This window comes from Nipponia nippon, unplaced genomic scaffold, assembly GCF_047370975.1.
Source record: "Nipponia nippon isolate SJK-2023a ecotype South Korea unplaced genomic scaffold, ASM4737097v1 scaffold_22, whole genome shotgun sequence".
Classification (NCBI taxonomy): Eukaryota; Metazoa; Chordata; class Aves; order Pelecaniformes; family Threskiornithidae; genus Nipponia; species Nipponia nippon.
Window position 1 is genome coordinate 1,509,317 of NW_028262339.1, and position 72,089 is coordinate 1,581,405.

A 72,089-nucleotide genomic window follows, 5' to 3' on the forward strand; every position below is an offset into this window, starting at 1 on the left:
CTTGGGAAGACAAACGCCATCACTCCGAACGTCCCCCCCTTCCTTCTTCTTCCTCCAGCTTTATATGCTGAGCATGATGTCATATGGTATGGCATAGCCCTTTGGCCAGTCTGGGTCAGCCCCCCCTGGCTGTGCTCCCTCCCAGCCAGCCTGTGTCCCCTCCGAGACTAAACCCGTTGGCTTTTCGTTCCCAGGAACTTCATGCCCCATCAGCGCGCTACGTGTGGCAAGCCAGCACCGCTTTGCCGCAAACCCCTTCTTGAGCACCCTTTCTACTGTTCCCGAGGCGCGAAGCCGGTCACTGGCTCCTCCAACATTGCTTATGATCGCTTCTGTCAGCTCGTTGCGTATTTTCCCCCAATTTGGGGTGTCCAAAAACTTCTGTGGGAGCGCCGAGCACTCCCCGGCGTAGCATCCATTGGATGCAGTCGCCTGTGGGCCTTTTCCTTATCGCCCCATCCTCGCCCACCTCCGTCGCTACCGACTTTAGTACCTTTACGAGTTCTGCGAGCTCCATCGCTGCTACCTGCAGCCGGTCACGTCGGGGTCACCACTATGTAGCGTTCGTTACATATCAAGGTTATACCGGCGGATCTCCAGCCGACCCGGGCTGGGGAAGGAACAGTCAGCACACACAGTGTGGGTGTTCAGCTTCAATGTTTATTGCGCAGTAGTTTACCTTTATACTCCCAGCAGTAGGCGTGCTATGTTATAAGGGGCGGAGACAAGGGAGGGTCGACCCTTAACTCTTTCCGTACAGTGCGTGATCTTCCGGTCGCCAGCCCTTATCTTTACTACACCTTGTGCTCCAGATTCCCTTACCAACTGTCCCAAGGCCCTGAAGTCTCTTTTGATTGCCCTTGGACTATGTGTTGCGGCTTCATCACCACCCACATGGAAGAGCAATAATGGGTAATAGTCTGAGGGCTGTACCAGGTAATTTTCAGTCCAGCCCCACTGCCCTTTCTTTAGGTTGTTTTTCTTCATTGCAGAAAATTGGTAGCCTGGACTTAATCTGAATTTAGAGCTGGGCAAATTTTTTCCTGAAAACTAGGCATTTATTGAAACTATTTTTTAATAATTAAACATTTTTATACAAAAAGCATCTCCATTCTACATGTATATGAATCCCTGCTTACTATGGCTGGAGGAGGAGAATATGACAAAGTGTTTTTAGAGACAAAATAAAAAATAAAGTACTATTAAAAACACCCCTAATTTTTTTTTACTTTTGTTTCCCTTATTTTTCTTTCAGGTTGGGGAACAGCCAAAGGGACTCTTCTTTTTTCTCCTCATCCTTTCCTATTATTTCCTAAATGCAAAAATATACAGTTTGGGAAAATAAAGGGAAAAATATTTTTTAAGCATCCCCTTACTAAATCCAAATTTCCTGTAAGAGAAACTGTGAATCTGGGGATTCTTTTGCACACATGTTTTTGAATGAAGTCCTGATTTTTCTAACTACTTCTGCTTAGCATGAACAGCAAAACAGAAAATAAAACCTGACGTATTTATACATGCTGAAGTTAACCAGAGTTGTCTGACAGTATGGTCAAATATAACTATATCTTTTGCTTAAGGTGCAACTGTGTTTTGCCAGTCAAATGAATGAAGTTACTCAGCGTGCACACACATCTGCGGAAGTTTTGAAATTAGTATGAGCTTTAAAAATTATTCTCATGCTATGACCCTCTTTCCAGCTGCTTGCCTGTATGCTTCCTGGATCTCTGTGTATCCCTTCCCTTTTATACCCGTGCCCACAATTTTGGTATAGTCCACTGATCCACAGTCCTTTGTGTACAGAGCACTGAATCACAGTGGCTTTCGGATTTAATGAATAACTCTCTTGAAATAGGAAGCACTTCTGTTTTAACGAGCTGCCTCACATAGCATCCCACATGGAGGGAACAACAAACTGGTATGACAGGGTAAATGCAGTTAATTACCAGTAGCAGTTAATTTGGTAATACTATTTTGTCCTCCTGAGTTTAATGGTGTTAGGGAGGTGCTCATCTCTTCTCCCTGGTATCCAGTGACAGGACATGTGGGAATGGATCAAAGCTGCATCAGGGGAGGTTCAGACTTGACATTAGGAAGCGTTTCTTTACCGAGAGGGTGGTCAAACCCTGGAACAGGCTTCCTAGAGAGGTGCTCGATGCCCTATGCCTGTCAGTGTTTAAGAGGCGTTTGGACGATGCCCTTAATAACATGCTTTAACTTTTGGTCAGCCCTGAAGTGGTTCAGGCAGTTGGACTGGATGATCATTGTAGGTCCCTTCCAACTGAAATAGTGTATTCTATTCTATACACCATCACGATAAATCTTGTCATGTTTCGTATGGAGGACAGAAATTACTAAGTCCCATTACATGAAAGGAAACCCTTTTCCTCCATGCCCTTATGCACATACATGCATAACCACACATGCACAGAGAGCACAGTCAGAGCACACTGCTGTAATTTGCTCTCATTTATTCCAATACCAACTCGCACGAGCAGGGATTTTTCCTTCTGTGCACTGGCTGGAGGGTATTGCTGTATTCTCATTAAAAAGATTAGAGATGACCACAGAGATATGACCTGGTGAGCCTACATTCATTTCACTAATGGCAAGTGGGGATTTTATAGGGTGGTAGATGAGTGATTCAACTAGCTCAATTCACAGGGTCCTTCCACTACATGTCAGATTGGAGACTGCAGATTCTGCAATGATTCTGTGTTTCTATGTATTTAATAACCACAACTGACTATAGAGGGAAGAGGATCAGAAGGCAGTAACATGATTAATATGGAAAACTACGGAAGGGTTAATATAGCTAATGAAATAAATTGTACAGTAGGGCTCCTTTGAAATTAAAATGACCTGCAAAACAAGACAACAGAACACATTTCTAATGTGCTGCATACTACGATGGTCTTTGGTGTTTACCCACCTAACTTAAGGAGCAGAATTTGCTCATTCTGGCAGAGGTCCATGAAGCCTGTTATCTGCTTTGCAAACTCCACCGCGTACTGGATAGCATGAGTGATCTGAATGGCACACTGCTGCCACAGAGCTTCTCTGGTCTTCTGGTGAAACATACATGGAAAAATAAAGAAAGAGGATTTATTAGAGCATTAAGGACTTCAGGTGGCCTTGCAGAAAAGCAGAGTCCTTAGATTTTACCCCAGGCAGATGTAGTGGCATTTCTGCTTTTTAAAGGTGCCTGACAGTTTTCATTAGAAGGCTGTTTTCACAAGTTGTTTGCCCCAGTGATCTGAACTCTGGCATTGCCTCTTCAAAGGGGAGACTATACTGTCTAATGTTAAAATGTGATTTTAATGTCGGCTTTTGCGTAGGATATACAAACAGTGACACAAAAAATGTAAATATCCCAGAATACTGTTAGAGAGGAAATGGAGCAATGCTATTAAATCATCCAACAGAAAATTTCTGCTAGTTTGAAACTTAAAAAAAATCATTAAAGTATCATTATGGTCTGAACACTGATTACACCAAATTTATGCCTCCTTGATAACTATTTTTCTTGTGCATATGTGTGCACATGCACATTGATGCTGTTAAGTTGCATGCCATAGCTCTACAAACTAGGGTGTGTTTTTATTCCTACTAGTATTGCATAGCTACAAAACTTTTAAAGAACAAGCTGGACTCTCTTCTGTCTTTTGCATTAACTAATGTGCCAACTAAAATCTGACTGCAGAACCATTGTTAATGATGCAAGTGAAAGAGGCACAAAGAACACAGCTTGATTTCTGTTGACTGGTCTATGTCTGAAGAGCTGCTAGTGAGAAACATTCTGAACCAACTTGACCTGAGAATTGCAGCAGTGGAATAAAAATGTAGTTTAATGAGATAATTTTTCCAGTCACTTTTGAACAACTTCACTTTAAGGAGTATTTTGAATTCATCATTATGTATTGTCTGTAAGTGACTGATATTTACTTTGTTTGCAGTTAAAATATTTGTTATTCACATAAAAAGCAGGTATGTTTCAAACAGTTTTCAAAATTATAATGAAACAAAATTATATCATCTTGTCTTCTGAAAATTCTTCCAACAGAAAGGGTCCAATCCTGATCACATGAAAGTCAACTGAAGTTCTGCAAAAAGTTTAGACCTATGGCAACAGGCAATGAGTGGAAAGCTGGATTCTATAACCATTACTGAACCTTGGCATAAACAAATATCCCAAAATGCTGGAAAGTCATTGCTCCTTTTCATGAAATGTCACTCCTTTGTTTTCAGTAACCAGGCTCCTTCAAGACATTTAAAAGCCTATTTTCTGCCTCTTGGATAAGAAACTCATCAGTGTGTCCTTGCCAAAGAAGTTATACTGATAACAACTTCAAACAACGGGAAGGAGAAGAAAAAGCATATTGCAGGATTGTACCTTGCTCTGGTAAACTTTAATTTCTTCATATGTATGGGTCTGCCATGCTAGCTGGTATAGTTCCACCATTGTACATTGACATGTCTCCAAATGAGATTTAATGATATTCTGTACAATTCGATATGAGAAAAGAAGAATAAAAAACAGCTCACAGGAAACATCCCAGGGAACAGTGATTTGCAATAGCAAAATGCTGAAAACATTAAAGTTGTTTGAAAAATGTAGATTTTTTTTCAAAAAAGCTTTTCTTTCCAATGGTATCTTTCTCATGTTTTTAATATCTGAAAACATCTGTTGCAAAATGTTTTAGGATTCAACCCAAAGCCAAAGAATGCTTGACAATTAGTGGATCTGCACATGAAAATAACAACGTGTCTTGTGAAACTGTTCAGATTCCTTAATTTTGGAAGTAATTTTTTTTTCTGTTTTTAAATAAACATGGTTTTGAGACCTTGGTTACTTGATCACTTTAGTATGCCCCAAGCCTGTGCAGCCCTGGCTGTTCAATCCTGACTTGGGCATTTGCAAGACCCAGATTCAGATCAGAGAAAAAGGAAACTAGGCTCTTTTTTTTTTTTTTTTTCATTAGTTTTCATCTGGATCAGTTTCTGATTTAGCTCAGTTAACATGAACACAGAAGCTGGTACTAGCAAGGGGTGAAACATGAACACATTAGCATTGGAAGTTGAAATCTCTTGATAAATCATGCTATAGGAAATGTGATGATTTCTTATTTCATAGCTTTGAGACCTTTCGTAGCTTTGAGACCTGCCTGAATAACCTAGTGGCCTTCTATGATGGAGTAACTGCATCAGTGGATGAGGGAAGAGCTATGGATGTCACCTATCTGGACTTCTGTAAGGCCTTTGACACGGTCCCCCACAATATCCTCCTCTCTAAATTGGAAGGATATGGATTTCATGGGCGGACTGTTCGGTGGATAGCTAATTGGCTGGATGGTCACATCCAGAGGGTAGTGGTCAATGGCTCAATGTCCAGATGGAGAACAGTGATGAGTGGTGTCCCTCTGGCATCCGTACTGGGGCCAGTGCTGTTCAATATCTTCATCAGTGACATAGACAGCAGGAACGAGTGCACCCTCAGCAAGTTTGCAGATGACACCAAGCTGAGCGGTGCAGTCGACACGCCTGAGGGACGGGATGCCATCCAGAGGGACCTGGACAGGCTGGAGAAGTGGGCTCATGTGAACCTCATGAGGTTCAACAAGGCCAAGTGCAAGGTCCTGCACCTGGGTCGGGGCAATCCCCGGTATCAATACAGGCTGGGGGATGAAGGGATTGAGAGCAGCCCTGAGGAGAAGGACTTGGGGGTACTGATAGATGAAAAGCTGGACATGAGCCGGCAACATACTCTCACAGCCCAGAAAGCCAACCGTATCCTGGGCTGCGTCAAAAGAAGCGTGGCCATCAGGTCGAGGGTGGTGATTCTGCCCCTTTACTCTGCTCTGGTGAGACCCCACCTGGAGTACTGCATCCAGCTCTGGGGTCCTCAGCACAGGAAGGACATAGACCTGTTGGAGTGGGTGGAGGTGGTAGATGCCCCATCCCTGGAAACATTCAAGGACAGGCTGGATGGGGCTCTGAGCAACCTGATCTAGTTGTAGATGTCCCTGCCAATTGCAGGGGGGATGGACTAGATGACCTTTAAAGGTCCCTTCCGTCCCAAAACATTCTATGATTCTACGATTCTATGATTCTATATATTTAATGATGCTTAATGCTTTAGTCTGAAGATATTGCTTAAACTAAATACCTTTTAAATGAGGGAACAAGTGGAAGTCAGACAATTGAACTGAAACACTTGCAGCAGAACCTGCACATTGCAGAGAACACATTCTTCAAACAGCAAAGGACACTGACAATGCATTAGCCAAACCTAAGCATGGGAAATGGAAAGAACCAGGAATGTCAACATTTATTCATCCACATCCTCAACAATTTGCATAAAGCAGGTGGATCTGGTGCTTTGGAGCCTCAAAATATGACTGTTTCTTTGACCAAATGTTAATTGAATTTAAAAACACCAGTAAGAAGGAAAGCTGAAAAATGATTGTGAGCATGTACATGCTCCTTGTGATCACTGCTATAGGAGTGCTTTTTAAATGAGAGATGTCTACATTACTGTCATAGTTAATAGGCTGAGAGTCAGTGGAAGGGTGCTGAAAAAAAACACAAAAAATTTCCTGGTTTTTGTAGGAACAATAAAACCTGCCCAGTGCAATCTTTACAGGAATCACTTAACAGATCAGCACTATCTTTAGGTTTCCCAATGGAAGAACTGACTCAGGGGTAAAAATAGCTAAAAGTGTATATTAATGTGTACAGGGGTCTATCCATCATCCTTTCATGGAAGGATAGATGGAAATCATACCCCATGATGGTATGCTGCTTTATTTTGTACTAAAAAACTTACAGATAAATGGGCGTGTTAGAATAAAGGGATGATGAAGTTTAAACAGCTTTTTTTTTTAAGGATCAGCAAAGACTGATTAAAGAAATGCAAATAAAGAAAAACTTTATAAACACCAAATTTCAGATTTTGACCCCCAACATGTTCTATTTAAAGTACAATTTTAACAAAATCAGCTTTCTGGGAACATCCTGAACCACAGCAAACCTGACTGGAGAAGTTAAGCTCAATCTGTAGTTTTTGTCATTTATGTTACTGGAAGGACTTAACCAGATTGGAACTAAAGTATGTTCAGAGGAACATTTAAGCGTTGTGTCTAAAACACCAGTGAATTAAGTATGATTTTAACTTGTATTACACTTCCCCAGTCTGAACGGTGAGGGATTTTGTTCTCTCCACTGACTGATTGGTCTTTCTCTTTCTTGTGTTTCCTAGTCCGGTTCCTCTAACCTCACCATTTCTTGCACAAAGCTGGAACTATTAATATTATTGATATAAAGAAAATAAAAGTTGGCAATACTGCATAGACAGATTTTGAATCAGAAGATACTATGTATTTACCTTAGGACCAAATAGGGAGTGGCACTTCAGAAACTCTTCAGTGTTTTGTGGGGATGCAACAGCATGCCTTAGTACTCATTATATCATTAGCTTTACATTGATTTTTGTGTGTAATTTATAATCTGACAATATTCACAGTACAGCACTATTCCTGAGAAGATTACCATGATATATGGTGATATATGGGATATATTATATGGTATTTTACATATTTTGACTGCTACAAATGGTTACTTTCTAACTGTTTTTTGGATTGTCAATAAAATTAACACATTCTCTTAAGTTTGTCTCTAAGAAAATATTCATATCTTTTGAGAAAAGGAGGAATTTTTTTATACTTGCTTTAATGGCTTAGAATGGTACCCACTTTAGAGAAATATATTATCATGTTTTAGAAATATAAACTATAGATAAGATTGTTTTTAATACTTATTAACTTATCTTTTTAATTCATTTGTAAAATGGTCTGAAAATAAATCAAACAGCCCAAAAGATCACCAAAAAAATGTTCCTCATCTTTAATTTCAGTTAAAAGATGTCATTGATTTCATTAATTTAAAATGCTTAATCCAGTTGCTTATATTATTCAAATAGTCACAACCACAATTAGGATGGAATGTCTTAGGTGCTGCAAAACCCCCACATTTTTAGTGGAAAATTTCTGCTCTCCAAACCATGAATCTTATGCCAAAAGTAATTAAACTTTGCCTCACTGTGAGCAGAACTTTGATTGTATTCCTACTTGCAACACTTATCTCCACAATAAACATAAAGGGCAATATTTTAAATGGCATTTTCTGCAGTGTCTATAGTCTATGATCAAACTCCAATTAGGAACACTGCCAATGGTCATCACTAGTAACATTATTGTGGTTTTATTAGTAGACCTGCATTTGACATATGAATTGACTTAATTGAAAGAAGTCAAATTCCTTTCAGAAATATTCAAAAAGCTTTATGATTTGCAGGAAAATCCAGTCTAAGATATACTTTTAGGCTATCTATCTACTGCATCTTTCAAATAATTTTAGATAAATGACTTGATTGTATAAATCTAAAGTATATTTAGTTAAAAAGGTACATTGCATCCTGCTTATCGAACTCCTATAATTTGTGTTAAATGTATTTAAGGAGGACTACCAGAACCAACATGAGACTAATCCAAAGCTCATTGCAGTTTCTCACTAGATGGCAACATTGCTCCACTGAAATATAGCTGTAAGGCTTCTTTCTACTATAACTGTACACACTTGACCTGCAAAATTTGTCTATTGATCACCTTTGTAGGATGGATATTAAACTATGGCTTAGGAAAAGAAAAGAGGCAAATAAACATTACTGAGCAGGACTACAGTCACAGAACCATCAGTTCTGTTTTACTGCATAGTGGGCCATGGCCTCAAAAAGATGTTACAGAAAAAAAGATAAGATCAGCATAGCTGCTGTTAATGTCACCTTAGGTATGGATTTTAATTTAGAGAAAGGTTCATTGCATTTTCGAGTCAGTTGGTCCCTACAGTGCCCTTCAAAGAACATCTAGCTGATCAATACTAACACTTGATTTGGCATAGATAACAAATCCTGGAGAGATGGGGAAGAGAGTTGAAGAAAAAACACATATCACCTAGAGAAATGCTTTCTAGGCACAGCATAATTTCTAAGAGACCAGTCAGAAGCTGGTATGTATATTGCATGCACAACATACAGTGGTGGACATCCCTGAACAGTACAGGCATGGAGGAATGAACTCATTTCTTCAAAAGTTAATGGGAGGATATGTACTGAAAGGAGAAAGGTGTGGGACTGGCTTTCAAATATATCCTCAGTAGAGGAGTCGAGAACATTTCCAGGTGAAGATCTCCTCTCAAGATGGCATATTGAATGAACTGAATGCTAAGCTCCTGCATGTATAATATTGCAGCAATGGAAATAAATACAGTACATAAAGTCGTTTTCACTTAAGGTCCTGAGATGAGTGTATGAGCGCAGCTAAATTAAGGCTTCCATTATGCACAAGAGACTATTTGCAGTTACCAAGGGGGCTTTTCTTTTAAATAATCATCCTGAGATGGTCTTTAAAATGTTTTGCAGATTTTGCTTTACTTTTATTTTCCAGTCAAAGGCAGGGTCAAGAAAGCTGTGTGTTACAGTGGATTTGAGGACTAGGGTGGTGATGCCTCCTCCAGTTCTCACCACATGGCTGCCCTAGTGATCTCCAGCCGACATTAAGATACACGCAGCACAGCAGGGTCAGAGGGGTGTGGGGAAATGGAACATGAAACCTGAGCATATCAACCTTACTTGCTATTTAATTTTCAATTTTGGTAAGAAATTTTAAGCACTCTCAGCCATTGGGTACCTCTGCTTTCAAATAGCGCTGATGGTGAAGAAATGCCATGCAAATATACATAAACAGCATTTTTTTTCTGTGTAATTACAGGAGCTTTGGCTGTGATCCCTGTATTCTCTACAGGCACCTTATTGACTACCTAAATACATATAGATACAGGTCACTCTTCAATTTGACTTGGAGTGAACCCTGAACCAGTCTGTTCTCCCCACAACAACATTCACTATGTTGTGGTTTAACCCAGCAGGCAGCTAAACACCACACAGCCATTTGCTCACTCCCCCCTTCAGTGGGAATGGGGGAGACAATCGGAAAAAAGGTAAAACTCATGGGTTGAGATAAAGACAATTTAATAGGATAGAAAAGGAAGGGAAAATAATAATAATGATAAAAGAATATTCAAAACAAGTGATGCAAAATTGCTCACCACCTGTTGACCAATACCCAGCCAGTTCCTGAGCAGTGGCCCCACCCCCCCCCAGCCAATTCCCCGCATTTTTATTGTTCTGCATGATGTCTGTCCTGGTTTCAGCTGGGATAGAGTTAATTTTCTTCCTAGTAGCTGGTAGAGTGCTGTGTTTTGGATTTAGGATGAGAATAATGTTGGTAACACACTGATGTTTTAGTTGTTGCTAAGTAGTGCTTACACTAGTCAAGGACTTTTCAGCTTCCCATGCTCTGCCAGGTGCACAAGAAGCTGGAAGAGGGCACAGCCAGGACAGCTGACCCAGACTGGCCAAAGGGCTATTCCATACCATATGATGTCATGCTCAGTATATAAACTGGGGGGAGTTGGCCAGGGATCACTGTTTGGGGACATGCTGGGCATCAGTCAGCGGGTGGTGAGCAATTGCATTGTGCATCACTTGCTTTGTATATTATTATCACTACTACTATTTTACTTTATTTTATTTCAATTATTAAACTGTTCTTGTTTCAACCCATGAGTTTTCTTACTTTTACTCTTCCGATTCTCTCATCCATCCCACTGGGGGGGTGGGGGGAGTGAGCAAGCAGCTGTGTGGTGCTTAGTTGCTGGCTGGGGTTAAACCACGACAGTCCTATCCACCCCTTATTCTATACCATCTACGTCATGCCCTCGGCATATATAAAGTATATAATAATAGAGAAGAGGTAGAGGAAAAAGAGAAGTGAGGATGAGCAAAATTGCAGGCTTCTTTGCTGGTCACCCTAACAGAGGAAAGAGGAAGCGTACAGGGAGGATTTAGATGTAAGGGTTGTGGAGGTAGCAGCGGAGGATGCTGTGAAACCCCCCTAAGAATGAATCAGTGTGCCTACTGTAAACAGGAAGGTCACTGGAAGAATGTCCACGTCTTTTGAAGAATCGAGAGAAAGAAACAGGGGAAGTTGTTGGGGTAATGGCGGAGATTGGATTGGACTGAGGGGGACTGGGGGAATCTATTAAAGCTTCCCCAGCTGATCCTCGGTTTCCAGTTAAGCTGGGAAATGAATTAATTGATTTTCTGATTGATAGCGGGGCCACCCATTCTGTAATAACTAGTTGTAAGGGACCTTTAAGGAAGATCTTTCTGAAGATTCTGTCCAACTACATATTCTCCCAGAGAATGCATGGAGAGCCCAGATATGTTTGCTAACTGAGAAGAATCCTGAGGAAGGAGGAGACATTCCAAACAAGGTACTAGAAGCGGTAATACCCATAGTATGGTCATCGGGAACACCAGGACAAGCCAAGAATGTGACTCCAGTAAAGATCGAGCTAAAACCAGGAGCCCAGCTGGTAAGAAAGAAACAGTACCCTAGTAAATTGGAGGCCCAGAAGGGATTAGAATCAGTGATAAATTCCTTTTTAGAGCATGGAAAATTAAGGGAATGCCAGTCAATTTAATACTCCAATTTTGCCTGTAAAGTAGCCTCATTCTCAGGAATATAGATTGGTACAGGATTTACGAGAAGTTAATGTGAGAACAATAGACGTGCACCCCATGGTTCCAAATCCGTATACCCTCCTCGCCTCAATTCCTGACAGGAATACTTATTTTACAGTGCTGGACTCGAAGGATGCTTTCTTTTGCATACCTGTGGATGAACAAAGTCAGACTATTTTTGCCATTGAATGGGAAAACCCAACTACAGGATGGAAGATGCAACTCTGTTGGACCGTCCTTCCCCAAGGGTTCAAAAATAGCCCCACATTGTTTGGTAATGCATTGACGAAAGAACTAGAACAGTGGCACAGTGAGTATGATACCGTAACACTGTTACAGTATGTAGATGACTTATTGATTGGTTCTGATACCTATGAGGAGTGTTTGGAAGCCACAATTAGCTTACTCAATTTTCTGGGTCTAGCAGGCTACCAAGTTTCTAAAAAGAAGGCCCAGATTGGAAAAGAGAGAGTCCAATATATGGGATCTGAAGTTACAAAAGGACAAAGAGAATTAAGTGCTGAAAGAAAAGAGGCCATTTGCAGAATTGCTGTACCTACTTCAAAGAAACATTTTTAGGGATGGCTGGGTGGTGTTGGCTATGGATCCCTAATTTTGGACTGATTGCCAAGCCATTATATGCTGCCACCAAAGGAACTGAGGGGATTTTAGAATGGACAATAGAATGCCGTAAAAGCTTTGATGAAATTAAAAGAAAATTGATGGAAGCCCCTGCCTTGGGGCTCCCGAATTTGAGGAAACCCTTTCAATTATATGTACACAAAAAGCAACAAGTAGCATTGGGAGTGGTGACACAGAAATTGTGGAGCTGGAAGAGACCAGTGGGATACTTTTCCAAACAATTGGATGAAGTCAGTAAAGGTTGGCCCGCCTGCTTGAGAGCAGTGGCAGCGACCGTAACCTTAATTGAAGAATCTCGAAAACTGACACTGGGTCAACTGATTACTGTGTTTGTACCCCATGCTGTATCGTCTCTCCTTGAAAATAAGGGACACCACTGGATTTCCCCGAATAGGTTAGCAAAATATCAAGCTGTGTTACCAGAACAAGATGATATTACGTTTTCTCTGCCCTCCACCTTGAATCCTGCCACTCTACTTCCAATCTCTGAGTCTGATGAACTGCAACATGATTGTCTAACCACTATTGAACAAGTATATTCCAGCAGACCAGATCTACAGGATGAACCCCTGCCTGACCCATAAGCAGAGCTTTTCACCGACGGTAGCAGCTACATGTTGGAAGGAAGATGAAGAGCTGGATACACAGTGGTAACAAACACCCAAACATTAGAAACCAGAGCATTACTTGGTAATACATCCGCTCAAAAGGCAGAATTGATAGTGCTGACTCGAGCTCTAGAGCCGAGTCATGGGAAAAGAGTCAATATATATACTGTTTCCAAATATGCATTTGGAGTGGTTCATGCACACAGGGCAATTTGGAAAGAAAGAAGACTATTAAACTCACAAGGGACTCCAATAAAATATGGGGCAGAGATTATGAAACTGTTACAAGCAGTTCTTCAACCAAAAGAGGTTGCAATAATGCATTGTAAAGCCCACCAAAAAGGAGATAGCGGAGTTGTAAAAGGCAATCGAAAAGCTGATCTGTTAGCTAAAGAGGCAGCCCTGAAGGAGCCAACTCTAGAAGGAGCCTCCATTCCAGGATCTCATTTAAAACTATCACCACCAAAATACACTCAAAAAGAAAACCAATTGGCGAAACAATTGGATTGTTCCAAAAATTATCAAGGCTGGTGGGAAATGCCACTGAAACAACTATTGGTTCCTGAGAAAATGCTGGAAATTCTGCTTAAAAGGATACACCAAGAGATGCATACAGGAGCAGATGCCCTGGTATTAACTGCTAAAAGAGATATTTTTGGGCCCAAAATGCAGAATATAGCAGATATCATAGTGAAGAAATGTACTGTTTGTTGTAGTAATAATCCAAAAATCAGAAAGAAGATTATGGGCGACTTGTAAAACAAGGAATGACTCCTGGGGAATACTGGCAAATAGATTTTTCGGAATTACCTAGATGTAACCTATATAAATATTTATTGGTATTAGCAGACACTTTCTCTGGTTGGCCAGAGTCTTTCCCTTGTCGTACCAACAAAGCTAGAGAGGTAATTAGGATCTTGTTAAAAGAAATTATACCTGGATTTGGTATTCCAGAGGGTATTTCCGCTGATAGTGGGCCTCATTTTATTGCAGAAGTAGTTCAGGAAATTTCCAGGTTTTTGCAGATCAAATGGGAACTACACACTCCCTGGAGGCCCCAGTCTAGTGGGAAAGTAGAAAGAATGAATCAGACTCTTAAAAGACAAGTTTCTAAACTTTGTCAGGAAGCACACCTTAACTGGACAGAAGCCTTACCTTTAGCTCTTCTACGAATTCGAATAACCCCTTGTTGTGGTTTAACCCCAGCTAGCAACTAAGCACCACGCAGCCGCTCGCTTACTCCCCCACCGGTGGGATGGGGGAGAGAATCAGAAGGGCAAAAGGGGAAAAACTCGTGGGTTGAGAGAAGAACAGTTTAATAACTAAAGTAAAATAAAAATAGAACAGTAGTAATAGTAATAATAGCAATAATAATAAAAACAAGTAATAATAGTACAATAGTAATACAAAGCAAGCGATACACTCTACATTTGTGCACCACCCGCCGACCGATGCCCAGCCCGTCCACCCAAGCAGCGATCGTTGCCCCTCCCCCGGCCAACTCCCCCCGCTCATATACTGAGCATGACGTCATGTGGTATGGAATAGCCCCTTGGCCAGTCTGGGTCAGCTGTCCTGGCTGTGCCCCCTCCCATCTTCTTGTGCACCCTGCAGAGCATGGGAAGCTGAAAAGTCCTTGACCAGTGTGAGCACCACTTAGCACTACTTAGCAAGAACAAAGCATCAGTGTATCATCGACATTGTTCTCATCCTAAACCCAAAACACAGCCCCATACCGGCTACCAAGAAGAAAATTAACTCTATCCCAGCTGAAACCAGGACAGTAACCACCCCTTATTCCATAACATTTACGTAATGCCCAGGTCCCACATTATCCAACATATCCTCATTAACGACCACCCCCTTCCTTTCCTTTGATACAATACACGAGTATCATTCCCTTAGTCTATATGCTATCTCTCTAGAACATTTGTTGAGTTCATTTAGTTTATGACTTTGGGATTCATCTGTCATAACGGTCTTTCTGGGCAGGAGAGGTAGTACGTGGTGTTGGATTGTAGCATGCTGAAGCCAGTTCTAGTTCTATCACCTCTGCACTTTGCTTGGTTTCCTCAGAGTTCATTCATTCTTCATTAATTTGGGTGATTCTTACTATATGCTGTTGATATGGCACATAGTAATCACAGAAGTGATGACATCCAGTATTATATAGCAACAAACGTTATATAATTCAGTTCATTGGCTATTTTCACCCAAAATCAAGTCTCCTTGAAGTACACATCAGACTTCCCCATCCTCCCGCATCACCCACCAAGTGCACCCAGGTCCCTGAGCAAAAGCAATCCCACAAATGGGTTTACCTTTGCCCGAGGTGGGAGTAACCCAGACTGTCTTCCCCATCATATTTTTTATGTGCACTACAGGGACTTTATCTCCCTCTAGAGTGCGTAAAAGTCTTGATTGGGCAGGGCCAGCTCGATTGGCAGATCCCCTGGTGTTGACTAACCAGGTGGCCTTTGCTAAATGTGTATCCCAATGTCTGAATGTCCCACCACCCATTGCTCTCAGTGTAGTCTTTAACCGTCCATTGTATCGTTCTATTTTCCCGGAGGCTGGTGCATGATAGGGGATGTGATATACCCACTCAATGCCATGCTCTTTGGCCCAGGTGTCTATGAGGCTGTTTCGGAAATGAGTCCCGTTGTCTGACTCAATTCTTTCTGGGGTGCCATGTCGCCATAGGACTTGCTTTTCAAGACCCAGGATAGTGTTCTGGGCGGTGGCATGGGGCACAGGATATGTTTCCAGCCATCCGGTGGTTGCTTCCACCATGGTGAGCACATGGCGCTTGCCTTGGTGGGTTTGTGGGAGTGTGATCTAATCAATCTGCCAGGCCTCCCCGTATTTCAGCCATCGTCCTCCATACCAGAGAGGCTTGAACCGCTTGGCTCGCTTGATTGCCATAGTGCCATGGTCAAGTCCACCCCTCGATCACGAGCCCATCTAGATGTTGCATCTCTTCCTTGATGGCCTGAGGTGTCATGGGCCCACTGAGCTAGAAATAATTCTCCCTTAGGTTGCCAGTCCAGGTCCACCAGAGCTACTTAGCAGTCTTAGCAGCCTGATCCACCTGCTGGTTGTTGTGATGGTCTTCAGTGGCCTGACTCTTGGGCACATGAGCATCTATGTGATGTACTTTTACAACCAGGTTCTCTATCCAGGCAGCAATATCTTGCCACAATGTGGCAGCCCAGATGGGTTTGCCTCTGTGCTGCCAGTTGCTCTGCTTCCATTGCTGTAACCACCCCCACAGGGCATTTGCCACCGTCCATGAGTCAGTATAGAGATAGAGCACTGGCCACTTTTCTCGTTCAGCAATATCTAAAGCCAGCTGGATGGCTTTCACCTCTGCAAACTGACTCGATTCACCTTCTCCTTCAGCAGTTTCTGCCACCTGTCATACAGGACTCCATACAGCAGCTTTCCACCTCTGATGCTTTCCTACAACACAACAGGACCCATCCGTGAACAGGGCATATTGCTTCTCATTTTCTGGTAGTTTATTATACAGTGGGGCCTCCTCAGCACACATCACCTCCTCCTCTGGCGATATTCCAAAATCTTTGCCTTCTGGCCAATCCATGATCACTTCCAAGATTCCTGGGCGTCTGGGGTTTCCTCTTTGAGCCCGTTGTGTGATGAGTGCGACCCACTTACTCCATGTAGCATCAGTTGCATGATGTGTACAGGGGATCCTCCCTTTGAACATCCAGCCCAGCACTGGCAGTCGGGGTGCCAGGAGGAGCTGTGCTTCAGTACCAACCACTTCCGAAGCAGCTCGAACCCCTTCATAGGCTGCCAATACCTCTTTTTCAGTTGGAGTATAGCCAGCCTCAGATCCTCTGTATCCCTGACTCCAAAACCCTAGGGGTCGACCTCGAGTCTCCCCCGGTGCTTTCTGCCAGAGGCTCCAGGTAGGGCCATTCTCCCCGGCTGCAGTGTAGAGCACATTTTTTACATCTTGTCCTGCCCGGACTGGCCCAAGGGCTACTGCATGAACTATATCTCCTGTTTAATTTGTTCAAAGGCTTGTCGTTGCTCAGGGCCCCATTTGAAATCGTTCTTCCTGGTCCCTTGGTAGAGAGGGCTTATGATCAGACTGTAATTTGGAATACACATTCTCCAAAAACCCACAACACCCAAGAAAGCTTGCGTTTCTTTTTTGCTGGTTGGCGGAGACATGGCTGTTATTTTGATGATCACCTCCATTGGGATTGGACGACGCCCATCTTGCCATTTTATTCCTAAGAACTGGGTCTCCTGTGCAGGTTCCTTGACCTTACTTTGTTTTATGGCAAAGCCAGCCTCCAGAAGGATTTGGACTATTTTCTTCCCTTTCTCAAAAACTTCTGCTGCTGTGTTGCCCCACACAATGATGTCATTAATGTATTGCAGGTGTTCCGGAGCCCCACCCTGTTCCAATGTAGTCTGGATCAGTCCATGGCAAATGGTGGGGCTGTGTTTCCACCCCTGGGGCAGTCGATTCCAGGTGTACTGGACACCCCTCCAAGTGAAAGCAAACTGTGGCCTGTACTCTGCTGCCAAAGGGATTGAGAAAAACGCATTAGCGATGTCAATGGTGGCATACCACTTGGCTGCCTTTGACTCCAATTCGTATTGAAGTTCTAGCATGTCCCGCATGTCAGCACTCAGTGGCGGCGTGACTTCATTCAGGCCCCTATAGTCTACTGTTAGTCTCCACTCTCCATTAGACTTCCGCACTGGCCATAGGGGACTGTTAAAGGATGAGTGAGTCTTGCTGATCACTCCTTGGCTCTCCAGTCGACGAATCAACTTATGGATGGGAATCACGGAGTCTCGGTTGGTGCGATATTGCCGCCAGTGCACTGTTGTGGTAGCAATTGGCACCTGTTGTTCTTTGACCCTCAGCAACCCCACAACAGAAGGGTCCTTTGAGAGACCGGGCAGGGTAGACAGCTGTTTAATTTCCTCCGTCTCCAAGGCAGCTATACCAAAAGCCCACCAGTACCCTTTTGGGTCCTTGAAATGCCCTCTCCTGAGGTAGTCTATGCCAAGGATGCACAGAGCCTCTGGGCCAGTCACAATGGGATGCTTCTGCCACTCATTCTCGGTTAGGCTCACTTTGGCCTCCAATACAGTCAGCTGTTGGGATCCCCCTGTCACTCCAGAAATACAGATGGGTTCTGCCCCTTTATAGCTTGATGGCATTAAGGTACCCTGTGCACCGGTGTCCACTAAAGCCTTATACTCCTGTGGGTCTGATGTGCCAGGCCATCGAATCCACACAGCCCAGTAAACCCGGTTGTCCTTTTTCTCCACCTGTCTGGAGGCAGGGCCCCTCTAGTCTTGGTCATAGCATTCATTACTCACTTGTTATAAATCGAGTCAAAAATCCCTTTATTAGGATCGGAAACAAAATCAGCCCTTCTACCCTATCTGGGGAACTTCTTGCTGGAAACTGGAGCTGCAACTCTCCTGGGAGAACCACCTTTTGTGATTGTTTTTCCTTGCAACTCACATACCCGTGCCTCTAGGGTCGAGGTAGATTTTCCATCCCACTTCCTCATGTCTTCTCCGTGGTCACACAGATAAAACCACAGGGTGGCCCGTGGTGTGTATCCACTATATCCTCTCTCTTGAACAGAGGGACGCTTACTCCTGATGCCTGAGATACTGGTCCGTACAGGTGAGGAGTAGGACATATCCTCTTCGAGTTGCTGGACCTTCTGGGACAGTTTCTCCACAGCTGAGACGCAGGCCTGTAGGGAGGAAGAGAGACTTTCTTCGTATTGTCAGAGTTGGCCAGCCATTTCATCCACCGTTGGTCCCTCTTCATCTTTCCAGGTCATTACTGCCAATGAGTTTGCATACGATGATGGTGCGCTCCGTACAAACTTCCACCACATGGGTCGTGTGCACTGGACTTCATCTGGATCTTTGGGTAACTGCTCATTGTCCAGGTCATTATAAATCACTTCCAGCACAGCTAATTCCCTCAGGTACTGGATACCTCTCTCCATGGTGGTCCACTTGCCTGGGTGACATATAACATCTTCCTTGAAGGGATACCTTTCCTTCACGCCTGACGGGAGTCGCCTCCAGAGGCTGAGGGCTTTTGCCCCTTTTCCAATCGCTTTGTCAATGCCCCCTTCCCTAGAAAGGGATCCGAGCTGCTTGGCTTCCCTACCCTCTAATTCCAGGCTACTGGCCCCATTATCCCAGCATCGGAGCAGCCAGGTGACGATGTGCTCGCCTGGACGATGACTGAAATCTTTTCGCATATCTCGCAACTCACTCAGGGACAGGAATCGGGTGGTTGCCATCTCATTTGTGGGTTCTGCCTCTTCCTCCTCCTGTTCTTGTGGTGTCCCTCGCTCATCATCAGCCCTTACTAAACGAGTTGATTTCCTTGTGTATTTTTTCTTCTGTATAGGGGCAAATGATACTGGCACAGGTTGGTTCTCTGGTTCAGCTGCAGCACCTATTGCAGGGGCTGGCGCAGCCACAGTGCTTGTGGCAGGGGCTGGTGCAGCTACGGGGGCTGGTGCAGCTACGGGGGCTGGTGCAGCCATGGGGTCGTCATTTTGTCATCCGATCCAGAGACCTTCTCTTTCCCTTCAGGGTTCTGAATAGTGTTGAATAGGGCTCGGTAGGCATGGGCCAGGCCCCAGCACGTTGCAGCGATCTGTGTCTCTCTGGAGTTGCCAGGGTGACAACGTACATTTTCCAAATACTTTACTAGTTTTTCAGGATTCTGCACTTGTTCGGGGGTGAAGTTCCAAAACAGTGGAGGTGCCCATTGTCCTAGGTACTCCCCCATGCTCTCCCACACACCCTGCCACTCATAACTATCCAGCCTTGGAGGAGATCTCTGGATGATATTCTTAAGCTGCTTATTAACCTTAGATAAAACTGAAACAAAATTCCCAAGAACTACCAATGGATATATCTTAACTACCCAAGGATGCTCAAGATAATGAAAAGTTGTTGTAATGAAGGAGGAAACATCACAGAAGAAAGCAACAAAGGTTCCATTCTGTATTTCCTCCATAAAAAAAACTCTCAGAAGAAGGGGTATAATTGCTAATTGTCTCCATGAGGTGGTACCCGAAGTACAGTAATGGCTTCACTACAGAACCCAAATACCAGATAGCACTCAAGGTCAGTGTTTTAATAACCAATCTTCCAGGCAAAACATCGCTCATTACGGCAAAGCACAGCAAACTGAAAAAACCCACACCAATCTTCAACATGCACAGCAAAACCAAGAGCATGGTGCAGATCAGGTAGACTAGTAGCGAGAACGGATGAATCAATATTACGACCGATAACCGTTAACAGATTCTAATTCCTTAATACACTCTAGTTAATCTGTTATTATCTCAAACCCTTCGTGTCCCACGTTGGGCGCCAAAAAGGACTGTCGTGGTTTAACCCCAGCTAGCAACTAAGCACCACGCAGCCGCTCGCTTACTCCCCCACCGGTGGGATGGGGGAGAGAATCAGAAGGGCAAAAGGGGAAAAACTCGTGGGTTGAGAGAAGAACAGTTTAATAACTAAAGTAAAATAAAAATAGAACAGTAGTAATAGTAATAATAGCAATAATAATAAAAACAAGTAATAATAGTACAATAGTAATACAAAGCAAGCGATACACTCTACATTTGTGCACCACCCGCCGACCGATGCCCAGCCCGTCCACCCAAGCAGCGATCGTTGCCCCTCCCCCGGCCAACTCCCCCCGCTCATATACTGAGCATGACGTCATGTGGTATGGAATAGCCCCTTGGCCAGTCTGGGTCAGCTGTCCTGGCTGTGCCCCCTCCCATCTTCTTGTGCACCCTGCAGAGCATGGGAAGCTGAAAAGTCCTTGACCAGTGTGAGCACCACTTAGCACTACTTAGCAAGAACAAAGCATCAGTGTATCATCGACATTGTTCTCATCCTAAACCCAAAACACAGCCCCATACCAGCTACCAAGAAGAAAATTAACTCTATCCCAGCTGAAACCAGGACACCCCTAGGTTTTAAGGAAGGGGTAAGCCCCTTTGAGATCGTATATGGGAAAGCATACCGCACAAACCTTCTAAGCATTAAGGGAGACCAAATGAATATAAGAGGACAGGCCGCAATTAAGGAATGTTTGATTTCTCTTTTGCAGACTTTGTCTTCACTACACAGGTGTCTAAATCAAAAGAGTTCTGTTCCCTTGGACACACCGGTTCACCCATTCCAGCCAGGAGACACGGTCTATGTACGAACCTGGAAAGACGAACCATTGAAGGAGAGGTGGAAAGGACCTTATACCGTGCTATTGAAAACTTATACTGCAGTCAAGGTAGAGGGAATTTATTCCTGGATTCATTAGACACGAGTGAAAAGAGCACCGAGGCCTTATCAAGATAAATTGACTTTCACACCGACTTTGACTAGAAACCTTCAATAAATTGCACCTGGAAAACAGGACTGGCCTATGTAGACATCGAGTGCCCATAGTTATAACCCCCCCCCCCCCCCCTTAGCGTTGTTAATCTAACTTTACTGAGATGAAAGTTATAAATGTTATATATTCAGTATTTGCTATCTGTAAAGGAAATTTAGTCTTACAACTTATCCAGTCATTCAGGAGAATCCACAATATCAGCAGTCTGCATGTCTTCCACTGCCAAAATCCGCTGCAAACCCCCTAGAATAGGGAGTCCTAACTATAGATTCAAACCGAACATTTGAAACCATAATTGGCAATGGCCTAAGGAATCTTGGTCATGATGCTCTGGCAATAGGTCGAGGACAAAACAGATTAGCATTAGACTTAATGTTACTACATGAACATGGGGTTTGCGGATATTTAGATTTAAATAATAGAGACTGCTGTGTTCACATCCCAAACATTACTGAAAATTGAGTTGGACAAAATAAAACAAGTGGCAAAGTTGAGTCATGACCTGAGGGCCTCAATGGAAGTGGGATGGTTAAAGAAAATACTACATGGACTTGGATTCTCCTTTATTGAATGGTTGTAGAGCTTATTGCAAAATTTAATCACTATCATAACTGTAGTCATAATTGCTTGTATTTTACTTGGATGCATTAAGAGTATGGTAGTAAGACAAGTCATGAGAAATTATGTACTGTGGATGAAAAGAAAGAGTGAGACATATTAGACTCATGAAAGGGTCTCATAGTCTCAAAGGGGGGAAATTATATCCTGCAGAAAGTGGAATTTTCCACTGAGCAAAACTACAAACCACCTGTGCTCTGAAAAAGGAATCTGGGAAGGAGCTAAAAGATAAAAAAGTATTTGTTTAATTAATGAACTGTGGAAAACCAACGGCTATAACCTTGAAGAAGAGCTAACGGACTGATAAAAGAGAACATCTTGGTGCCAAAAACTGGATGGTGGCCAGAAAAACATGAAGTCTGATAAAACTGCAGCAACTAGGTGAAAGGTAAATGCGGCAAGGGGAGATCGCGACCACCGTCTCAATTCAGGACTGGAAAGACTTGCCCCCCACACCTGAAAGGAGCATGTGTGCTAATTTGCATAGCAAGCAAGGCCAATTTAAATACAGTAAATCCATAGTGTATAAAATGTACGCTATTGAAATGAAATAAGTGTAAATTTGGGTGGGTTTATACTAATCACGTAGCAAGATAAATATGCTGTAGTTTTGTACAGAGGTGTGCTAGATTTGTGGAACTGCCACCTAGCACCCATCTTTGTGCAAATATGAAGGAAATAAAATACCTCTGCTCTGTGTGTTAATTGGTGTCTGCACACGGGGCTAATGACCCCACTTTTGGGACAACACGGGTGCACCCAATCCCACTGTCTATGTCGTCGATGAAGATATGAAATTGTATTGGTCCCAGTACAGACCTCTGAGGGACACCAGTTGTTACTGATTTTCACTTGGAGATTGAGCCGTTGACTGCAACTCTTTGGATGCAGCCATCCAGCCAATTCCTTATCCATCTAACAGTCCATCTATCTCATATCTCATCTAACCCATATCTCTCCAATTTATAGTCCAGAATGTTGTGGGACACTGTTTCAAAGGCCTTACAGAAGTCCAGATAGATGACATCAGTTGCTCCTCCCTTATCCACCATCCAGTCATTCCATTGTCAAAGGTCACCAGATTAGTTAGGCATGATTTGCCCTTGGTGAAGCCATGTTGGCTGTGTCTAATCACCTCACTGTCTTCCATATGCCTTGACATAGCTTCCAGGAGGATCTGCTCCGTGATGTTACTGTGCATGGAGGTTATGCTGACTGGTCAGTAGTTCCCAGGATCCTGCTTTTTACCCTTTTTAAAAATGAGTGTGATATTCCTATTCTCCAGTCACTGGGGAGTTCTCCTAACTGCCACGACTTTTCAAATATCATGGAGAGTGGCTTGGCAACTACATCAGCCAATTCCCTCAGGACCCTGGGATGCATCTTGTCACGTCCCATGGACTTGTGTACATTCAGGTGTTCTCGAATGTGATCTTCACTTATGATGGGAGGGTCTTCATTCCCCCAGCTCTATGAAATTAGATGGTGTAGGCCCTGAGTGAGATGGGAAGAATCCCATTTTAGACTTTGCTAGAGCATGTTAAGTAATTTACAGGAGAGAGATGTGTTCAGATCCCTTAGGCAACAAGAACCAGTTATTCTGCAAGAGTGCCATAATCACTAACTGGTCTATTGGGTAAAAGGGAATGCCATCATCTCTATTTCCTTGCTGATTCTGCATGCAGCTCCATGAACATTTGATCTTTTTCTTAAGGAGGATTTATTCCAACTCCAGAACAGTTTTCTTACAGTAAAACTTCATTAACTTCATGAGATTCACACTGGCCCACTTCTCTAAATATAGACAAAACATAAACAACCAACTATTTGAATGGCAAGTTCCCTTACTTCTATGAGAGTAAAATATTTTTCCATTTTAAGTATCACAGAATGATTTTTTTGTTTTTTATCATATTTTAATTGCATTTATTTCTAACAGTGTATAACTTACTAATTTCCAGAAACAGATTTATATACTGCTTTTTTCTTTTCTGTTAGATTATATGTTTATAAAAGAAGAAAGCATTTTAACTTCTTTGTCTTTCATAATTTGCACACAACTTTTACATTAAGTATAAATATCAAAAATAGAATATTTGAGAGGTCGGACAATAGAAGAATGTTCTGACTCAACTGTGAATTTCTCAAAAATTGCACTTTGTGGCTCCAGCAACTCTATTTTGTGTGTATCCACAGATTGAACATACTTCTTAAATACTTAATCATTCACAATGCACTATAATATTACACTACTAGACCTCATCCCACAAGATGTTGCTGTTTCTTATAGCTGACCAGCCCTGATGTTGCTGCAGTGTTTCTTCCCTTTATCAGAGCAAGTGCTTGGGAAAATAAACAGTTGTAGATGTAGAGTTAAAAGGATTACACTTGAAGCCTCTGGGCTTCAGGCTCTGTTCAGTGGCACCTAAGTCATGAATATTAAAATTGCTAACTGTCAGCTGGTTTTGCATGGAGGCCTGAACTGTACAACATCCTCATTTCTCTTGATGATTTTGCACGGCATCAAGTTCTTGTTCTGAGTGTTACCAGAAGAATAGGAAACTTGGATTGTTTGAGCAAAATCATATGGGGAGGGTGGGTGAAAGGATTGTGAGTATGCTGCAGCTTCAGTCCAGTAGCAAAGAGCTGGAGAAGAGGGTGCTGCCACAGAGATCGCTTGGGCTCGGTTATGAATAAACACTACACCTTGCCTTCCATTGCAAGCTGAAATAAGTTATAAATATGAGTAATTTTCTATGTAAAGACAAATAAGGAGGGAAAAGATTTTGACTTTAAACTGATAAGTTATTGCTATATTGTAAACTATATAACTGAAACATCCACAGATTCTGACAAATAACTTGGCAGAGTAAATACTAAGTGTGCTTCTCATAGGTAAGAACTTTGCTTATGCAGTGTGTTTTCTGTACAGGCTGCTACTGTTTGAGAAAGTGCACGTTTACTGCGTAGAGCATTGTACAGAAACACATGATCTTCACTGCTCAAATAGCCATCCTGACCAGCTTATATAAACACTAGCTAAAGCTGCTAGAGATTATTTGCAGAGCATTTGACCTGATGAGCTCAAATATAAAATAGCTTGGGTGGCATATTTGAGATGACAATAGTAATCTCTTTAGGGAAAGTGTGGAGTAACAGCAGAACCATTGCTTGAGGGAATTAGAAACTGTACAATAATAATTCTGCATTTATTATACACTTAAATCTTTTCCTGGGAATAAGAGAAGCTCCCAAGCTCTTTATGGGGCCCAGGCTACAACTTTGAGAATTTAGATAAATAAATTTGATTTGAACTCATCTATGAAGCCCAAATCTGTGGTTTAGCAACATGCTTTTGTTGCATTTGAACTTGTTTGACTTTAACATCATCCTTTGAAGTTTTACACACATAATTTCCATGTGTATGAGTTACAAGCAAAAAATGTCCCTAGATTAATATAGAAATACCCATGTTGGGCACCAATGAACATGATATACTGTATAGATTTACTGAACACTATGTTTGTTTTTACAGTTACTGATCCTTTGACCCTTTCTGATCTACTTGAGCACAGCCTTTCAGGGGTCAGGCTTTGAGCCATAGCTTCTGGTGAAGGACCTGATTTTCATAGTTTTGGATCTGGACACTCGACTGCATTTGGTCTGTACTAACCTTCACTGTCCTGCATAGAATACTGGCAGTTCTCCTTCACTTGTGTTGTCTCCCTTCCTATTAACTATTCCACTAAAGGCCCTGACAGCATCTGATACTTGTGTTTCTCATATGTTTTGTCCACCTTGTCTCCTCCAAAATAAAGAAACAAACAAGCTGCTAGGTGGTAATTTCTGTGTCTTTGAGGTTGGTGGGAAGCTGATGCTAGCAGCAGCAGCAGCAGTTGCCACGTACTGAGAGGAGTGTGAGACTTGCGAGGTACCCCAGAGGGGTCTGAGGGGGTTTTTGGGCCCCCGACACCCTTGGGCTGTATGTGGAGAGGGACCAGGTAGCAGCAAGGATGACCAGCTGCTGGAGGACACCAAGACGCTAGGGGACTGTGGCTTCACCAGCCAGACCACCCACCCTCACACCCCTGCCACTGGTCATAACTCCCCCCCCCCAAGGAGCTGAAGCAATGGTGACCACCCAACACTGCATCCCCTGTGGTATTAGCACCCACTGGGATTGATGCAGCTACCCAGACAGCGCTCCCAAGGGAACATGCAGTTATCCAATCTCCGGCTGCAGGGCATGCCCAAGGTTTCTACTGGTTTCTGAGGGCAGTAGCGAGAACGCCTGTGGGAGGTGTTCCCAGGTAGAAGAACTGCTCAGCTTGGTGGCTGAGCTTTGTGAGGAAGTGGACAGGTTGAGGAGCATTCAGGAGTCTGAGGAGATTGACTGGTGGAACCATATTCTGCCGTCACTGGAACAGAAATGTCAACTAGGCATAATACATGACAAGGGGGATCCTGCACTCTCTCTCCACAAGGCAGAATACAGTAACTTGAGGGATAGAGGTGAATGGAAACAAATCTCTACTCGGGGCAGTGGGAGAAACTCCTTGTCTACCCTGCCTGCCCAGGTGCCCTTACACAACAGATATGAGGCTCTGGAATTGGAAGGACAGGGACATAATGAGGTGGATGACAATCCATCTATGCTAGAGGAGTCACCAAGGTCAGGTCAGCCTATCCCTCGCATCATGACTACCTCCGTGAAGAAAAAATGGTGGGTTATTGTCATAGGTGACTCCTGAGGGGAACAGAGGGCCCAACCTGCTGACCAGACCCACCTTTTAGGAGAGTTTGCTGCCTCCCTGGGGCTCGGGTTAAAGACATTACCAGGAAGCTTCCTAGCCTGGTACAGCCCTCAGATTATTATCCATTATTGCTTTCTCATGTGGGTACCAATGAAGTTGCGATGAGAAGTGCAAGGGTGATCAAAAGAGACTTCAGGGCCTTGGTAAAGGGATCAGGAGCACAGGTAGTATTCTCCTCTATCCTCCCAGTTGTAGGGAATGATATCGAAAGAAACAGGCAGACCCAGCTTATCAATACCTGGCTCAGAGACTGGTCTCACCAGCAGAATTTTGGGTTTTTCGATCATGGGATGGTATACGCGACACCAGGCCTGCTGGGGCCTGATGGGATTCACCTTTCTCAATGAGGAAAAGTGGTTTTGCTCACTAGTTAGTGAGACTAATTGAAAGAACTTTAAAATAGTTTTGAAGGGGGAAAGGGATAAAATCAGGTTTACCAGTGATAAGCTATGGAACAACATGACAATGTTTGAGTGAAGGTGTGCTAGTGAGGGCTTTCACTCCACTCCATGATGTACTGAGTACACAGGAGCACATCTAAAATGTTTGTACACTAATGCATGCAGTATGAAGAATAGACAAAAGGAACTAGAAGCTTTGGCTCCGTCCCAGAGCTACAACATCATTGGCATAAGTGAAACTTGGTGGGAGCAGTCCTGTGACTGGAGTGCTGTGATGGATGGTTATAGGCTCTTCAGGAGAGATAGGCAGGGCAGGTGAGGCGGAGGGGTAGCGCTGTATGTAAAGGAGGGGTTGGACTGTACAGTTCTTGCAGTTGGGGATGACATGGTTGAGAGCCTCTGGGTAAGGATTAGGGGAAAAGCTAATAAAGTGGATGTTGCTGTGGGCGTCTACTATAGATCACCCACTCGGGATTGTGACACAGATTTATTATTCTGTAAGGAATTAAGGGAAATCTCTAGATCAGTTGCCCTTGTCCTTATGGGTGACTTCAACTTCCCAGATGTTAACTGGGACTATCTGACACGGACAGGTCCAGGAAATTCCTGAAGCACATTGAAGATGATAACTTCTTGGTGCTAAGGGAGCTGACTTGGAAAGGTGCCCTCCTAGATCTGTTGTTTGTAAATAGAGATGGTGCTGTGGGTGAAGTGATGATTGGTGGCCGTCTTGGCCACAGTGATCCTGAAATGGTTGAGTTTAAAATCTTTGGTGATATGAGAAAAACTGTCAGCAGAGCTACTACCCTGGATTTTGGGAGAGCAGACTTTAGGCTGCTCAAGGAATAAGTTAGTAAGGTCCCCTGGGAAACTGCTTTTGAGGGTACTGGGGTCCATAAATGCTGGTCACTTTTTAAGAGCCATCTTTTAAGAGCACAGAAGAAGGCAATTCCAATGCATCAGAAGTCAAGCAAGCGGGGCAGAAGGCCTGCTTGGCTGAACAGGGATCTCCTGGAACTTAGGTGGAAAAAGAAAGTGTATAGACTTTCGAAGCAAGGTCAGGCTGTTACCGCAAAAAAAACTTTCTAACACCAATTTTTAGAAAGCAGGCATTCTTTATTGCAGCGCTGGATGCACAGGGGATATCTCCACCTAGCGTGCATGCCATAGGTCATGCCAGCAAGGTATTTATCAAACTTAAACATACATATTCATTAATTTTCTGAGAAAAGTCATTAATATTACAATTATTTCTCAGAAACCATTAACATATTTCCCCTCCCACCGGAGCATGCACTGTTTAATTCTGGGGATTCTTTCGGGGGTCCTTGGTGGTTGTTATCCTCAAATTCAAGCTGTCCACTTGTTGACCTCGTTGATTTTTTACACCTAATTGTGCTGATTTGGCTGTTTTCTTTTGTTAAGAACACAGCTGACGCTCCTCAGTGTCCAGGGATGTTCTTGTTTTGTCTTCAGACTCCCCATTATCTTTGTTCTGAGCTCACTATTTCATTCAGATATTCCTTCTTATCTTACAGGCCTCTCCTCTGTCCTTGGTTTCTGCCAGTTGTTGGTGATTAACTTTCTTCCTAGTTCTACTCTGTCCTTGGTAGCTGTCAGTCATTGGTGATTAACTTCTAAGCAGTCCTTGGTGATTAACGTTTTTCTGAATCCCACATGTAACAAGGCTACACAGGAGGACTACAGAGATGCTGTTTGCCACTGTAGGGAGAAAATGCGTATGACCAAAGCTCAATCAGAGTTGAAGCTGGCCAGTACTGTGGTGGACAACAAGAAAGGCTTTTTTAAATATGTCAACAGCAAAAGGAGGACTGAAGAAAACATTGGTCTGTTACTTGATGAGGTTGGTCACCTCACAAATAGGGATGAAGATAAAGCAGAGACATTTAATGCCTTCTTCGCCTCTGTCTTTAACACCAATGATGGGCCCTAGGACCCCAGGAGCCCTGGGTTGGAGGACTGCAACTGAGGGAGTGATAAGCTCCCAGTTGACTTTGAACTTGCTGCTGCTGCAACTGAATGCACATAAATCTATGGGGCCTGAGGGGGTTCATCCCAGGGTACTGAAAGGGTTGGCTAATGTTATTGCAAGACCTCTCTCAGTTATTTATCAGCGGTGTTGGGAATCTGGAGATGTCTCAGTCGACTGAAAGCTAGCAAATGTTATTCCCATTTTCAAAAAGGGCCAGAGAGATTACCCTGGTAATTATAGGCCTGTCAGTCTCACTTCAGTGCCTGGTAAAATTATGGAGAAGATTATTCTGGGAGTTACTGAAAAACACTTGAAAGACAATGCAGTCATTGGTCAAAGCCAACATGGGTTCATGAAGGGAAAGTCATGCCTTACTAACTTAATATCCTTTTATGACAAGGTTACCTGCCTAGTAGATGAAGGGAAGGCAGTGGATGTGTTTTTTTTGTATTTTAGCAAAGCTTTTGATACTGTCTCACACAGTAGCCTTCTGGACAAAAAGTCCAGCATACAGCTAGACATGTACACAATATGATGGGTGAACAATTGGCTGAAGGGTCGGGCTCAAAGAGTTGTAGTAAATGGGGTAGCATCTGGCTGGCGGCCAGTCACTAGTGATGTTCTCCAGGACTCAATTTTAGGGCCAGTTCTCTTCAATGTTTTTATCAATGACCTGACACAGGAGTTGAGTGCACACTAAGTAAGTTTGCCGACAATACTAAATTAGGAGGAGCCGTTGATTCCCTCAAGGGTAGAGAGGCATTACAGAGCAATCTTGATAGATTAGAGCACTGGGCAATCACCAGCCTTATGAAATTTAACAAGGACAAATGCCATATTCTGTACCTGGGATGGTGTAATCCTGGATGTAAGTATAGATTGGGAGACAAGAGGCTGGAGTGCACACCTGCAGAAAGGGATCTGGGGGTTTTGGTTGATGATAAGCTCAATATGAGTCAACAATGTGCCCTGGCGGCCAAAAGGGCCAACCATATCCTGGGGTGCATTAAGCACAGTATAGCTAACTGGTCAAAAGAAGTGATTGTCCCACTATGCTCAGCATTGGTGTGGCCTCACCTCGAGTACCGTGTGCAGTTTTGGGCTCCACAATATGAGAAGGATGCAAAAATATTAGAATGTGTCCAAAGGAGGGCACCAAAGATGGTGAAAGGTCTAGAGGGCATGACTTATGAAGAGCGGCTGAGGATACTAGGTTTGTTCAGCTTAGAGAGGAGACTGAGGGGTGACGTCATTGCTGTCTACAACTTCCTCATGAGGGGGAGCGGAGAGGGTGGTGCTGATCTCTTCTCTCTGGTGTCTGGTGATAGGATGCAAAGGAATGGTTTAAAGCTGTGTCAGGGGAAGTTCAGATTGCATATTAGGAAAAAGTTCTTCACTGAGAGAGTGGTCAAGCACTGGAACAAGCTCCCCAGGGAAGTGGTCCCCAAGCCTGACGGTGTTCAAAAAGCGTTTGGACAATGCTCTTAGAGATATGGTTTAACTTTTAGGTTGCCCTGTGTGGAATCAGGGATTGGACTTGAAGAACCTCATGGGTCCCTTCCAACTCAGGATATTCTATGATCATGAAAGAAATCAGACCTGACCATTTTACAGATTTATGGGGAAAACAATCTTTTAAACAGTAATCTATTACTCTGCTATTTTGAGTGATGATCTAACAGATTTCTCAATATCCAACAGCCAGGAGCACCGGTTCCCTTGAAATCCTTGACAAATTGGCACAGAGCGTGTGCAAATCAAGTCTACTGTGTGTGCCCAGTGAGACATATGGATATATAAAAATTGCTGAATTTGGAAAATTTGTGTGTCTCTGCACATGAGCAATAATCTTGGCTTATTTGGGAATCATTGGCCTTGCTGCACATGCACAGAAGGCACTGGGCAGAATAAACCTGACGGCGTCCATAGATATAACAAAGTGTAAAAATACTAAGGTTTTATGAAACAAGTATTTCCCAGGGTAAATTCCATCATATTTGCTTACTTTAATGGCTCGTTTGTGGTATGGCTGATAGCAAACATGTATCTACAGACACATTAATTAGCATTAGCTAGCATTAATTAGCTTAGATATTTCTAACAATGTAGCTTTTACTGCATAAGGTATAGCAGAGGCTGGAAAACCTAACTAGTGTCCTCAGCTGTATATTTTCAGATTATTAAATACAAATGCATTAATGTATTAATGTATTAATGTATTAATGTATTAATGTATTAATGTATTAATGTATTAATGTATTAATGTATTAATGTATTAATGTATTAATGTATTAAATACAAAAGCACCTGAAGTCTTTCTGCGTAGCCTCAGAATGCCTAATCCAGTGGCAAAAGAGATACCAAGATATAATTGGTGGCATAACTTATACTGGAAACTTCTATTGAAATAAAAAAACCTGTCCAACTCACAGAGGTCAGGATGAAATACCAAAGTTGGCAAGTAGATAAAAAAAGCTGAGTGTGTTTCATTTAAAATCACTTAGGGATACAAAAATGGAAGCGAACCAGGCCAATCTATCAGTATTGTCAATGAACTCCTGCTTAAGGGTAATGGGAATTCTTAAAAGCTGAAGATTTTTTTGCCGTTGGTTCTCTGATTATCCTTGATGATTCCAAGTATGATCCATCCTGGATCAACAAATTAAAGAGAGGAATTCCACTTCAAAGTTCATTCCCATTATATTTTACTATCTTCTTTCGATCAGTAACTAAATATTGAAAGACTGATTTTTTTTTTTCCCCTTAGAACCAAAGCAACGAGTCTGGAAGATTATAGTCCTGCCTCTACTGAATGAAGTTCCTCAGGTCATAGAATCATAGAATGGTTTGGGTTGGAAGGGACCTTCAAAGATCATCTAATTCCAACCCCCCCCTGCCATGGGCAGGGACATCTTTCACTAGATCAGGTTGCTCAAAGCCCCATCCAACCTGACCTTGAACACTTCCAGTGATGGGGCATCCACAACTTCTCTACGCAACCTGTTCCAGTGTCTCACCACCCTCATCGTAAAACATTTCTTCCTTATATCCAGTCTAAATCTACCCTCTTTCAGTTTGAAACCATTGCCCCTTGTCCTGTCACTACAGGCCCTGTTAAAAAGTTTCTCTCTGTCTTTCTTATAAGTCCCCTTTAAGTATTGAAAGGCTGCAATAAGGTCTCCCAGAAGCCTTTTCTTCTCCAGGCTGAACAACCCCAACTCTCTCAACCCGTCTTCATAGGAGAGGTGTTCCATCCCTCTGATCATTTTTGTGGCCCTCCTCTGGACCCGCTCCAACAGGTCCATGTCCTTCCTGTGCTGGGGATTGCAGAGATGGATGCAGTTTTCCAGGTGGGATCTCACCAGAGCAGAGTAGAGGGGCAGAATCACCTCCCTTGACCTGCTGGCCAGGCTTCTTTTTATGCAGCCCAGAATATGATTGGCTTTCTGGGCTGCAAGCACACATTGCTGGCTCATGTCCCATTTTTCATCCACCAGTATCCCCAAGTCCTTCTCTGCAGGGCTGCTCTCAATCCATTCATCCCCTAGTGTGTATTGATATCGGGGATTGTCCAGGTGCAGGACCTTGCACTTGGCCTTGTTGGACTTAATAAGATTTGCATGGGCCCACTCCTCAAGCCTGTCAAGGTCCCTCTGGATGGCATCCCTTCCCTCAAGCAAATCAACTGCACCACTCAGCTCGGTGTCATCTGCAAACTTGCTGAGGGTGCACCCAATCCCATTGTCTATGTTGTTAATGAAGATATTAAATATTATTGGTCCCAGTACATCAGCATTTGAGAAAATAGCTAATGCTTGGTTTGAAGATGATTTTAAGTACATATGCCTTTTTTTCCAATAGTTCATTTCCAATTTATTAGATGATTTCATATTTACTTCCTTAGTAGAATTCTGCTCTTCTTCAAATGCCTTTTCCGTGAGCTCTCTAAGGAACCATGGCAGCAACTTGCTAGAGAACCTGTATTTACTAAGTTATAGAATGGCTAGTTTTGAATAAGGGTTCGAATTAACTGATGAGTTGTGAGCCTAAAGTATTTATTTCATATTAATTGAAACCCAGAGCCTTAGCATTTTGTGACTTGATCTACAAAGCTTTGCCATGAGTGTAGTGATTTTAATTGCAAGTCATGCACTGAATTATTGATTGTTCACAGTAATGAGTACTGTGCTCAATGCAGAGAGTGTTGCAGGATCAATTTTTCTGTCTCTGTTCCTATAGCAGTTACAAACTGTATAGGGGAGTCAATCACATTAAAAGTATCTTCTTATTGCTTTTATTTATTTTTTCCTCCTTTTTCTTGTCTTCTCCTGAAGATCTCTTCATATTCCTACTGTAGTTCCTGCCTCCAACATTGACATCTCTCTTTGAGGTTTGTCATCATAAAGTAGCATGTGGTCCTAGAGTCTAACCTTGCTCCCACCACAAAACTCTCAAGCAGGGATCTGTGAGCAATTATTTGAACTAGCCTCTCACAGAGCAGTAACTGGAGGTGCATGTTTAAATGTTTTAATTACCTCAGTGGGGATAAGGCATGGGAATTTTTTAGCAAGATCAACCTGTAGAAGGGGCAAAATTGCCAAGGAACTGCAGCTACATTTCTATAAGGATTTTCCTTCATTTTTTATGAGGCTGTCATGCCAGATGGCTAATGTGTATTAGTTCTTTAAGATGGGAAAGAAACTACCATCACCTAATTTGTGAGGACAGAACAGGATACAGAAATTACTCAGCTAACCCAAAAATTGTGGATGATATAAGAAATTGTATTTCTAGATATGAACTTTCTTAAGTGGAAGGACATGCAAGAGTTTGGGTCTAGGTCATCTCCATCTGAAACATATTAACAACAAATAAGGCACAATCTTTCCCTACATATCAGAGTATGTGCTCTTACAGTGTAGACAAGGAAAACGCATACAGGATTCAAAGTAGCTGAAGGAAGCAAATAGCTATGTTAGCAAAAGAAAAAATATATGGAAATGTGAAATATATTTTCCTTCTATGAATTAAATGACCATTTTCTTTATAAAAGGATCTGAAATATATCCATATTCAAGCATCTTCAAATAATGCCTGCCTCTGGATCTCTGATGCCTTTCAGAATCAATTGTCTAACCCTAGACTCCCAACATGCAGCCACTGGTTACTTAATCTCAGTAAATGGGCCTTACTCACCTCTGATTTAGTGCTGAAACAAATGGCTTGAAGAGAAAGAGAGATTGACCAATCATTTGCAAGTCCATCTCTGCCAATGGGATTTTTATCTTTGTTTTGAAGCCATAATTTGAAGGATGTAAAAACTTCATCACCTTTATCACTGTGAAAATTGCATCAAAACATACCATGTAATTTTACCTGTGAAAAAATGAAGAGTAAAGCCGTGAATATTTGAAAAGTGTAAAAAAGAATAATCTAGATAATTATTTAGGATCCCTAATAACTATCATTAGCAACAATGATGATGAAATTAATAAGTAAAAACAAAAGAGAAGAATACAAGTAAAAACAAAAGAGAAGAATACAAGTAAAAACTTGCTAATCATGAGATAGCTTAAACTGTTGAAGAGAGTTTTATGGGGAATAATAGAAACTACATAATGTGAAGCAATTAAAATTCTTCCATACAAAACATTCAGAAACACACAGTATAATACAAAGCAGTTTTATATTGTCAGGGGTGAGAACAGGTTACCTAATGTCTAGCTCTAATGATCTTCATTTGAGGAAGAAAGAAATGAAATAGAATTATGTACTCAAAATATATGTCTTGTTTTCTTTTTCAGCACAAATTGAAGTGATACCATGCAAAATTTGTGGAGATAAGTCCTCTGGAATACACTATGGAATCATCACATGTGAAGACTGTAAGGGATGAGATTTTAATACAGCACAGTCATCAGCATCTGCATTAGCCTCAAGCATCTGTGTATGTAATAATACACTCTGACACCTTTTCAAACAAGGGGTGCCAAAGGCTCTAAAGCCTGCTGTTGATATAGATGTTTCATGTCTAATTTTACTAGTTGCTTTCCTTTTTCATCAAATAGTCTTTAGAGTTACCTCCTTGTTTGAAACATGCATTAATCATATCTGATGCAGTATAAGTGCTGATATAGACTGGCAACTGTAAGTCACACATGTTCTACCTTAAATCAACTTGAGTGTTGGATTTGTTATCTTGTTTCCTATACAATCCATATAGCATTAAAAGTTGGTGCAGTATCTCAGTTCAGCATCTTAAAAGCTTATAGGTGTCGGTTTGGTCCTATTTTATCCCCTTGTATTCTCTGTGGGCCAAATCATAATCTCCAAAAGAAAAAACACCTCACATTATAAACAATGTAAAAAGATCCTTTGCCTTCTTCCTTATGGGCTCCAGCACAATGGAACTGGACTTTAAGAAACCCTCAATGCTCCTTAGTCATATTAGCCCAGACATAGGCTCAAATCAACTCAAATGAGACCTCCAAGTCAACTGAAGGAAGGCTTCAGTTTTCAATTGTAAAAAACCTCTGTGGTTAGTTTCTCTAAGGAATTATTTCATTACTCATGGAAACACAAAATTTTATACTGCACATGTCAGTATTTCAGCTTTGATTGTAAATGTGAAGTTGGAAAGGTGGAGGGGCAGCACCCCTTAGAAAGAAACCCTTTCTTAGAAGAAACCCTATAGTTTCTTCTATATGGAAAAGCACAAGTTAGTACTTTTGAGGGTAGATGCATATGTGCAGAGTGAAATGGCAAGACTGCCTTTACTTAATGCTTTATGAGATTTTAGAACATCTGAAAAATCTGAAAATTTGGATTTACCCATTCTTGAAAGAAAGTACTTAATTTAATGCCAACACATTGAAAAGCAGTATGTTGTCAAAGATCAGATCTTTCTTTCAGAAACATTAACGACTGTAGATACAACAACCTATACTGTGACACTGTCTTATTGTGATAGTGGACTGAAAGCAAGCATCTTTTTATGATTATCACACAAAACAGGATTAGACTAATTGATGTGATACTTCAAAATCAGCACAAAAGCAACAGCAGAAAAATGCTTTAAGCACAGAAGGAGCTTCTTGTCTCAGTACCCAGCCTCCACAGAGCAGTAAGGAGTAGAGTCTCCTGTGGATGTGATTAGTGTTAATGTTAGCCCTTGTGTGTGCCTCACAAGGAGACAATATCCCTCAGCTCTGTGTGTATACTGCTACTGAGAAAAAAGAGCTCCTCTTCCACTTACGGCAGTTTTAACCCTATTGTTTTTGTGCCAGTTTTGCAGTATCAGATCAATTAGTCTAATCTTGTTTTGTGAGCGTGTTATGAAAAAAGATGTCATTTTTCACATCAGGTCCAACTGGAGACATTTCAGTTTGTCAGAGGTCTCTTATAAGGTAAGCACTGTTTCAAGCAGTGTAACTCTGCTCTTCATTGCCCTACAATTAAATAACTATTTGCTCAGCTCACAAAATAATAACTGCTCATTTCTGGCTTTTATCTGAATGCAACAGAAATCTGAATTAATTAAGAGGAAGAGCGTGTGTGGTAGAAAGAGGCAAGAGCCATTACACAAATGTGCATGCATGTTGAACCAGGCACCAGACAGCTGCAGTGTTTCAGGACACAACATCTGAGGATTGTACTGCCAATGGCAGTGCTACAAACTTCAAAGGGCACAAAAACCTTTAGCTCTGTCTCTGCATTGACTATGCCACTGCAAATCCATATAAGTGCTTGAGGGACATCATAAATATCACTGCTGTTTCATGCTGTGTGCCTGCATATGTTGAGTAATGTGCTGGACCCATTGAACAAAACAGTGGCTCTGCCACAATCTTCACTGAAAGAGTGAAACATGAAGATAGGTTTCCATCCTATCTGCCTCTGTGGCTCCTTCTTTTGATGGGAGGCCTCTTATGTCGCCTGCCTCCCTGCAGAGCAAAGTGTTTGGTAACACTCTGTTTTGTCATAATTTAGACTATAACTTGCATGACCACTTCCATTTTCAGACTGGCTGACAATGATGGATAAAGTGAATTGTTCAATATGCAGAAAGACATGTTGTCAGTCTTGGGAATATTGGGAGATCTGTCTTTAAGTCTTTTGCTTCTCAGTAATGAATTGCCGCCTCCTTCCCCAAAAGGGAATTATTCTCAGTAAATAATCATTATTACATAAAGATCCCCTAAACAGGATTTAAAATGATTCTTTATACCTTGTAAGAAAACATTTGGATCTTATGGGAGAGGAAAAGGGTACAAAATTACCTGCTGTAGCTTAACTTTTTAATGCAATCCTTGAATTTTTTTTCTTAGAGGAACAAAGAACAAATGAATAAACCCTTGTGAGATGAGATCAGCCTTAAGGGGAAAAAACAGCACTACAGGATAAGGCACAGTCAATGCTAGAGGGTATTATGTTATGTGATAAAAGCTTGTCCGCCCACCCAGAAAGGAGGTCAGAGAGACAATGGCAGGAGGGCAATCACCAACCCTGTGAAATTTAACAAGAGCAAGTGCTGGATTCTGCACCTGGGATGGGGCAATCCTGGTTATACGTACAAATTGGGGGATAAGAGGCTGGAGAGAAGCCCTGCGGAAAGAGATCTGGGGGTTTGGGTTTATGGCAAGTTGAATATGAGTCAACAGTGTGCCCTGGCAGCCAAAAGGGCCAACCATGTCCTGGGGTGCATCAAGCACAGCGTAGCTAGCTGGTGGAGGGAGATGATTGTCCCACTCTACGCTGCACTGGTGCGGCCCCACCTCGAGTACTGTGTGCAGTTTTGGGTGCCTCAATATAAGAAGGCCATCAAACTATTAGAGTGTGTCCAGAGGAGGGCGACCAAGATGGTGAAAGGCCTCGAGGGGAAGACTTATGAGGAGCGGCTGAGGTCACTTGGTTTGTTCAGCTTAGAGAAGAGAAGGCTGAGGGGTGACCTCATTGCAGTCTACAACTTCCTCAAGGGGGGCAGCAGAGGGGGAGGTGCTGATCGCCTCTCTCTGGTGACCAGCGATAGGACACAAGGAAATGGAATGAAGCTGCATCAGGGGAAGTTCAGATTGGACCTTAGGAAAAGGTTCTTCACTGAGAGGGTGGTCAGTCACTGGAACAGGCTCCCCAGAGAAGTGGTCACAGCACCAAGTCTGTCCGAGTTCAAGGAGCATCTGGATGATGCTCTTACTCTTATAGTTTAGTTTTAGGTAGTACTGTGAGGGGCAGGGAGCTGGATTCGAGGGTCCTTATGGGTCCCTTCCAACTTGAGGTATTCTATGATTCTATGAGGGGGAGCCCAAATAATACCTTGCCAGGCTACTCCCAGGCCCATCGGCCCATCACTGGCCCATCTGAAGAAGACCAGAGGAGCATAGGGGCACACAATGGCAGGTTCAGAACCCAAATTAAGGACTCCCTGAAAGAGTACCTTGTTCAGACCCCTCCCAGGGCTGCTCCAGGACAGCCACAGCCCCATTGTCCTGGCATGAAACCCATCAAGATGAGTCATCGGGAACAGCTCTCCAGATCACCTCTTGGACTAAGGCAGTTTGCTGCCTAGGGGTGGGACACATTATGGGATGCAGGGAAAAAGCAGTTTGGGATCACACAGGACTTATTATGGGATGTTTAGGGGAGGAACCAAAGGCGGGAAAAGGGAAGGGTTGAGGTGATTTTGGGAGGAACAAGTGTGGGAAAACAGAGGGGTAAGGGTTTAAAAAGGGCCGGTCAGGTGTAAATAGTTTGCTGGTCAGTACACTTGTCTGTCCATGCCCTGCGCCTGATCAGCAGTCTGTCCTATCTTCTTATTAAATTCCTTTCTAACTCTTTCCTGGGTGAGGGACTCTCTCTTTTGTGTGGATGTGTGTGTATGGGGGGGCTGAGTGCCAGCAACTGGAGTCAGGCCACGAGTCAGAGGGCCTGTGTGTCTGTGGTGCCAGCAGCTGGAGTGACTGCGGGTGTGCGAGTGAGTGTGTGATTGCTAGTGAAGATCAAGCTGGACTAGCTGGTGAATAGGTGAAGTGGCTTGGAAGCCTGGAATCAATTTCTTTTCCAGAGAATGCTCTGGGTTTGACAGCTCAGGAAAAGGGCAGGAGCAGAGAAAGAAAAGTCTATACACTGCTTTGCTGGTTCTTTTTTTCCTTCTCAGTCTCTGTTATAAGTAAAAATACATTACCATAGAGGTTTTAAACCCAGACCAGACATTTGAACTGTCAATTTCACCTCTGATTTCCATCAAGATTCACAAACTTTTTTATAGTCACTCAGTAATCACAGAAACATAGAATACCAGGTTGGAAGGGACCTCAAGAATCATCTGGTCCAACCTTTCTAGGCAAGAATTTGCACAGTCTAGACGAGATGGCCCAGCACCCTGTCCAGCTGAGTCTTAAACGTGTTCAGCGTAGCAGAGTCAACCACTTCCCTGGGGAGATTATTCCAATGGTTGACTGTTCTCATTGTGAAAAATTTTCCTCTCGTGTCCAATCGGAATCTCCCTGGGAGTAACTTGTACCCGTTACCCCTTGTCCTCACCATGTGACTCCTTGTAAAAAGGGAGTCACCATCTTCTTTGTAGCTCCCCTTTAAGTACTGGTACATGGTGATGAGATCACCTCTAAGCCTCCTTTTCTCAAGGCTGAACAAGCCCAGCTCTCTCAGCCTATCCTCACATGGCAGGCTTCCCAGACCCTTGATCATCTTGGTGGCCCTTCTCTGGACCCCCTCCAGCCTGTCCACATCTTTTTTGTATAACGGGGACCAGAACTGTACACAGTATTCCAGGTGTGGCCTGACAAGCGCTGAGTAGAGAGGGATAAGGACTTCTTTATCTCTGCTGGTGATGCCCTTGTTGATGCAACCCAGCATCCTATTGGCCTTCTTGGCTGCAGCAGCACACTGTTCACTCATATTGAGCTTCCTGTCCACCAGGACCGCCAGGTCCCTCTCCACAGAGCTGCTCTCCAGCCAGGTGGATCCCAGTCTGAGCTGCACTCCTGGATTATGTTTTCCCAGGTGCAAGACCCTACACTTGTTGAACTTCATAAGGTTCATGTTAGCCCACCCTTCCAGCCTATCCAGGTCTTCCTGCAGGGTGGCTCTCCCTTCCAGAGTGTCTACTTCCCCACTCAGTTTGGTGTCATCTGCGAACTTCATCAGGCTACACTTGATCCCATTATCCAGATCACTTATGAAGATATTGAATAGCGTTGGGCCCAATATCGATCCCTGGGGGACCCCACTTGTGACGGGTTGCCAGGTTGAAAAAGAGCTATTTACCACCATCCTTTGGGTGCGGCCCGTCAGCCAATTCCTCACCCACCGCACAGACCACTTGTCCAGGCCATAACGCATCAATTTCTCCAGGAGGAGGCCATGGGGAATTGTATCGAAAGCCTTGGAGAAGTCCAGGTAGACAACGTCCACCACTCGCCCCATGTCAACTGAGCAGGTCACTTTACCATAGAAGGCCACCAGATTTGTCAGGCATGATCTGCCCTTGGTGAAGCCGTGTTGGCTTTTCCCAATCACATGCTTCATTTGACTCGTGATGGCCCCCAGGAGGATCCGTTCCATAACTTTCCCGGGGATTGAAGTAAGACTGATGGGCCTATAATTACCCGGATCCTCCCTTGAGCCCTTCTTGTAGATAGGGGTAACATTCGCCTTCCTCCAGTCCTCTGGGACATCCCCCAATCTCCATGACTTCTCGAAGATTATAGAGAGTGGCCCCGCAATGACATCAGCCAGCTCTCTCAACACCCTCGGGTGGATGGCGTCAGGGCCCATCGATTTATAGGGGTCAAGCTCCTGTAATAATTCACATACTGACTCCTTCTTCACTGATGGTGGGTCTATGTTTGGATCCTCCTGGATTTTTGTTCCCAACGCCTGGGGCCCAACAGTGTTGGTAAAGACAGAGGTGAAGAAAGTGTTGAGAACCTCTGCCTTTTCAGCATTGCTGGTGACTGATTCACCTCTACTGTTTAACAGTGGGCCTATGTTTTCCTTCTGTTTCCGCTTGCAACTTACATACTGGAAGAACCCTTTCTTGTTATTTTTGACATCTCTGGCTAGTTCCAATTCAAGCTGAGCTTTTGCCTTTCTAACTGCATCTCTGCACACTCTGGCAATGTCCTTGTAGTTCTCAGTGGATAATGTTCCACTTCTCGATCTCTGGTACGCATCTCTCTTGGTTTTAAGTAGACCCAGGAGCTCGTGGTTGAGCCAAGGGGGCCTCTTGCTCTGCTTCCTTCCCTTTCTTTTATAGGGGATAAACTGGTTTTGTGCTTCCGAGAGAGCATTCTTGAAGAACTCCCAGCACTCGCTAGAGCTCCTTTATCCTCCATGGACGCTTCCCACGGAATCCCTCCCAACTGAGCTCTGAGCGAGCTGAAGTTTGCTCTTCTAAAATCTAGAACCCTTGTCTTGGTGCTAACCTTCAGCACGCTCAGCCAGATCCCGAACTCCACAATATTGCGATCACTGCAGCCAAGGTTGTTACTGACCGAGATGTTACAAAGCAGGTTTTCTTGGTTTGTGAATAGCAAGTCCAGCAGTGCCTCCTTCCTGGTTGGCACATCTAACATTTGTAAGAGGAAACAGTCCTCTACGCGTTCCAGGAACTTGATGGATGACATGCGAGCTGCTGTATTGTTCTTCCAGCAAATGTCTGGGTGTAGTAAAGATAAGGGCTGGCGACCGGAAGATCACGTGCTGTACGGAAAGAGTTAAGGGTCGACCCTCCCTTGTCTCCGCCCCTTATAACATGACACACCTACTGCTGGGGGTATAAAGCCCGTGTTGGCTGGAGATCTGGTGGGATAACCTTGATGTGTAGTGTTTGCTACATCTGGGTAGTTGAAGTCACCCATGAGAACCAGGTTCTGTTGACCAGAAGCTTGCCGTAGTGTCCCAAATATTGCTTCATCGACTTTATCATTGTGGTTTGGAGGCCGGTAGCAGATGCCCGCTGTAAGGTCCTACTTGGAGACGACCCCTCTGATTTTAACCCAGAGGCATTCAATAGAGCACTCACAATCACCGTAGTTGACTTCGATACATTCGAGGTTTTCCTTAATATAGACTGAGACTCCTCCACCTTTTTTTCCCTGCCTGTCTTTGCGAAACAGCCTATAACCGTCCATCGCGATTCCCCAGTCATGTGAGTTGTCCCACCATGTCTCAGTTACTCCTATGATATCATAACCTATGATATCATATCCTATGATATCATAACCTTCTGACTGGGCACGGAGCTCCAGTTCCTCCTGGTTGTTTGAGAAGTTCCTCTTCTTTGTTTGATACATCATGGTTATTATGTAAGAATGTATTTTGTAACTCTTTATTGTTTACCTTTTAACAAAGTAAGAATTATATTATTTACAGGATAAAACATAGATCTCCCTACTAGAAGTGAATGTTCTTTAATTTCGCAGTACAAGGATAGAGCATCTGCAAAGCCATAGCATAAATAAAATTGCACTAAATTATGAGTTTATTTAAGCAGTTTACATGGCTATGTGTGCATGCATGTGTATGTATATGCACACATATATGCACATGGTAACTCTCTCTCTCTCATTATCTCTAGGGATTCTTTCGGAGGAGTCAGCAGAACAATGCCTCTTGCTCCTGCCCGAGGCAGAGAAACTGTTTAATTGACAGCACCAACAGAAATTGTTGTCAACACTGCCAACTGCAGAAGTGTCTTGCCCTAGGAATGTCTAGAGATGGTAAGGAGTCAGATTCCTGCTTCACACCTAAACCCTTTGAAACTCTTCTTCAGTGCTGACTTACTTAAATTCCTTGCAAATTTCTGTGACAGATTTTTGCAGGTCTATGACAGTAAATAGGAAGTTTAAAAATAAATGTACGTCTTGGTAGCATTAGGTTTTTGTTTGTTTTATTCAGAGCACTTGACTGAACATATTGCTTTATAAAATACACATTTCTTTCACCTATTTATTGTTACCTACCTGTTTCTGGGTCTATAGAAGAAATGTTTCATAGTTTAGCCCTGAAAATGGAAACTATGCCGTTTGAAACTTCAGAGGGAAGCTCCACAGTGTATATGAAGGCAAGATCCTTTGGTCCTTGAGGAGCTCTGGTCCATCTTCCAAGCTGTGGTGTGATTAGCCATGTTGGCAGGCTGAGAATGTGCGCCACACCAGAGCTGTTGGCAGGTCATCCTGGAGGTGCAGTGGAAAGTTTGAGCAAAGCTATCTACATCATACCTGCCCCAATCACCACTGCTAATGTAAGGGGTTTCCAGATCACAGCAGTGTTTTGCGTTTTCAGAAAGTATCAGAAGAAAATGGCCTACTTTTAAAGGCAGGTTATATTAATTTGAATTTCCTGGTAGCAGCATTCTGTCTAAAAAGTATACTTAAAATGTTTCATTTGAAATTGACATTCATTGATGGACAAGTCATGTAAAGAGCTATGAAGAATTTTTTCATTAGGTGGCTTACAGTTCATAAACTTGTTATAAATTTGGGTTGCAATAGGTCTTTTCCCACCTCAATGTATCTTATGTTTCATTGAAACATCTTGCTGGATCTCATCAGTCTGGGAGTGGTCTTGCAGTCTAGCCTTTGATCCATGAACTCCTTTTGGTCCTAGCATACTTGATGCCTTAGCTTCTGCCTGAGGAGATGAAAATAGTAAAATTTCAGTAATTCATCATCATGTGCTTTCCCCCTAAAAGTAATGTCTCGCAAGGATTTGAGGTATCACAGGAGCGTTTGAATGTGACTGACAGCATTGCGTTCCCAACCTGTAATTCAGGGACCACTGCATACAGGCAGAGTGATTCTTCTGACAGCATTGTCACCTTCTTTCATTGTTTACATGAGGGTGTTTATAGGTGTTCATATTTAATGACATTGAGGGGTCTTGCAAGTTTAAAATAGCCTTTATGGATTTTTTTAACAGAGAAATTGCATGTGAATTTTACCTCTCAGCCATGTAACAGATTAATTTTTATCATGTGGAGGCAGGATGCTAACTGACAGCAGATGGAGAATCCAATTAATGATTATACAATGAAAATAAACAGTGGGTGTTTGTTTGTATTACTGAGGCCCTAAAATTAAAGAAAATATGCAGTTGAATTTTTCAAAATAAAGTCAATGTATGTTGTCCATAAAAGTATGAAATGCATTGTGGACAGATTCCAGGGGCAAACTATGTGTTTGTATAAGGTAGCTTGCAGCCTGTTTGAAGGGGATACTTAAAGAAATGCAAATAAATTTAAAGAGCTGCCATCTCCTAGATGTTTTTGCACTCCCTTTTGATATTATTTTCTTTCTTTTCTGTTCTTTTCCATGATGGAAAATTTTCACATATGTAGGCTCGGACTCTTCTGGAGGGCTATGAATGAAGTATGAGCTAGCAAAAAAATGGGAACCAAGCTCATCCTGTGTTACTAATTGTGATGATTCTGAATTGATCTCAATTATGGAAAATATTATTAGAAAATACTCTTCATAATACATAAAAATGAATACTTCCTATTAATTTTGTAACTATATTTCAGAGGAATGTCTGCTTATCTGTGCTCTGATAAACTATTCTAGATGTATCCCTAATTGAAGGATCTCATTTGTTCTAGAGCATGATTAACTACTACCTTTGCTCTGAGATCTCAAAATATAGCCCAATAGGAAGCAAGAATTTAAGGACAGATGGGGGGGGAGGAAGATAATCAGATATGACCCACTGTATATGCAGTCTGTGGATTTACTCCTCATAGTTCCACAACAATCGATCTGTCTTTTTTGAAATTTTCAATCTCAGTGTAGTGAACCCTGTTCCTGGGGAGAGTAGTTTGCACTCTGATGTTTGCCTCCCGTTCTCATCAGAAGGAATGCATGGATTTTGTGCACGGAGATTATGTAAATTGATTGTGTGAATCCCTGAGTCTTGCCTCTGTGGAAAAGACGACATTAATTTGTGCTGTTTACCTTCAAGTCTGTTATTTTTCTCTCGGTTCTAACTTTAACCTGTAAGGTTTAAAAAATAAAGTGTGAAGATCACACCCTATTGAAAGGATGAAATAATAGGCTTTTAGGGCTTGTTTACATCCAAAGTACTAATCCTGTTAGTGCACAGTTTAAAGGTTTGTGGAAAATTGGTAAGTCACATGGGATATGAATTTAAAGATTGTACATTTCATACAGCTCTGGGCTGTTGTTCAGTGAACACAGAGACAAGAAAAAAGATGCATGGTCTTTTTAACATTCACAGTAGGAAGTGAATTGCTTGACTGAAGCCATTGCTATCAAAAAGGAGTGAATGTTGTCACCTTGTAAATCCAAGCACACAATATCTTTTCCTTTGTGAGATGCATATGGTGTAAAGCTTTTTTCCACAAAAAAAGGGATACATTTCCACAGAAAAAGTGATGCTAAAAGTAAATATCAGAACAGCTGTTGGGGTGAGGGGATTCAAGAAAAAAAAGAAAGAGGACAATTGTTTGCAGTGTGCTTTGATTTTCAGCTGTGAAATTTGGAAAAATGTCCAGAAAGCAGAGAGATAGCTTGTATGCTGCAGTGCAGAAGCACCAGCAGCGAATGCAAGAACAGCAGCAGCAGAGCAGCAAGGCAGAAGCCCTCATCAGGATTCACAGCAACAGCATCAGTAATGGCTTGAGCAATATGAGTAATGAAACTAGCAGCACCTACTCGAATGGACATGTCATCAACCTGCCAAAGTCTGAGGGTTACTATAACATGGATTCTTCCCAGCCTTCCCCAGATCAGACTGGGTTAGACATGACTGGAATCAAACAGATAAAGCAGGAACTTATCTATGACCTCACTTCTGTACCAAACTTGTTTACCTATAGCTCTTTCAACAGTGTGCAGTTAGCTCCAGGAATATCCATGACTGAAATAGGTAAGGAAAATTCTTATTCCTCTGGTATAATGTGTATATATAAATTAGATTACAATATCAATCATCTTTATTAAAGCATTTTACAGGTATTCTATATACAATTATACAGTAATTACATATGCACACACACAGAGGAAGTAAAGGAAAGAAAATCAGTCTGGCAGTAAACAGTATAGAGGCAATTATGTTTTTTACCAGAATCTGCAAATTATTCAGTTTCTTAAACTCAGCAGTTCATGTTCTGTTTATGAAATGGGAGCACCAAAACAGGTGATGAATCAATCAGAATCAGGCAATAATTAGTAATGGGGAGCTTGTTTCAAATGAGCTAATTACTCAGAGAGTTAAATGATCTCTTCAGCCAGCTGTTCATATTCTTGTCAGCACCCAAAATCCCAAGGGCAGCTCATTCTAGGGTATTTATTGTAAAAAAGCACCATCTCCCTACTTCTGGTGTGTGGATGTACAGTCAGAGCAAGTTCACTGATCTCATGAGATGCACAAATACAGTTGAGATGAACATAGTTGTGTGGATACCCCTGCTTGAATGCCTTAGAGAAGCAGCTCAGTCATCTGTCCCTTGATTTCTTCTTTAAAAAGTAGCAAAGTAGCAAAGAGACCTCTCTGTGAGATGAGGCAGTTTGAAAGGCCAGTTACAGATGATCCTTCTCTAGGGAAAATTTCTGTTCAGCTAATGGCTCTAGTCCTACTGCTCCAACTCAACTGGAAGCACTGCTTTCTGTTGTATAAAAATAACATGAAACAAGTTGACCTCTCAAATAGGTACCTCTCTCCTCAACAAGTGATGTATGCTGAGTCCGTTGTGGTCGAGAATATAACTGAAGTGTTCTTCTCTGATTCTCTTAATTAAAAAGAAAAAAGAAGGAGAAGAAAAAAAAGATGGTGTTCAACAGCACCCATAACAAATGAATTAATGTCACATTATAAACACACTGTAGAGTCCTGGCCTGGCCTTCCGGCCTCATGGATGTATGCTGAGAAGTGTAAATATATGCATGTACTCAGAACTACTGAGGGCCCTGGAGGTGAGGACAGGGATGATAATACTACGGATACACTTGATATATATTGCAGAAAGGGTGTATATAGTAGTTATTGTCCAATAAAAACTGAAGGTTCTAATTCTAATTTTCTAATTTCCTCGCAAAGTAATCAAATTGGTCAGGCGTACTTTGATCTTTAACAGTTATATCCTTTAATTTAAATGTAAAAGCGCTCTTTTTCCTGAACATAACTTCATATGCATTAGACAGTGGTGGAAATGGAAACTGTTAATCTTAACAATTTTGAAAGTAAAAAATTTTACACAGTAGATGTTTCAATACACGATATTAGACTGGCATGCCAAGCAAAATATAGCTTTTCCTGCATTTCATGCTTACTATTATCTCTAAATACTGTACCAGGATATAGGTGTAGAGGGAAGAGATACCAAAAAATTTAAGTTATATAGTGCTCCTTTATATGTATTTAGATATAGTATATTCCTCCAAATAGGTTCAATATTCCAGGGTATAATTGCACATTATCTGATTGTGATGAAAAGCAGGATAGGATACCTGTTCCATATGGAAAAGAGGGCTAAGTATAAGAAAGAACAATATTTGGGATACAGAAACAAATTTCTCATGTAACTGTTAGTGCTTATGACGGAGTAAACTTTGATACAATCAGGTAGTACCCCATTAGGCATTTAACAATCGACAGAACCATACCTTAGGCTCATCCCCTGTCAGTATTTTGGTTCCTCTTACAAAAAAAAAATTCAAAACATAAAGAAATCAATCTGAAGCCAGTAAATAAGCATACAGGTGCAGATCATCAGCTTGGCATTAGCTTTGTTTCCAGGCCATTTCCTTTTTATAGACATGATCTGGATTTGTAGCCAGATGGGCATAGCATAAAGTGGGTCAGATTGCAGCCATCAAATGAGTATGAAGCTGGGCAGGCATTTTTGTCTACCTGCCAGTTCTGGGCAGCATGACACCAGTGTACCCTGTGAGCTAGGTAATGTACAGGGGCTGTACCTGCAGGGGAGGCACATTCCCAGGAACCCTAGAGTAGGGTCCGGTTTCTCTCTGGCCATGGGGCCATCCACAGATCTGTGAAGGGAAAAATTCCTGATGCTGCAGTGGGAGCTCAAACTGTGGGGTAAAATCTGCTCCTTGGTTTTGAAAGTGAGTATTTGGTCCTTCGAGGAACCTCTTTCTCCTCACAGAGAGAGTTGCAGATGTCCATCACTGCATGGGAACTCTTTAAGGTAAGGGAGCTGTGTTTCCTGACTCAGGTAGCCCCACAGGAGAGCAATGCTTGCTCTCCAGTGTGATTTTAAATTAGTAGGTATTAAAGGCTTACTTTTAGACTTAATCAAATTAAAGACCATCTTGTTTCAATATATGCACATACGTCACATATGTCACTGAGCTAAGCATCATATTTTACTTATAAAAAGTACGTCTCAGATCTTGGTCTGTAAAACTTAATGGAAAGGTTTCCCTGCCTTGACTATAGTTGAGATACCAGCCTATGATTTCTTAAAGATGAAAAATATTATTAGTGTGTCCTGGTTTCGGCTGGGATAGAGTTAATTTTCTTCCTAGTAGCTGGTGTAGTGCTGTGTTTTGGATTTAGGATGAGAATAATGTTGATAACACACTGATGTTTTAGTTGTTGCTAAGTAGTGCTTACACTAGTCAAGGGCTTTTCAGCTTCCCATGCTCTGCCAGGTGCACGAGAAGCTGGGAGGGAGCATAGCCAGAACAGCTAACCCAGACTGGCCAAAGGGCTAGGGAGGGATGCTTACTCCTAATGAGCAGAGGGATGCTTACTCCTAGTGGCTGAGATACTGGTATGTAGAGATGACTCTGCTCAAGAGAGAAGATATAGTGAATACACACCACGGGCCACCCTGTGGTTTTATCTGTGTGACCACGGAGAAGACATGAGGAAGCGGGATGGAACATCTACCTCAACCCTAGAGGCACGGGTATGTGAGTTGCAAGGAAAAACAATCACAAAAGGTGGTACTCACAGGAAAATTGCTGCTCCAGTTTCCAGTGAGCAGTTCCCCAGACAGAGCAGAAGGGCTGATTTTGCTTCTGATCTTAGTAAAGGGACTTTTGATTTGCATTTACAAGAAGTGAGGAACAAATGCTATGAGCAGGACTAGAGGGGCCCTGCCTCCAGCCAGGTAGAGGAAAGAGACAACCGGGTTTACTGGACTGTGTGGATTCGATGGCCTGGCACATCAGACCCACAGGAATATAAAGCCTCTAGTGGACACTGGTGCACAGTGTACCCTAATGCCATCAAGCTATAAAGGGGCAGAACCCATCTGTATTTCTGGAGTGACAGGAGGATCCCAACAGCTGACTGTATTGGAGGCTGAAGTTACCTTAACCAGGAATGAGTAGCAGAAGCACCCCATTGTGACTGGCCCAGAGGCTCTGTGCATCCTTGGCATAGACTACCTCAGGAGAGGGCATTTCAAGGACCCAAAAGGGTACTGGTGGGCTTTTGATATAGCTGCCTTGGAGACGGAGGAAATTAAACAGCTGTCTACCCTGCCCGGTCTCTCAAAGGACCCTTCTGTTGTGGGGTTGCTGAGGGTCAAACAACAACAGGTTCCAATTGCTACCACAACAGTGCACCGGCGGCAATATCGCACCAAGCGAGACTCCCTGATTCCCATCCATAAGTTGATTCGTTAACTGGAGAGCCAAGGAGTGATCAGCAAGACTTGCTCACCTTTTCACAGTCCCCTATGGCCAGTGCAAAAGTCTAATGGAGAGTGGAGACTAACAGCAGACTATCGGGGCCTGAACGAAGTGATGCCACTGCTGAGTGCTGCCATGCCGGACATGCTAGAACTTCAATATGAATTGGAGTCAAAGGCAGCCAAGTGGTATGCCACCATTGACATCGCTAATGCGTTTTTCTCAGTCCCTTTGGCAGCAGAGTACAGGCCACAGTTTGCTTTCACTTGGAGGGGCGTCCAGTACACCTGGAATCGACTGCCCCAGGGGTGGAAACACAGCCCCACCATTTGCCATGGACTGATCCAGACTACATTGGAACAGGGTGGGGCTCCGGAACACCTGCAATACATTAATGACATCATTGTGTGGGGCAACACAGCAGCAGAAGTTTTTGAGAAAGGGAAGAAAATAGTCCAAATCCTTCTGGAGGCTGGCTTTGCCATAAAACAAAGTAAGGTCAAGGAACCTGCACAGGAGACCCAGTTCTTAGGAACAAAATGGCAAGATGGGCATCGTCCAATCCCAATGGAGGTGATCATCAAAATCACAGCCATGTCTCCGCCAACCAGCAAAAAGGAAACACAAGCTTTCTTGGGTGTTGTGGGTTTTTGGAGAATGCATATTCCAAATTACAGTCTGATCATAAGCCCTCTCTATCAAGGGACCAGGAAGAAGAACAATTTCAAATGGGGCCCTGAGCAATGACAAGCCTTTGAACAAATTAAACAGGAGATATAGTTCATGCAGTAGCCCTTGGGCCAGTCTGGGCAGGACAAGATGTAAAAAATGTGCTCTACACTGCAGCCGGGGTGAATGGCCCTACCTGGAGCCTCTGGCAGAAAGCACCAGGGGAGACTCAAGGTCGACCCCTAGGGTTTTGGAGTCAGGGATACAGAGGATCTGAGGCTGGCTATACTCCAACTGAAAAAGAGGTATTGGCAGCCTATGAAGGGGTTCGAGCTGCTTCGGAAGTGGTTGGTACTGAAGCACAGCTCCTCCTGGCACCCCGACTGCCAGTGCTGGGCTGGATGTTCAAAGGGAGGATCCCCTGTACACATCATGCAACTGATGCTACATGGAGTAAGTGGGTCGCACTCATCACACAACGGGCTCAAAGAGGAAACCCCAGACGCCCAGGAATCTTGGAAGTGATCATGGATTGGCCAGAAGGCAAAGATTTTGGAATATCGCCAGAGGAGGAGGTGATGTGTGCTGAGGAGGCCCCACTGTATAATAAACTACCAGAAAATGAGAAGCAATATGCCCTGTTCATGGATGTTGTGTTGTAGGAAAGCATCAGAGGTGGAAAGCTGCTGTATGGAGTCCTGTATGACAGGTGGCAGAAACTGCTGAAGGAGAAGGTGAATCGAGTCAGTTTGCAGAGGTGAAAGCCATCCAGCTGGCTTTAGATATTGCTGAATGAGAAAAGTGGCCAGTGCTCTATCTCTGTACTGACTCATGGAGGGTGGCAAATGCCCTGTGGGGGTGGTTACATCAATGGAAGCAGAGCAACTGGCAGCGCAGAGGCAAACCCATCTGGGCTGCCGCATTGTGGCAAGATATTGCTGCCCGGATAGAGAACCTGGTTGTAAAAGTACATCACGTAGATGCTCACGTACCCAAGAGTCAGGCCACTGAAGAACATCAAAACCAGCAGCAGGTGGATCAGGCTGCTAAGATTGAAGTGGCTCAAGTGGACCTGGACTGGCAACCTAAGGGAGAATTATTTCTAGCTCAGTGGGCCCATGACACCTCAGGCCACCAAGGAAGAGATGCAACATATAGATGGGCTTGTGATTGAGGGGTGGACTTGACCATGGATACTATTGCACAGGTTATCCATGAATGCGAAACATGCGCTGCAATCAAGCAAGCCAAGCGGTTCAAGCCTCTCTGGTATGGAGGACGATGGCTGAAATATAAATATGGGGAGGCCTGGCAGATTGATTAGATCACACTCCCACAAACCCACCAAGGCAAGCGCCATGTGCTTACAATGGTGGAAGCAGCCACCGGATGGCTGGAAACATATCCCGTGCCCCATGCCACCGCCCGGAACACTATCCTGGGCCTTGAAAAGCAAGTCCTATGGCGACATGGCACCCCAGAAAGAATTGAGTCAGACAACGGGACTCATTTCCGAAACAGCCTCATAGACACCTGGGCCAAAGAGCATGGCATTGAGTGGGTATATCACATCCCCTATCATGCACCAGCCTCCGGGAAAATCAAACGATACAATGGACGGTTAAAGACTACACTGAGAGCAATGGGTGGTGGGACATTCAGACATTGGGATACACATTTAGCAAAGGCCACCTGGTTAGTCAACACCAGGGGATCTGCCAATCGAGCTGGCCCTGCCCAATCAAGACTTTTACGCACTCTAGAGGGAGATAAAGTCCCTGTAGTGCACATAAAAAATATGATGGGGAAGACAGTCTGGGTTACTCCCACCTCGGGCAAAGGTAAACCCATTCGTGGGATTGCTTTTGCTCAGGGACCTGGGTGCACTTGGTGGGTGATGCGGGAGGATGGGGAAGTCCGATGTGTACCTCAAGGAGACTTGATTTTGGGTGAAAATAGCCAATATGAACTGAATTGTATAATGTTTGTTGCTATATAATACTGGATGTCATCACTTCTATGGTAATTTAATGATTACTATGTGCCATATCAACAGTATACAGTAAGAATCACCCAAATTAATGAAGAATGAACTCTGAGGAAACTGAGCAAAGCGCAGTGGTGATGGAACCAGAACTGGCTTCAGCATGCAACAATCCAACACCACACACCATCTCTCCTGCCCTGAAAGACTGTTATGACAGATGGAGCCCAAAGTCATGGACTAAATGAACTCAACGGATATTTTTGAGGGATGGCCCATAGACTAAGGGAATAATATCTGTGTGTATATATTAAAAGACTGGAAAAGTGGTGGTGATTAATTGGAATGTATTGGAAAGGGTAGGACCTGGGCATGATGTAGATGAGGTAGAATAAGGGGTGGATACTGTCCTGGTTTCAGCTGGGATAGAGTTAATTTTCTTCCTAGTAGCTGGTATAGTGCTGTGTTTTGGATTTAGCATGAGAATAATGTGATAACACACTGATGTTTTAGTTGTTGCTAAGCAGTGTTTAGCATGATGTCATGCTCAGTATATAAGCTGGGGGGAGTTGGCCGGGGGGCAGGTATCGCTGCTCGGGGACTAGCTGGGTGTCAGTCGGTGGGTGATGAGCAATTGCATCACTTGTTTTTCCTGAGGTTTTCCTGACTCCAGCCCCCGTGCTGGGCACTGTGTGCAGCCCCTGGGCTGACCTGCAGGACACAGCTTGCTCGTTGTGGAGCAGGGCTGCCTGGGGCCATTTTGCATGGGCTGCAGGTCTGCCTGCAGCTGCTCAGGGCAGACTTGGGCATGTCCATCTCCACATCAGCCAGGCTGGCCCTTTGCTCACCATGGGCTTGGGGCAGCTGGGACTGAGGTCCTCCTCCCCTCCCTCCCACCAGGAATCAAGTGCCTTGCGGGAGCTCTCCGTCCATCTCTTTCAAGATGCAATGGGGTTTGTGGTGGGCAGTGAAAAAAAGAAGATGAAGCAGGAGGTGTGCAAGAGCCTGCTCCTGCTGCTGTTCCATCTGCATGACCAGGATGAGTGCATGACAGAGGTGGCTGACTAGTCACCATTCTTTGTCCTCTCAGTCCTTCAAGGCTTGAGGGAAGACACCAGACCCTTGGTCTCTTCCCTGGCAACTCAAATGCTCCTGATCCTGAGAAAAGGAAGGCCAGCACCAAGTGTTAACCTGGGACAGCTGTGCTTCAGGCTCCAGAGGGCATGGAAGAGGTGGTGCTCTGCCCCAAGGGATGGCACTGCTTGAGCAGACCCAAATTAGCAGTCCTAACCCCAGGGTGCTCTGCATCCTGGGGACATCTGAGGGTGCTGGTAAGCTCCTGGCATCTCCTCCTGCCCACAGCACAGCTCCACTCCTTGGGCACATCCCATCCCCATTGCTATGCTACCATTCATGCCATTGTACTTTTCCCAAAGAAGGAGCCCTGCTTCTTCAGCAGGTGTGGGTATCTTCTCTTTGTGAAGACTAATGCCAAAGGAATTGGCATCATCCTGAGAGTGGCAGGACATCCGCTCTTACCAGCAGTCCGTGCCAGTGCATTGTGTACCCACACACTTTGTCTTTGCCTCAAAGCACTAGCTGCTCTGCTGGGCCACAAAACAGAGGAAGGAAGAAGCTGAAGCTGAAGCCTTCCCTCCCCTCTCCAGGGCCACATCAAGGCAAGTCACTTTATCTGCCACACCCTGCCCGAGGGAGGACACGGGGCTGTCTCCCCTCGCCTGCGCTCCTGACCCATCAGCTGAACCCTGGAGCTACAAAGCCACCCACACCCTCTGGCTGCAGCAGTATTGTCCCCTTCACCTCCTCAGCAGCAAGGACAGCTCTACAGTAGGCCATATTAGAGTGGAAATTATGGTTACAAGACAGAAAATGCAACACAAACCACCAGCACAGAAAAAAAACAACCAGAAGACACATCATACACAAACCAGAGGCCCCGATCCAAACCCTAAAAAGGAAAATAAGCTAAAATAGGACACAGTCCCCCCTGCAAAAGACCACAAGATAGGCAAAAATAACATAACCCCAGGAAGCCAGGACCAAAAAGCCCAGACCCTGTCCCTAACAATAACAGGCTTTAATCCTATCCCATTTACACTCTGGTATCCCGTAACCCTACCACCCCATAACCCTAGCACACTGCAACCCCAGAACCCTAGCATCCCATAACCCTAGCACCCAATAACGCTAGCTCTCTGTAACACTAGCATATAATCCTAGAAAACTGTTACCCTAGCACTGCATAACCCTAGAATCCCGTAACACTAGCACCCTGTAACCCTAGCATCCCATAACCCTAGCACATTGTAGCCCTAAGATATCAAAAAATTGAACACAAACTCCCCGGAGATCTCTGCCAGGACCTTCAGGTGGCCCAGGATCTCAGACATCACAACTTTGAAGTGGGAGTGAGACAGAGCCACCAGGACATCACCAGCAGCCATCTTCACACCCTGAAAAAGTGCTAAACACTCCCGGGGAGAAAGGCTGAGGCACTTGGAGACTTTGAACCAGCCAGCCATGGCCATGGGGCTTCAGCTCATCATTTCTATGTCAGAAATGCCACCAGGCAGATGACCCCATCCTCCCTGCAAGACCCCTCAGGGCAGCTGTACCCAGCTCCGGGGGGCTGGATATGGCCTCAGCTCTGTGGGGAGGTGCTTCCCAGGAGCAGGATCTCTCACGGGGACACTGGGAAACCCTTGTCAGGCCTGGATGCCTGAGAAACATCTCTGTGCGGCTCCATATCTCACCAAAACCAGAGGTAGAGGAAGGCTGCTTTGGTGGCCTCCAAGAGAACCAGCTCACCTGGGCTGCTCTGTGGCCACCAGGCACCTTTGCTGTCAGGGCAGAGGGCATCTGCACCAAGGAGCAAGCAGTGGTGGCAATGCTGGGGGACAGCGAGGACACCGTCCCTGATGTCTATGACATCCCTGACATCCCCGACAGCACCGCCTTCCTCAACCAGCTCTCCGACTTCTCAGGGTGGAGGGCTACTCCCTAAGGACCGAGTGGTGATGCTGGGGGACGCCAATCCCTTCGGGGGGGGGAGAGGGGTGATGACGTCCCCCTTGCTAGATCCCAAGACGAAGCAGGGCAGGGTGGCGGCAGTCCTCCCCACCTGGCTGCCAGAGAGTTCTGTGGAACCTTCACCATCACCTACCAGCTGGCCCAGGCCACTGTCTGGCAGGGGGTGCCAGGGCCCTTGGCGTTCCCAGGACAGGTGGTGCAGCTCCCCCGTGTGGCTGCTCCCTGTCCCCCTGCCTATGGCTGGGGACAGCAGGTGGTGACGGGGACACTGGTGCCCAATGGGGCTGGGGCTGTGAGCCATGGTTCATGGGGAGCCCCTGTACGCCATGGGCTCCTGTGTACTGCACGTCCCTGCCTGCCCCAGCCTCCCGTCATCCTGCTGCCCTGCAGCTCAGCATTGGGTGCAGGGCCCCCCTCTGCTCCACACCCTGCCCGGCAGCACCCAGAAGCCGTCGGATGCCTCCAACAAGGATGCGGCAGCTGGGGGAAGCCAATCCCTTTGGGGTTGGGGGGGGGGGTGATGATGTCCCCCTTGCTAGACCCCAAGAGGAAGCAGGGCGAGGTGGCGGCAGTCCTCCCCACCTGGCTGCCAGAGAGTCCTGTGGAGCCTTCTCAGGAGAGTCCTATGGAGATTTCAAAGGAGAATCTTACAGAGAGTCCCCTGAAGGGTTGACCAGAGGGTCCCCTGAAGGGTCCCCCAGACAGTCCTCCAGAGAGTCACCTGCTGAGCCCCCTGTGGATCCTGCTGCTGAGTCCCCTGGCAAGCCCCCCAGCTGCCCCCAGGGTCATCCGCCCCGCATGGCCCAACTGGTGGAGGAGGCGCTGCAGAGGAAGCCCCAGGTGGTTTTGACCCACTTGCTGCTGCCGCCAGGCATCATCTCCTGCCAGGTGGTGCCCAGATCAGGCAATGCAAGCGGCAAGCAGGCCAAGCACCCCACGCCGACCAGCAATCCCAAGATGCAAAAGACCTCCCTGCGGGACAACAGCCCACCCAAGAAGAGGAAGATGGTGGTACGCTGGGTGGCAAAACACTCAAAAACCCTGTGGGAGGGGAAGCTGGACAGGGACGGCATGGTGGTGGGCAGCAGTGGCCAGCAGGTGGGCAGCAGCAGGCAACAAGCAGGCGGCAGCAAGCGGAGGGCATCTGAGGACACCAATGTGCCCACCTTGTTGCTCAAGCGACCCAGAATGCCTGGGGACGCCAGGGGGCAAAGCACCCCATGCCTGCCCACCCCGCCTGCTGCTGATTGAGAAGATGCGGAGCATGGATCGCCGCAACATGTGACCCCAGGACAGGCTGCTGCACAAAAAAGTTCAGGCCAAAACGCTGCAGGGGCTGCGGACGCCCCACACCGACCTGAGGATGCACTTGCTGAAATCCATCCAGAGTTTCCACCCACTGGGGCAAAGAGTGAAGGTGGTGGGGCCGGTGCACAAACCGCCTGACCCAGAACCTGAAGCTGGCCCCAGCATGCCCCCCAGGGTCCTCAGTCCCCTACTGGCTGCCCCGAGACCCAGTGCAGGGCTGGCTGCCTCCAAGCCCCCAGCTGATGACAAGAAGGAGACGGCACCAGCGGTGGCATTGAGCAGCAGGGCTGCTGCCAAACCGAAGCAGCCGAGCTGGCTGTGCCTGTTGCCCACGGGGGGCCAAACCCCACAGGACGGGCTGCCACAGCAGCTGCACATGCCGCCATGGCTGCCATGCCCTCCTGCTGACTCTGTGCTATCAGAGTAGGAGGCCCTGCTGATGTCACTGGACCAGCTGCAGTTTTTTGTGCAGAGGTACATCGACATGGAGATGGCCAATGAGTATGGCTACCTATAACCCACTGGTCCAGCACCATTCCCCATAGCACCCACGCGCAGAGAAGATCCAGAGGCAGAGACCTGCACCCACCCTCTCCAGCCCCAGTCCTCTACCAGATAGCTCTTTCTTGCTTAATTCATTAAAAGAGTTGGGTGTTCACTTTGCAGCACCTCCGCCTGCAGTCATTTGCACAGCAGGAGGAGGGGCAGGGGGTTTAACGCAGCCCCTGCCCACCCCGCGGGTGGCTGAGCTAGGCTGGGGATGGCCACCGAGAGGATGGGTACACGGGGCATCACTCCAGGTGGTGGGCGCCTGTGGGAGAAACCACGTTGATTAGCATCAACGCTGGGAGGACGGAGGCCTCCATCACTGCCCCAGTACCAGCATCACCGCCCTGGTATTGGCATCACCATCACTGACCCAGCACCAGCATCACTGCCAGTGAGCTGGATCCGGCCCTGGGAAGGAGCCGTGGCCACCCTGGGGGGCCAGGCAGGGACTGGCTGAGCGCGAAAAGCTCAGCTCACACCTGGCCAGCGAGCAGGCATCGCTGGCTGGGGCTCACACGTCGAGATCCCGGAGCTGGCACTGCACCGGGTGCCCAGTTCGCTTGACCCCCTCTATGGCCTTGTCCAGCGCTGCCTGGACCTCATCCAGCAAAACCCCCTGCCCACAGGTCAGCCCTGAGCCAGTGTCACGAAAAATTCACAACTGGCCCATGCCAACGAAGGCAAGAGGCTAGGACGCAAAGTATAGAACTACAAGGGCAAAAGGGCAAATACTTTTTCATGTGCATATGGTGTCCCAGCCAAATTGGGGCACCCCGAATGTGGCTTTACACAGGGTTCTTATACCCTTCGGTCGTTCAGGTACAAGTTGACTTGACTAATCACTAACACCCACACTACTGATTACTAGTAAAACTTTGCAAAGGAACGATATTTCTGCAGCACTCTTGCTGCTTGTCTATTGATCCAGATGTCCCTGGAGTCAGTCTTGCTAGAGTTACTGATCTATGATGCCAGACAATGCTGGGAGGGTTTCAAAGACATGTCAGAGGGGCTAGTATGCTGGCATTATCTTGGTTGTCCTGGGGTATCCTTTATCCTTCATGGACAGCTCTAAGCTTCTGATGTCCTGCATCATTAATTTTCCAATTAGCAAAACTACTAACCACCTGTGCCTTGGGAAAGGAATTTGGGAGGGAGCTAAAAGATATGGAAGTGTTTGTGTAAGTAACGAACTGTGGAAAATTAACGGCTCCAACCTTGAAGAAGCGCTAACAAGCTGACAGAAGGGAACATCTTGGCGCCAAAGACTGGACAGTGGCCAGAGCTGATAAAACTGCAGAAACTGGGTGAAATGTAAATGTGGTGAGGGGAGATCATGACCACCGACTCAATTCAGGACCGAAAAGACTTGCCCCCTCACACCTGAAAGGAGCATGCGTGCTGATTTACATAGCAAGCGAGACTCATTTAAATATAGTTAACCAATAGTTTGTGAAATGTTAATCACTAACCAATAAGTGTAAATTTAGGCATGTTTATACTCATCATTTAACCTGATAAATATGTTGTGGTTTTGCATGACGGGGTGCTTGATTTGTGGAATTTCCACCGAGCACCCTGTGCAGAATAAAGCTCTCTAAACGGGACTTTGTCATTCGTTTGGAGGGTTTTCTCAATTACGAGCAACACTTCCACGAAGCAAAGTCCTTCTTTCCAGGGCTGGGTTGTCCTTTAGTTTGTTTTACTTAAGCATGAACAATACCAAAGTCTCCAGTAAAATTCCACTACCTCATTACATTGCAGTGCATAATGTGAACTAATAGATAGGTAGGTAGGTAGATAGACAGATAGACAGAACAACATTAATATACTTTCATACTATAAAGACTGGTTGATATAATAGTTAGGGAAGGGAGGAACTAAAAAAGAGGGACAGAGAGCAGGAGAGAGGGACAGCGAGAAAAATAGAGGGACAAGTAGAATGACATAAAGAGGGGGACTTGGAAAAAAACGAGGCAGAGGGACAGGGAGAAGGACACAAGAATAGAGAGAAGACAGGTACAGGGAAGCTAAAAAAATGACACAGAGGGAGAGGGGGGGCTAGGAAGGGAGAGACCCGGACGCAGAAGAGGAGCGACATGGCCCCAAAGGCCCGGGACTCACCATAGCTCCCGTCTCTGCACTGCTAGGCGAATTTTACAGTCAGGTACTTCTTCCTCTGTCTGTCTGTCTCTTCCACCCTTCCTCTTCTGTAGCTCCAGTCTCTTGACTGTTCTCCACCAATGAAAATACATTGGTGTCTTACAGCTCTTACAACATGAGGCTTCCTAGATACACAGCTGTATGCACGCACACACTACATGGCCCTACTGTATTTGTTGTTACACATACAGACCCCACGGTGCATATGGGTGACTTGGTCTGCTGAGGACTACTCAGAGGGACCCTTCCTCACCCAAAGAGGCCAGCTGTCTCTTGACTGCAGCTGGAGGCAGCAGCTGGCTGGATCCCCTTCATTTCATTCTCCAGCCCCTTTAACTCTTTCTGGTCTCTTCAGCTTCAGCTGTGGCAGCTCCTGTCCAAAGCCAGTAAGTGCCTGCCTGCCCCTTTTCGCCCACGCCGCCAGGAGAGCAAGGCCAGTGACAGCCCACGCAAACCTGAGCCAGATGCAGTCAACAACATCCCCAGGGGAGGAACGGACAACCAAGCCCTCAGCGCAGCCTCTGAGAGATGAAAAAAAGCAGCAACCATGATTACCACAGCCTGCCCCAGGCTGGAGCCCCTCCTGCTGCAGAAGCTCCTGCAGACACCACTTCTTCCCCGTGCTAGCACTGACGGCACCTGCATTAATGGAGGATTGAGCACACTTGAGGCCCAGCTTGCTGCTGCCAGGGCAGGCTGTAGGGTGGCCTGGGGCTTTGGGACAGGCCTCAGGGGAGGTGCTGGGGCTGGGGCAGCTGCAGGGGGCGAGCAGGGCTGGGGCGGCTCGGGGGGCTCTGGGAATCGGGGTGCCGGGTGCCTGTGCCTGGGGGGGGGCTGTCTCCATCTCCTTCCCCTCCTCAGCTCTCGGGTCACTCCCAAGGCTGCGCCGGCCAGGCCTGACTCCAGCCCGTTTCACCAGATGGTTTGGAGCTCCCTCCGCCACCCCCGGGCAGCCAGCGGGCCGGAAACACCCCTGCGCTCACCCAAAGGCCTCGCTTGCCTCATGGGCGGCCCTGGCCCCAGGACTACAGCTCCCGACATGCGCCGGGAACCAACATGGCCACCTGGCAGCCCCGTGCCTCAGGACTACAGCTCCTGGCATGCCGCGGGGCGCTCCTTCCTGCTGTCTGACCCTGCGGGGACACTGTCCTCCTGGCTCGGCCCAGCCACCCCGCAGGCCCCATGGCCGTGCCCCCCCGGGGCTGCCTTGGCATCTTAGCCCCGGTGGTGAAGGGAGGAGGAGGAGAGAGAAAAGGCACAGCCAGCTGAGCAGGGGATACAGGCAGGAAAGAGGGGACAGGCTGCAGGACAGAGAGAAAAGATAAGGCCAGGAAGCAGGACACGGCGATAGAAAAAAAAGAGAAGGACAGGGAGTGGGAGAGAGATGTGGAGAAAGAAAAAAATAGCAACTGGCTCAGACACAGCCAGGCAGGAATTAGAAAATACAGACATGGAGCCAGACAGAGAAAGACAAAAATAGTGACAGGCTTTAGGGCAGAGCAGGAGGAATTTAAACATAGGGACAGGGAAACAGACAGAGGGAGATGGAGAAATAAAAAATAGATACAGGCTACAGGGCAGAGAGAGAGAAATTTCAAAAAGTAGGGACAAGGAGCCAAACAGAGAAAGAAAGTGTCATGGTTTAACCCCAGCCAGCAACTAAGCACCACACAGCCGCTCGCTCACTCCCCCCTTGGTGGGATGGGGGAGAGAATCGGAAGAGTAAAAGTGAGAAAACTCATGGGTTGAGATAAAGACAGTTTAATGGGTAAAGCAGAAGCCGCGCACGCAAGCAAAGCAAAGCAAGGAATTCATTCACTACTTCCCATAGGCAGGCAGGTGTTCAGCCATCCTCAGGAAAGCAGGGCTCCATCACGCATAACGGTTACTTGGGAAGACAAACGCCATCACTCCAAACGTCCCCCCCTTCCTTCTTCTTCCCCCAGCTTATATACATGATGTCATACGGTATGGAATAGCCCTTTGGCCAGTCTGGGTCAGCTCTCCTAGCTATGCTCCCTCCCAGCTTCTTATGCACCTGGCAGAGCACGAGAAGCTGAAAAGTCCTTTACCAGTGTAAACTCTACTCAGCAAGAACCAAAACATCAGTGTGTTATCAACATTATTCTCATCCTAAACCCAAACCACAGCACTCTACCAGCTACTAGGAAGAAAACTAACTCTATCCCAGCTGAAACCAGGACAGAAAGAGAAAGAAAAAAATAGCTTCCCCCCGTGGTCTCCAGCTCTGCTTTCTGCCAGCACTGGGGGCACTGCAGAATGTTTTGCATGCTCCCCACGGCCATCCTGACCCACATCTGCATCTTGTACGTGGTATCCATGTTGCACAGCTGATTTGGGGGTGGCAGGCCTCTCTTGCGACACCCTGGGAATGGGGGCAAAGCAAACCCAATCACTCCCATTCAATCTTTGTCCCCAGGGTGACCAAGCAGAGATGTACTGTGTGCTGGGGAGCATCCTGCAGGGAGGTGACAGCCGATTGCAGAGCAGCACTGAGACACACACTCACTCACTCACACACTCACTCACTCACAAAGGGGGGAAACTCTCTCCCTCTCATGGGTACCCAGAGGATGTAATCGCTCACCCGAGAGGGGGTGAGGGCTCATTCAAGGATATCCAGAAGAAATCACTCACCCAAAGGAGGTGAGGGCACTCAGTTCTGGAAGTTTCCTCAGGCGGCATTCCAGTCCAAGGGGTGAGATTTCTAACACAGACCCACTGCTCTGAGAAGACCACTCAAAGGGGGTCTCTGGCGGCACCCCATTTATACCCTGGGTCAGATCTGAGGTCATAACTGGTCATGATCCAGAAGCTTCTCTGAGCCAAGGTGCCTCATTGGCTGTGGATCCTGTCTGTTGACCAAGAGGCCCCGCTTCTCCTGCTCCCCCTACCAAGGAGTGTAGGTGCCTGGGGGGCACAGCACCCTGGTGGGTGCATGATGGTCGGCACTTGACCAAGGTGTGCACGTGCTGGCAGGCACAGTAGAGCATAAAAGGTGTGAAAATGAGGCGCGAAAAGCCGGTGATCACCATGTTAAAAGCCCCGGTCTTCATGGGGCAGGGGTTGGGGTGCGGAGTGTACCTGTCACACAATCTACCCCCACAGTCATGCTCGGACAGGTTTCTTTGGAGTGGTGGTACAGTCACCTCTTGCCTCCAAAGTTAAAAGGGGGCATAGTGTTGGTGAGTTTAACACCCGCTGTGGATCATCATTCTTCAAGTGTATTTAACCAGTCAACAGTCAATCCACAATAAACTATCAAACATGTAACAATATCCGACATTATAGCAACAATTAACATTAGCAATGGGTGAACGGGGGGGGGGGGGGGAATGTTAATTGCATGGGTCGGTTTTAGGGGCATTTCAGTGTCACAAGTGGGATTTAGGGGAGCGTTAGTTACAGGGGCGGGTTTTAAGGGAGTGTACTTCACAGTGGACACAGATTTTGTTATGGTGCTCTTAATGCAGCTTATAATAATACAAATTACAACAATCACAATTATGATCATTATCAAAGACTGAAGGAGGCTAGTTATCCACCCTGACAAGGAAAACCCAAACGCATTAAAGACTTTCCCCAACCAATTAGTCCCTAGTGCAGTAGCGATTTCTCTTGTGTCTTTAGCTATTTTCTTCATCTTATTTATCTGTTCTTGTAGTGGCACAAGAGAACTCTGTTGGAGAACTCTGAATCTGTGCCCTTTTACTTTGCTGATGTGTTGATACACACAGGTGTTTACCTTGGTATATGAATGGGAGGTGCACAGATCGTATAAAAAAAAAAATTAAAAGTCAAAGAACCAATGAAATAGTCATAAATATTGATTAATAGAAACATTAAGAAAAAAAGAAGAGAGGAAGGGCAGTGAATTGATACTATTCCAAAGTTATTAAATGATGCCATACTTCGGTACTCAGACCAAATCAAAAGTCACCTTTGACTCGGTCTCTCCACTTTTTTATCATAATATTTGAGAGTCTCAGAATTTTTAATCTGCTTATGCCGAGAGCACAGCTATGAGGAAGGAAAACAATGTTTACAGATGGAGAAAAGACCCTTTTGCTTCTGTTTGATCTCAGTGCAGGAGCACTGAAAACAATTTTTTACTTCATGAAATATTAATTTTGTCTTTTCTCCTTCTCTCAGTTCCACAGGTTTTACAGCTAGAACATCTCACAGTCTCCTAAAATGTCCTCTCAAACAGCAGAGGTGTCATAAATTCTCCCAGACTCCAGGGTTTTCTTCACCATTAGAATTAACGTGCACATAACTAGGTAATGTACACAAGGCTTGACAAGGCACAAGACAGTACTTATAGGGAAATGGCCTTTCTTGATCCCGGGAGAAGAGATCGAATTGATCGGCATTGTTAGACTTTTGTCCTGCTACTGTATCAAATAAAGATTTCTAATCCCAAAGAAAGACATCCAGATGCACATCAACAGCATTCAACATTTATAGGGCAGCTGGTAAACTGGGTTGTATTCCTTTTGAAAAGCACTGTGTTGTTTATTCAGCAAAGGAAAACTGTTCCCTGTGTCCATTAACAAGGTTGGCTTTGTGCAGCACAAACTTCTGCAGTGCTGACTCCTGTTTGGAACCATTTCACACTAATTAGAAATAAGAGAAAAGGCTGTGTTCATAAACAGCCCAGCTCAAGACCTCTTTCAAACTACTCTTTCTGAAAATTAACTCAGTTGTAACCCTCCATGAATAAGTGTTGCACAAATGTTAGAGAAAATATATTGTTAATAATTGTCAGCTTTCTGTGTAAAATGACAAAAAAAACGGCCCCTAGGGAGAGCGAGCGACCAGGATGGGCAAACAGGGCGTGGCGCGTCAGTTGGGCGTGGCGCGTCAGTTGGGCGTGGCGCGACAGTTTGCGCAGGCAGGGCTCTGCAACCCGCTTGTAGGTCCACAGCCCAGGGAAGTGCTCTAGGCCTCTGGCAAAATGGTGAGCACTCACCTCAGGGCCAAAACCACTGTTCCTACAGAGAAAGCCCCTGAGACATCTGACGCATCCACCCAGATGGATCTCATAAGAAAAGAAACATCAGTACAGGTGGTAGGTTGCGGCAAGTGCCCAAACCCTTCCCCTGATGAAGAGGTAAGTACCTGCATAAGGTGCACAAAGGTCAATGATCTGTTACGTCAGGTGGCCAAACTGCAGGAAACAGTTAAAAGGCTGCACAGTATTAGAGGAGCCGAGACGGAGATAGATAGGTGGCTTCAGAGCCATGTTCCTGTGGCAGACACCACTGAGAATGAGGCACCTTGGACTCTGGTGACTCACAAAAGCAGGACTCCACATCAACCTGCACCCTCCACCATCAAAATCAAAACCAGATATGAAGCCGTAACAGCTGAGGACACCCATGAGCAAGGCCTGCAAAGCCCCCTGCAAGGGAAAACTGTACCAGCAACACACAGTGGACACCGTAAAAAGAAACGACGAGTGCTCGTAGTGGGTGACTCTCTGTTGAAGGGTACTGAGGCACCCATCTGCTAACCTGACAGGGAGTCACGAGAGGTATGCTGCCTTCCAGGAGCTAAGGTTCGAGACGTGGCCGAGAGGGTGCCACAACTCATCAAGAAAACAGATTATTATCCGTTGTTACTATTTCATGTAGGCATGAACGACACTGAAAGCTGAAACCTGGGTAAAATCAAGGAAGACTTTCAAGCCCTGGGGGTGCAAGTGAAAAACATTGGTGCCCAGGTTATCTTTTCCTCCATCTTGCCAGTTCGAGGGAAGGGGGTAGCCAGAAATAGGCGCATAATGCATATCAACTCCTGGCTACGTGGCTGGTGCCGTCGTGAGGGTTTTGGCTTTTACGACAATGAGGCATTCTTCGATGACTATAACATGCTAGGGAGGGATGGAATCCATCTGCCTAGAAGGGGCAAGGGAATCTTCAGCAACAGGCTGGCTAACTTGGTGAGGCGGGCTTTAAACTGAAGGACTCGGGGGGTGGGATCCAAAACAGAAATGCTCATGCCACCACATCCAACTGGGGAGTAAGTCAGGCCAACCAGAGCGGCGACAGGTGTTCCTTAGCTGTCTCCCAAGATGTGTACCAGAGGAGCAACCACCTCGAGTGTATGTATACAAATGCACACACTCTGGGAAACAAACAGGAGGAACTGGAGCTCTGTGGCCAGTCAGAAGGTTATGATATCATAGGAGTAACTGAGACATGGTGGGACAACTCACATGACTGGGGAATCGCGATGGACGGTTATAGGCTGTTTCGCAAAGACAGGCAGGGAAAAAAAGGTGGAGGAGTCTCAGTCTATATTAAGGAAAACCTCGAATGTATCGAAGTCAACTACGGTGATTGTGAGTGCTCTATTGAATGCCTCTGGGTTAAAATCAGAGGGGTCGTCTCCAAGTAGGACCTTACAGCGGGCATCTGCTACCGGCCTCCAAACCACAATGATAAAGTCGATGAAGCAATATTTGGGACACTACGGCAAGCTTCTGGTCAACAGAACCTGGTTCTCATGGGTGACTTCAACTACCCAGATGTAGCAAACACTACACATCAAGGTTATCCCACCAGATCTCCAGCCAACACGGGCTTTATACCCCCAGCAGTAGGTGTGTCATGTTATAAGGGGCGGAGACAAGGGAGGGTCGACCCTTAACTCTTTCCGTACAGCACGTGATCTTCCGGTCGCCAGCCCTTATCTTTACTACATTTCCCCCTCCCTTAGCTCCAGTAGTTCTGGATCTTGCTGGGGAAGCTGCGTGTAAAATAATCGATATATGGTAAGACTTATACAGACACGCATCCGTTACATTCATGGATTTTGCCCAGTCCAGCCAGTAGTTCATCACGGCTCCCTCATTACTCCCCCACACCATCAGGATGCATAGGGAAATGGTAACCTGTCAAGATAAGACTCAATAGATTGATTAATGTCTATACGGTCGAATATTTCGACTGGGTACCCATTCTAGCGTCCCTTTCTCGGTTTGCACACACGCATACCCACGTCCCAAGCAACGGAGGGAATAAGGCCCCCCCCATTCACGGGTTTGCAGGTCCCGTACTTGAACCAAAGGGTAAGGCCCTTCGTTCTCATCGAGCCGGAAATGTGCCTGGGTTGCAGTCTGGGTTTTATAGGTGTTCCCTCGAATGGTATGATTTAAGGTAATTAGTGCCGTCGTCAACAGACGCTGTGCCCGAAATAAGGGAGGGTCAAGGGGAGGGGGAACCCCTGTTCCTGGGCTTATCTTTTCCCCCTCCCTAAGTCGGTCGAGTAACTCTTTTAATGTGCGGTGCGCGCGTTCTACAATGCTTTGGCCCGTACTGTTATAGGGAATGCCATGACTCAACTGAATATCCCAGCGCGCGCAAAAGTCCTTTGTCTTCTTGCTGACATATGCCGCTCCATTATCTGTTTTAATTTTTTGTGGGATGCCAAGTTGCGCCATACAGTCCTGCCAATGTAAAATAACTGCGAGAGCATTTTGTTTAGCATGCATAGTCGCTAAAATAACTCCACTGCAGGTATCAACTGTGACATGCAGATACTTACGTGGACTAAAAGGTTCATAAATCGTAACATCAGACTGCCATATTTGGTTGGGCTGCAACCCTCGAGGGTTTACCCCTGCCTCCCAGAGGGGACCTTTGGAACACACAGGACAAGCAGCAATCACAGAGCGAGCATCTTGCAACGTAATGCCAGCGAGCCTAGCTAAACCGCGAGCTCCACAGTGGAGGAGCTCATGCAGGCGGAAAGCTCGCCTTAGGTTAGAAGTTTCTTCAACCGCCAGTACGCTCTTTGCTAAGCTGTCCGCTATTTCATTCCCAGCAGAAAGAAAACTCGGTATGGAACTATGACTATTAACATGGATAGGACAGACAGGAGCGGTTCTCATTTGCAGTGCGGTGAGCAACATTCCGGCAATCTCTGACGTTGCCCCAAGTGCCCATCGGCACTTCTTCAGTAACTTATATACATAGCAAGAGTCTGTGATTAGATCCAAGGCCTCTTCGGGCCATTGAGTGAGAGCCATCCATACCGCTTTGGCCTCAAGATACTGCACGGATTGCCCTTGATCTTGATAACTAATGTGGGTCCACTGACCATCCTCCTGCCATGTAACGACAGCTTTCCCAGTAATCGATGACGCGTCGGTAAAAACTGTGCGGCCTCCGGTGGGTTGTTCAACTATGGCACTAGCTGGCAAAAAATGGAGTACCTGGATTATCTCCCCACAGGGGTGTGGTCTTAGACCTTCAATACGACCCGTAAATTCAGCTATCGCCGCTTGCAGGAGCCCCACTTGTGGAAGTACCAACTCCCACTGTGCCAAAGAACAGGGCAATGCGATGACCTCCGGGTCCTTCCCTGTTAAGTGTTGAGTTTGCCTCCGACAGCGGAGAATAAGCTGGGATAATAATGTTGGCCAAGAAATTAAAGCCGTCTTTGGTTTGCCTTGATACAACCAAGCAAAAGGCCAGCCTTTTTCACCATTATTTTGAATTAGTAAACCATGGCCAGCGGTATCGGTCATGTAAATCAGGGCAGTGACCGGTTGTTCAGGTGTAAATCGAGCGAGACCCCAATGCTGGGCTCGCTCCATAATTGTCCTAAGAATCTCCTGATGGTTTCTTGAAAGAGTCCTTGGAGCTAGGGGGGAATCTCCTCCTTTCAGGAGTTGTTGATATAAGGTAGTCATTTCTGCCTCAGATATTGGAATAAAGTTTCTAAGCCACAATAGTCGTCCAATTAATTTTTGTGCCTCATGGAGTGTTGTCACTGTAGTCCGAATTTCAAATGATTGTGCTGTCACGCTTCGTGGCCTCAGTTGAGTACCTAAATACTTTACTGCACGCCCTACCTGTGTTTTCCGAGGCTCAATGTGTAACCCATGTCGCTCCAAACTGACTATCAGCTGCACGCGTGCCTTTTCCAGTAACTCCTCTTGGTTGGACGCCAATAACACGTCATCCATGTAATGGAAAATGATGACCGTAGGGAAATTCTTTCGGATAGGGCGTATCGCAGCAGCTACAGCAATTTAACACAAGACTGGTGAGTTTTTCATGCCCTGGGGTAACACCTTCCATTGATATCTGGCGCACGGGTGTTGATTGTTAGGCTCAGGAACAGTAAAGGCAAAGCGTACTCTATCTTCTTCATGCAAGGGAACACTAAAAAAGCAATCTCTAATATCTATAACCACTATTTGATAGTCAGGTGGAACCATGGCCGGAGAAGGGAGGCCCGCTTGTAGCGGACCCATGTCTTGTATACATGCATTAACTGCGCGTAGATCATGTAGCAGTCGCCACGCTCCCGACTTTTTCTTTATCACGAAAATGGGGGTGTTCCAGGGACTTGTAGAGGGTTCGATGTGTCCTGCGTCAAGTTCTTGTTGTACCAATTGTCGAACAGCCGCCCTCTTTTCCTCTGTCAATGGCCACTGCTCTACCCACACTGGTTTATCATCTGTCAACCAGGTGAGTTTTAATGGGCGGACACAGGCAGTGGCCATTATGATAAATTTGTACACAGCACTATATTCATCTTCTGCAAGCAACATCGTCCCAAGATGACAGTGGGTAACTCAGCAATGACGGGGTTACACCATGCTACCCTAGCTTGTCCGGATTCCGGATCCTTCAACATAATTTGCATTGGGTTCCTGCTTTGATGCGAGGTCTGCATGCCTCCCACGCCTTGCAGCGAACCTCTCGGTTCGAGTGGCCAATCATCTGGCCATAGATGTGATGGGATTACTGTAACATCCGCTCCTGTATCTAAAAGGGCTCTTAACACGAGGCGTGGTGTTCCCCCCAACTCTGGGAGCCATGGGGTAACTATAATATCTACTTCTGGTCGTGTGGTCATGTTTAGGGTGAGTGCCACATACGGCGAGGCTCTATCCCCAGCCTCCTCTATTGCGCGCTCCCATCTCCCCAAGGCAGCTGAGTTGGATATTGCATCATTGGGACCGCAGGCGACTGTGCTGGTCCCGGGGAAGGAGAGACTCCCTGTGCCATACATTGCGCTGCTGTCGTCAGGCCTGTTGAGCTGATCACTGGGGCAGGTGGGGATGGCACGGCCCTCAGCCATCCCCTCTTCTCGTTTCCCCAGCCCGGTCTCCTTTGCTGACTCCCCGATTTGCACTGTCGAGCTCTGTGGCCTAGTCGCCCGCAGCGCCAGCATCGTAGGTCTCTCTCTCCTTCCCCTGTTCCGGGGGTGTTTATTTTTGAAGGGCATTGTCGCGCCATGTGTCCTTGCCCCCCACATTTATGGCACATAAGTCGTGCGCCGCGGCAGGCCGCATGGACTGCGGCCACTACCGGTTGCATACTTTGCGCCTGTTCCTGTTCCAGCACGTAACGAATCATCTGTGAAAGCGTGGTCCCTATGGGTAACTGTCTTAGCAACACTGCAGTTTGTGGGTTTGCTTGCGTACGTGCACAGTCAAGCAATATCGCCTCCTTAGCCTGCTCAGGAAGTCGAGCAACCTGGAGCGCCGCTTGCAGCCGGTCTAAAAACTTTGTGAAGGGCTCACTTAACGATTGCCGTATTTGGACCCATGGAGGCTCCCTTTTATCAAGAGCCGCGATGATGCGTATCGCTTCCTGGGCAGCTTTCGAAGATGCAGCAAAATCGCGCCCCCGCATTCGCTGAGCCTGTGCCTGAGGAGTTGCGAACTGCCCTTCACCCATCAGCTGCTCTAAAGTCACTCCTGCCATGGGATGGTTGGCCTGTTGCGCCTCGATAACAACTTGGGTGCACCGATTCCTCCACTCCTCCCTAAACAATACCATCATCGAGGGGGTCAATACGGCCCGCATCAACTGAATGATATCAAAAGGTGCAAGCGGCGTTGCAAAAACACAGTCTAGTAGGACTTGGGTTTCTGGGGAATTTAATCCATGACTTTTCACCGTTGTGACCAATTCTTTCACCAACTTTGCATCTAACAGTTGCCACTCATATCCTCCACCTGGGGCTGCTCGGATAGGAAATGCTTGAATCGGAGGGGCCTGGAATCGCACTCCTTCCAAGACACAATTTTTTGCAATCATCTGCCAATCCGTCCCGTTTGCCCTCTCTTTCGGCATTCCCCCTGGCATAAGACTTTCCGCATTTGCCACCACCCCTCTCAATCGGCTGATCAATGCCTCGAGTTCCCTTGAAACCTCGTTAGTCCGTCTCGGAAGCGGGGGCGGATGAGCAACAATCGAGGATCCCTCATCACCCCCTTCGCCCTCACTGCTATCAGAGCTCATGGGGTAATCGTGTACAGGCTCCCTCCACTGTGAGGGAATACCAGTTTGATTTCCCATTGCCCTAGGGATAGGGGTTCCCTCTGGTGGCTCAGGTATCACTGACAGTGCCGGGGGAGCCCTACCACCCCCCCTCGATGTCCTGCGCTCCGCTCTCTGTGTGTCCAGCACTCGTCGATCACTGGGATACAATGGGGTGTCCTCAGGTGTTTTGCCTTCTTTTTCTCCTTCCCGCCATCTTCCTTCACGTAGTTCACAATACTGCTGGGATCCCACATCAGCCCCCGGGACCCAATCCAGCAACCTATCAGTCAGCTCCCTTTCCACACATTGTTGCAACTTGCCCCAGGGGTATTGAGGAAGTGGCAGATCCGCCGGTGCAGGAGGTGCCAAAGGTTCCGTGGGCGGCCGCTCTAAACTCCCCACTTGTATCAGGAACACCTTTCCCGACTCCTTTGTTCCCGCTGCACCATAGTCTCCTTGCACCTCCCCTTCCTCCGTTGGCTCAGCCCCCAGTAACAACGGTTCCGTCTGTGTCCCACAGGCCACTCCTTCCCAGCCAGCCTATGTCCCCTCCGAAACTAAACTTGTTGGCTTTTCATTCCCAGGAGATTCATGCCCCATCAGCACACCACGTGCAGCAGGTCGGCGCCGCCTTGCCGCAAACCCCCTCTTGAGCACCCTTGTTGTTACCGACTTTAGTACCTTTATGAGTTCCGCGAGCTCCATCGCTGTTGCCTGATCACATCGGGGTCACCACTGTGTAGCAAACACTACACATCAAGGTTATCCCACTAGATCTCCAGCCAACACGGGCTTTATACCCCCAGCAGTAGGTGTGTCATGTTATAAGGGGCAGAGACAAGGGAGGGTCGACCCTTAACTCTTTCCGTACAGCACGTGATCTTCCGGTCGCCAGCCCTTATCTTTACTACACCCAGACATTTGCTGGAAGAACAATACAGCAGCTCGCATGTCATCCATCAAGTTCCTGGAACGCGTAGAGGACTGTTTCCTCTTACAAATGTTAGATGTGCCAACCAGGAAGGAGGCACTGCTGGACTTGCTATTCACAAACCAAGAAAACCTGCTTTGTAACATCTCGGTCAGTAACAACCTTGGCTGCAGTGATCGCAATATTGTGGAGTTCGGGATCTGGCTGAGCGTGCTGAAGGTTAGCACCAAGACAAGGGTTCTAGATTTTAGAAGAGCAAACTTCAGCTCGCTCAGAGCTCAGTTGGGAGGGATTCCGTGGGAAGCGTCCATGGAGGA

General features: G+C 45.5%; 1 protein-coding gene across 1 annotated transcript; it reads left to right on the forward strand.

Annotated features, from left to right (window-relative positions):
• Window positions 1-11,417: 11,417 nt before the first annotated feature.
• Window positions 11,418-55,483, forward strand: LOC104014014 (nuclear receptor ROR-beta-like). The gene is made up of 5 exons (XM_087760269.1): window positions 11,418-11,493; window positions 34,968-35,051; window positions 42,759-42,902; window positions 45,670-46,068; window positions 55,242-55,483. Exons 1-5 carry the CDS (start codon window positions 11,418-11,420, stop codon window positions 55,481-55,483), a joined length of 945 nt encoding a protein of 314 aa, XP_087616395.1.
• Window positions 55,484-72,089: the final 16,606 nt, after the last annotated feature.

Excerpts from the sequence above, each read along its gene's own strand:
- LOC104014014 (XM_087760269.1), top strand. The coding sequence starts at position 11,418 with ATGGTCATCGGGAACACCAGGACAAGCCAAGAATGTGACTCCAGTAAA. Across the intron at positions 11,494-34,967 it reads TAAAACCAGGAGCCCAGCTG|CACAAATTGAAGTGATACCA; the intron begins GTAAGAAAGAAA and ends TTTCTTTTTCAG. Across the intron at positions 46,069-55,241 it reads AATATCCATGACTGAAATAG|AGGTAGAGGAAGGCTGCTTT; the intron begins GTAAGGAAAATT and ends CACCAAAACCAG.